This window comes from Oncorhynchus kisutch, linkage group LG18 (genome assembly GCF_002021735.2).
Source record: "Oncorhynchus kisutch isolate 150728-3 linkage group LG18, Okis_V2, whole genome shotgun sequence".
Taxonomy (NCBI): Eukaryota; Metazoa; Chordata; class Actinopteri; order Salmoniformes; family Salmonidae; genus Oncorhynchus; species Oncorhynchus kisutch.
In genome coordinates this window covers 46,320,874-46,392,962 of record NC_034191.2, presented here as the reverse complement: position 1 = coordinate 46,392,962, position 72,089 = coordinate 46,320,874, and the positions used below count along the sequence as shown (strand labels likewise).

At 41.2% G+C, this 72,089-nt stretch overlaps 3 protein-coding genes and 1 long non-coding RNA gene across 8 annotated transcripts in view; 2 read left to right on the top strand and 2 right to left on the bottom strand.

The window, feature by feature from the left end:
* spcs2 (signal peptidase complex subunit 2) overlaps positions 1-7,134 on the bottom strand; it is a 12,156-nt gene extending 5,022 nt beyond the window's left edge. The window contains exon 1 of one of the 2 annotated variants that reach the window (XM_020507562.2): positions 7,002-7,134. In XM_020507562.2, coding sequence (XP_020363151.1) covers positions 7,002-7,040 — 39 coding nt within the window. In that variant the 5' untranslated portion in view covers positions 7,041-7,134. The remainder of the gene's footprint in view (positions 1-7,001) is intronic. The other variant, XM_031796168.1, reaches the window with a different exon arrangement.
* A 9,735-nt stretch (positions 7,135-16,869) lies between these two features.
* Positions 16,870-20,003, bottom strand: LOC109908840 (uncharacterized). Of its 2 annotated transcripts, XR_004204074.1 has the most exons (5): positions 19,324-19,995; positions 19,054-19,134; positions 18,728-18,798; positions 17,873-18,199; positions 16,870-17,633 (listed from the first exon to the last, which is right to left on the bottom strand). It is a non-coding gene; the product is annotated as an uncharacterized LOC109908840 (long non-coding RNA). The 2 variants fall into 2 exon arrangements; XR_002257708.2 differs by lacking the exon at positions 16,870-17,633 and having other exon boundaries at positions 17,756-18,199; positions 19,324-20,003.
* Positions 20,004-36,526: 16,523 nt separating this feature from the next.
* On the top strand, positions 36,527-56,398 carry pgm2l1 (phosphoglucomutase 2-like 1). Of its 3 annotated transcripts, none has more exons than XM_020507565.2 (14): positions 36,527-36,934; positions 38,400-38,567; positions 41,045-41,151; positions 42,893-42,977; positions 43,331-43,414; positions 43,898-44,091; positions 45,093-45,282; positions 45,574-45,671; positions 45,912-46,092; positions 47,470-47,563; positions 47,973-48,102; positions 53,143-53,332; positions 53,553-53,686; positions 53,969-56,398. In XM_020507565.2, the coding sequence occupies exons 2-14, from the start codon at positions 38,481-38,483 to the stop codon at positions 54,069-54,071; spliced, it is 1,677 nt and encodes a 558-aa protein (XP_020363154.1). In that variant the 5' UTR covers positions 36,527-36,934; positions 38,400-38,480; the 3' UTR covers positions 54,072-56,398. The 3 variants fall into 3 exon arrangements, with proteins under 3 accessions (XP_020363154.1, XP_020363155.1, XP_020363153.1); XM_020507566.2 differs by having other exon boundaries at positions 36,826-36,924; positions 53,969-55,381; XM_020507564.2 differs by having other exon boundaries at positions 36,826-37,448; positions 53,969-55,381.
* A 6,209-nt stretch (positions 56,399-62,607) lies between these two features.
* Positions 62,608-65,610, top strand: LOC116354773 (transmembrane protein 120A-like). Its single transcript, XM_031796156.1, has 7 exons — positions 62,608-62,880; positions 63,111-63,229; positions 63,348-63,467; positions 63,622-63,681; positions 63,890-63,985; positions 64,848-64,937; positions 65,481-65,610. Exons 1-7 carry the CDS (start codon positions 62,812-62,814, stop codon positions 65,548-65,550), a joined length of 624 nt encoding a protein of 207 aa, XP_031652016.1. The 5' UTR covers positions 62,608-62,811; the 3' UTR covers positions 65,551-65,610.
* The last annotated feature ends 6,479 nt before the right edge of the window (positions 65,611-72,089 follow it).

The window sequence follows — 72,089 nt, the reverse complement described above, 5'->3', positions numbered from 1 at the left end:
TCTGAGGTTTGTAGGCTTTCAAGTCTTTGCCTATCCAAGACAGTATAAATTTGGTCCGATTGCACTTCCTAAGGCTTCCACATGTATTGTGTAACATGAAGTCTATATGAGTGTCATCTGATGAAGATCAAAGGTTAGTGATTCATTTTCCCTCTATTTGTGCTTTTTGTGACTCCTCTCTTTGGCTGGAAAATGGCTGGGTTTTTCTGTGGCTTGGTGGTGACCTAACATAATCGTTTGTGGTGCTTTCGCTGTAAAGTATTTTTGAAATCATACACCGTGGCTGGATGAATGAGAATTGTATCTTTAAAATGGTGCCTTGTGAGATTTCTGTTGATTTGTATTTGGCGCCCTCATTGGCTGTTGTCCAGTCCTAGACAGGTTAAGTTATAACACAGATTCTGAATTGGATTGTGATCTGGGCTTTGACTAGGCCATTGCAGGACATTTAAATGTTTCCCCCTAAAACACTCGAGTGTTGCTTTAGCAGTATGCTTAGGGTCATTGTCCTGCTGGAATGTGAACCTCCATCCCAGTCTCAAATCTCTGGAACAGGTTTCCCTTGAGAATTTCCCTGTATTTAGCGCCATGCATCATCATGCCTTCAATTCTGACCAGTTTCCCAGTCCCTGCCGATTAAAAACATCCCCACAGCATGATGTTGCCAAAAACGCTTCACTGTGGGGATGGTGTTCTCGGGGTGACGAGAGGTGTTGGGTTTGCACCAGACAGTTTTCCTTGATGGCCAAAAAGCTCAATTTTAGTCTTATCTGACCAGAATACCTTCTTCCATATGTTTGGAGAGTCTCCCACATGCCTTTTGGCAAACACCAAACGTGTTTGCTTATTTTTTCCCACTAACTTCTTACTGCTGAAATCCCGTTAAAGTGGTCCTATGGACATATACTCCAATCTCCGCTGTGGAGCTTTTGCAGCTCCTTCAGGGTCATCTTTGGTCTCTTTGTTGCCTCTGATTAATGCCCTCCTTGCCTGGTCCATGAGTTTTGGTGGGCGGCAGTGTCTTGGCAGGTTTGTTGTGGTGCCATATTCGTTCCATTTTTTTAAATAATGGATTTAATGTTTAATATTTTTTTTATAACCCAACCCTGATCTGTACTTCTCCACAACTTTGTCCCTGACTTGTTTGGAGAGCTCCTTGGTCATCATGGTGCCGCTTGCTTGGTGGTGTTGCAGACTCTGGGGCCTTTCGGCACAGAGATATATATATACACACATATCTATAAACAGTATATCACAAAAGTGAGTACACCCCTCACATTTTTGTAAATATTTGAGTATATCTTTTCATGTGAGAACACTGAAAAATGTTTACTTTGCTACAATGTAGTGAGTGTACAGCTTGTATAACAGTGTAAATTTGCAGTCCCCTCAAAATAACTCAACGCACAGCCATTAATGTCTAAACCACTTGCAACAAAAGTGAGTACACCCCTAAGTGAAAATGTCCAAATTGGGCCCAATTAGCCATTTTCCCTCCCCGGTGTCATGTGACTCGTTCAAAATATATTTCATATTCGTCAAAGTAGCCACCCTTTGCCTTGATGGCAGCTTTGCACACTTGCCATTCTTTCACCTGGAAAGCTTTTCCAACAGTTTTGAAAGAGTTATGCTGAGCACTTGTTGGCGGTTTTTCCTTCAATCTGCGGTCCAACTCTTAAACAGTGGGAAACCAGATGGGATGGCGTATCGCTGCAGAATGATGTGGTAGCCATGCTGGTTAAGTGTGCCTTGAATTCTAAATAAATCAGTGACAGTGTCACCAGCAAAGCACCCCCACACCTCCATGCTTCAAGGTGGGAACCACACATGCGGAGCGCATTCGTTTACCTACTCTGTGGTTGGAACAAAAAAAAAATTGGACTCCTCAGACCAAAGGACATATTTCCAAAAGGTCTAATGTCCAGTGCTCGTGTTTCTTGGCCCAAGCAAGTCTCGCATTATTGGCGTCTTTAGTAGTGAAGAGGCGACTCCGGGATGCTGGCCTTCAGGCAGAGTTCCTCTGTCCAGTTGTGTTCTTTTGATCATCTTAATCTTTTCTTTTTATTGGCCGGTCTGAGATATGGCTTCTTTTCTTTTATGCAACTCTGCCTAGAAGGCCAGCATCCCAGAGCCGTCTCTTCATGGTTGACATTGAGACTGGTGTTTTGCGGTACTATTTAATGAAGCTGCCAGTTGAGGACTTGTGAGGCGTCTTCTCAAAACTAGACACTCTAATGTACTTGTCCTCTTGCTCAGTTGTGCACCAGGGCCCGAGCCTGTAATCGAACCCACAAATGCCGATGCTCCAAATACTCAACTACTCTAAAGAAGGCCAGTTTTATTGCTTCTTTAATTAGCACAACAGTTTTCAGCTGTGCTAACATAATTGCAAAAGGGTTTTCTAATTATCAATAAATTTGCTAACAATATGACATTGGAACACAGGAGTCATGGTTGCTGATAATGGGCCTCTGTACATCGATGTAGATATCCATAAAAAATCTGCCGTTTCCAGCTACAAGTCATTTATAACATTAACAATGTCTACACTATTTTTGATCAATTTGGTGTTATTTTAAATGGACAATAATTTTTTTGCTTTTCTTTCAAAAACAAGGACATTTCTAAGTGTCCCCAAACTTAACGGTAGTGCACTTTTTTCCCCCCACTCTGTTGTACACGAGACTAATAACACCAGAAAATCAGCTCCAAGTAATTTTAATTCAAGAAATCTATTCCTAAGTATTCACACACAGAGACAAATGTGATCGTATACAGCAAATCTGTAAGCAAGGTTTAAAATGATTGTTTTAGTTAAACATCTGTTTGAGCTTCTTGCAGTCAATTTGCAGTCAAAAAAATTTGTAATTATGTTCCGGCCACCCGACCATCCGCTCAAAAAAAGAAAGGCCTGCGGCTGAATCTAGTTGTTGATACCTACAGAACAGTATGGGGAGCACAGAGAACATTGCTCAGGCTGTAGCAGCCAAATGCCAGACAGCAAAGAGTTGACTAAAGAACGAAAAATAATACAGGAATGTAAGTCTAAATAATATACACCAAATATTTTATTATTTCACAGTCATATTCTATTTTGCGATTGATGTCTACCCTATGTGGACCAGAAAAAGATAATTAAATATTTTCAATGTTTTGTTCACTACATCACCAAAAGTATGTGGACACCTGCTCTTCAAACATCTCATCCCAAAATCATGGGCATTAATATGGAGTTGGTCCTCCCTTTGCTGCTGTAACAGCCGCCATTCTTCTGGGAAGGCTTTCCACTAGCTGTTGGAATATTGCTATGGGGACTTGCTTCCAATCAGCCACAAGATCATTGGTTGGGTTGGGCACTGATGTTAGCCGATTAGACCTGGCTCGCAGTCAGCCACCAATTCGTCCCAAAAGTGTTCAATGGAGTTGAGGTCAGGGCTCTGTGCAGGCCAGTCAAGGTCTTCCACACTGATCTCAACAAACCATTTCTGTATGGACCTCGATTTATGCACGGGGGCAATGTTGTGCTGAAACAGGAAAGGGCCTTACCCAAACTGTTGCCACAAAGTTGGACACAAAGAATCGTCTAGAATATCATTGTACGTTGTAGCGTTAAGATCCCTTTCACTGGAACTAAGGGGCCTAGCCCAAACCGTGAAAGACAGCCCTGAGCATTATTCTTCCTCCACCAAACTTTACAGTTGCCACTGTGCATTGGGCAGGCAGAGTTTTCCTGGCATCCGCCAAACACAGATGGTGTTTTCGTCCATCCAGATGGTGAAGCGGGATTTATCGCTCCAGAGAACACGTTTCCACTGCTCTAGAGTCCAATTGCAGCAAGCTTTACACCACTCCTGCTGACGCTTGTCATTGCGCATGTTGATCTTAGGCTTGTGCGCAGATGTTTGGGAATAGAACCCCATTTCATCAAGCTCCAACTAACAGTGATTGTGTTGCTTCCAGAGGCAGTTTGGAACTCAGTAGTTTGTTCCAACCAAAGACAATTTTTACACGCCACACTTCAGCGGTACTGTTCTGTTAGCTTGTGTGGCTTACCACTTTGCGGCGGAGCCATTGTTGCTTATAGACGTTTCCACTTCACAATAACAGCACAAAATGTTGACCGGGCAGCTCTAGCATGGCAGAAATTTGATGAACTTTTTTTTTTATACCTTTACTGAACTAGGCAAGTCAGTTAAGAACAAATTCTTATTTTCAATGACTGCCTAGGAACAGTGGGTTATCTGCCTTGTTCAGAACGACAGATTTTTTTACCTTGTCAGCTCGGGATTAGATCTTGCAACCTTTCGGTTATGAGTCCAACGCTTCAACCACTAGGGTACCTGCCATCCTATGACGGTGCCACATTTAAAGTCACTGAGCTCTTCAGTAAGGCCATTCTACTGCCAACGTTTGTCTATGGAGATTGCATGGCTGTGCACTCAATTTTATACACCTGTCATTAACGGGTGTGGCTGAAATAGCCAAATCCACTCATTTGAAGGGGTACCCACATCTGTTTAAAAATATACAGTGGAGAGAACAAGTATTTGATAACCTGCAAAATTGGCAGTGTTTCCTACTTACAAAGCATGTAGAGGTCTGTAATTTTTATCATAGGTACACTTCAACTGTAAGAGATGGAATCTAAAACAAAAATCCAGAAAATCTCATTGTATGATTTTTAAGTAATTCATTTGCATTTTATTGCATGACATAAGTATTTGATACATCAGAAAAGCAGAACTTAATATTTGGTACCTTTGTTTGCAATTACAGAGATCATATGTTTCCTGTAGTTCTTGACCAGGTTTGCACACACTGCAGCAGGGATTTTGGCCCACTTCTCCATACAGACCTTCTCCAGATCCTTCAGGTTTCGGGGCTGTCGCTGGGCAATACGGACTTTCAGCTCCCTCCAAAGATTTTCTATTGGGTTCAGGTCTGGAGACTGGCTAGGCCACTCCAGGACCTTGAGATGCTTCTTACGGAACCACTCCTTAGTTGCCCTGGCTGTGTGTTTCGGGTCGTTGTCATGCTGGAAGAACCAGCCACGACCCATCCTCAATGCTATTACTGAGGGAAGGAGGTTGTTGGTCAAGATCTCGCGATACATGGCCCCATCCATCCTCCCCTCAAATACGGTGCAGTCGTCCTGTCCCCTTTGAAGAAAAGCATCCCCAAAGAATGATGTTTCCACCTCCATGCTTCACCGTTGGGATGGAGTTCTTGGGGTTGTACTCATCCTTCTTCTTCCTCCAAACACAGCGAGTGGAGTTTAGACCAAAAAGCTCTATTTTTGTCTCAGACCACATGACCTTCTCCCATTCCTCCTCTGGATCATCCAGATGGTCATTGGCAAACTTCAGACAGGCCTGGACATGCACTGGCTTGAGAAGGGGGACCTTGTGTGATCTGCAGGATTTTAATCCATGATGGTGTAGTGTGTTACTAATGGTTTTCTTTGAGACGGTGGTCCCAGCTCTCTTCAGGTCATTGACCAGGTCCTGCCGTGTAGTTCTGGGCCGATCCCTCACCATCCTCATGATCATTGATGCTCCACGAGGTGAGATCTTGCATGGAGCCCCAGACAGAGGGTGATTCCATTTTCTAATAATTGCACCAACAGTTGTTGCCTTCTCACCAAGCTGCTTGCCTATTGTCCTGTAGCCCATCCCAGCCTTGTGCAGGTCTACAATTGTATCCCTTACACCCTCTCTGGTATTGGCCATTGTGGAGAGGTTGGAGTCTGTTTGATTGAGTGTGTGGACAGGTTTCTTTTATACAGGTAACAAGTTCAAACAGGTGCAGTTAATACAGGTAATGAGTGGAGAACAGGAGGGCTTCTTAAAGAAAAACGAACAGGTCTGTGAGAGCTGGAATTCTTATATAAAGTGCAAATGAATTACTTTTTAAAAAATCATACAATGTGATTTTCTGGATTTTTGTTTTAGATTCCGTCTCGCACAGTTGAAGTGTACCTATGATAAAAGTTACAGACCTCTACATGCTTTATAAGTAGGAAAACCTGCACAATAGGCAGTGTTTCAAATACTTGTTCTCCCCACTGTGTGTGTGTATATATATATATATATATATATATATATAAAAATCATGTTTGGCTTTGGAATTTCCCTTAATATTCTCAGATGCTTTTTAAAAAAACCTTAAACATAGAGAGGGGGGGGGGGGGGGGGGGGGGGGGGGTAACCGAACCGACCTAAAAATATACATTTTTAAATATTGCTCAGCACTATTTTCCAGTGGATATATGGTCTCACATTCCTACCGCCAAAAGGACCAACTGGTAAAGTACATACAATTAGAATTGTATTCAACATTCTGGCTCGTAGAGGTCATGAGGAAACTTTCCCGATTCAAACAGCCCGACGTAGAATTTAATGCAATTGAACGTCGGGTTTCCAGGCTAAAAAATACCAGGCTCCAAATGTTAAACAATTGCACTGTTACAATGAATGCAATCCAGATAGCAACAATTTAACCGTACTGCAGTATAGAATTACTGGTTATCTAGTTACTGTAGCTAGTCACTATAACTATACATCTAGTGAAGTTGTATGCTACCTATAGTTTCCTAGCTAGCTATCCAGCGCGTAGTGTTAACATCTGGAAATCCATCAACGAGGAATAATATTAGCTAGTAGCATGCTAGGCTAGCCATAGCTCATCCAAGTTAGCTAGCTGGTCAATAAGCTTCCCTCACTTCAAAGCAGATCTGCGTTCCTCTTGAAATTAGAACATACAAACAGCCCACGTTATTTGTATAGCCAATGCCTTCAAGAAAGTAAAACTAGCTTGCTAACTACTGTTAATATTAGCTCAAAATGAACGGTCTGTCTGTTACTAGTAGACATGCCTGTCGTGGCGTAATACAATATTGGCTATGCGGTCAACTATTGAAAAATACCCAAGCATGACAGGTTTAATTTCCGATCCCCGTGTCTTATAAAATGTAGCATGAATTAGTGTAATATAATTCTTACTTTCTCAAGTAGACCATTCTTCCCATTTCTGGCTGCCATCTTTCCTTCCTGTACATTTGCTGTGAGTGACCTGGAACAATGTGATTGGCTAAAATCATATTTTTTTGCAGCCAACCAAACTAACTAGGAACGACGTACGTTTACGGAAGCGATGTTGAGTGTTTTTATTTACCCCCACCGTTCAAACAAAGAATGAGGATGCAATGGGTGGATACGATTATTCAGAATCGCGGGGCACCGGCATTGGCCCGTGACTTGAACGGGCAAAAGTGCTGAGGGAGGAGCACCCTTCGTAAACCGAACAGTAATCTGCGCTGCTCGGTCATGTTGTTACAAGGCAGCATGGTGCATCAACCAGAAACAGTCAAGATGTCATTTCCATAAAAATATATCTTCACATCACTTTTGCATGTGAATATACATAATCCTACACATTACTCCACGTGCTTAATTAAGTCACTTTTGTTATGAGGTGATTTCACCGTGGGCTTTGAACCGTGCATGCGTGCCAGATAAATCGAAACCCCTCATTTTAGCTCGCCCAGCTCACGTTCGTTAACAATCTGGGCAAGCCGCAAAGTCATAAACCCTGCCCACATCGACAATTTATCTTCTTGAAACCTGATTTGAACCCCAACTAGAAACTCAAGTTAAAATTAATGATTTGAAGACAACTAATATATTTAAATTCTTGGGAGTTTTATGTATGACATCCAATGCAAATCAATGACTGTAATATTATATATGATCTGTCCTGTCATTGTGTTGAGTTGAGTGGTCAAATCAATGTCTTGGAAAGCCATTCAGCATTCAAACATTTCACATTTCAATACCAGATACTGGAGAGAAAAAACCAAAGAATAACATACAGTTAAAGCCGGAAGTCAATAAAACTCATTTTTCAACCACTAAATTTCCAAACGCCTGAAGGTACCACGTACAATAGTACGCAAGTATAAACACCATGGGAACCACGCAGCCGTCATAACACTCAGGAAGGAGATGCATTGTGTCTCCTAGAGGTGAACGTATTTTGGTGCGAAAAGTGCAAACCGATCCCAGAACAACAGCAAAGGACCTTGTGAAGATGTTGGAGGAGACAGGTACAAAAGTATCTATATCCACAGTAAAACGAGTCCTATATCAACATAACCTGAAAGGCCGCTCAGCAAGGAAGAAGCAGCTGCTCAAAACCACCATAAAAAAGCGAGGCTACGGTTTGCAACTGCACATGGGGACAAAGATCAAACTTTTTGGAGAAATGTCCTATGGTCTGATGAAATAAAATAGAACTGTTTGGCCATAATGACCATTGTTATGCTTGGAGGAAAAAGGGGGAGACTTGCAAGCCGAAGAACACCATTCCAACCGTGAAGCGGTTGGTGTTTTGCTGCAGGAGGGACCGGTGCACTTCCCAAAATAAATGGCATCATGAGAAAGGAAAATTATGTGGATATATTGAAGCAACATCTCAAGACATCAGTTAAAGCTTTGGTCGCAAATGGGTCTTCCAAATGGACGATGACCCCAAGCAAACTTCCAAAGTTGTGGCAAAATGGCTTAAGGACAACAAAGTCAAGGTATTGGAGTAGCCATCACAAAGCCCTGACCTCAATCCTATAGAACATGTCTGGGCAAAACTGAAAAAGTGTGTGCGAGCAAGGAGGCCTACAAACCTGACTCAGTTACACCAGCTCTGTCAGGAGGAATGGGCCAAAATGTACCCAATTTATTGTGGGAAGCTTGTGGAAGGCTACCCAAAACATTTTACCCATGTTGAACAATTTAAAGGCAATGCTACAATACACTCAATTAGTATGTAAACTTCTGACCCACTGGGAATATGATGAAAGAAATAAAAGCTGAAATAAATCACTCAGCTATTTATTCTGACATACACTTAAAATAAAGTTTAAATGTATTTGGCTATGGTGCATGTAAAAACTTCTGACTTCAACTGTGTGTGCCAACCTCTTTACATACTTAAAGTGAAAATGAGACGAGCTTGAATGAAAGTCTTTCAGGTCTCCGTTCCGTTTGAATGGGTTGTGTTCCACAGTTACTTCAGAATGTGAATGGACATGATCCGAACAAGTTGTTTCCGCTGTCAGTGAATCATGTAGGCTATACAAGTGGTACATTCTGATTACTATAAAGAATCAATAACCTAATCTTTAAATCAGGAAAGTAAACAAAAAACTGCAGATGTATGACAGTCGACAGAAATCAACCATTTGGCACTAACCTATTTCCATTTGTCACCAACTTCCCCACCAATACTAAAATATGCATCTGATTATTTATTAAACTGTATGTACAAAAAAGTATACAAGTATGTGTACATAATGTGCATATTAATATTGCAATATCTTATACTTAAACGTTTAAGTAGTAATGGACATTAAAGCCAATATTTTGGCATATGCCATTGGAAAAAATATATCTTCAGAAAAACAAGAATCAAATAGAATATGGAAAGACATTTCTCAGATCAAATATAATAGCCCTTTGAATAAGCGTCTCAAACAATATAGTAAGTACAACTCAAAGATTAGAAAAATAACAATGCTGATGAAATATATTAATGTGCATTCTCCAATAGAAATATTGCATAAAACAGTTATCCTAATTACCACCATACTATAACCTATAATTAATATAGATCAAAACTATGAGCTTTGGCAGTGCTACAGCTTTGTAAAGTTGTACCATGCACATTGCATAGAGCCATTTTAGTTTGTAGTAGTCAATAAGAGGGCATAAATCATTTGACAGAAATGCAAAATCGCAACAGTGAGGGTTGAGGTAGAAGTGTGATTATACAGAAAACAGACCGGTAGAATTTGATCAGAAAATCATCCTCCAAAAAACATTGTACCCCTTTCCAATATTACTGTAATAGTTTACACAGCAGAGTTTACACATTGCATATATTTAACCTGTCCACACTGATCCTTTAACTCAACAATCTGACATGACCAGGAGCTGCAGTGCAACCGAAGAGTGTGAGCGGCTGTATACCTCAACACCCACACGTTTCAGGCTGCCTGCATTGCAGTTTTTCTGTCCAGATTGTCAGATCGTTAAATCTTATTGATGGGGTTTCTGCAATGTTAACCACTACTTTGGCAAATACTATCTAACATTGACAGACACAAATCAATATGACTTAAATTTGATAATCAGTGCAACTCTGTGTCGCAAGACACCCAGCTGTTCATGGTAAAAACCACATCGCTGAATATACCTTAAACTAAAAAATAATACCAAATTATGTCAAATAAATTCTGCTACAAAAGGCAATGAGATGTAGAGCGATTGGAGCCAATGGACACCGCCTGTGTGCAAAATATTTTAGCTGAGCCAAAGGATATAAACTGGGCAAGGTTTCACTTTAATGGAACTTACATTTTACCAGTGTTTTAACAATGCATCATTCCTAATGCACTAAGATGGTACAAGTGTTTCCCAAAACATCACAGAGGTGCTAAGTGCAAAGTATCGTTGGTGCAGAAAGGAACATGTGGATCATGAAATAATCAATAGGATTGTACTGTTCTGGGTTCATGGGAATCTGAATGAAGGATCTGACAAAGTAATAGTGCTAGATCTTGTGTCCACATCCTTGGCTGAGCTAGAATCAGAATCATACATGACCCTGAACACAAAGATTTTCAAGTGTCTGCACAGTATGAATCAACACATCTTTGTGTTCAGGGTCATGTATGATTCATGCCGTGAATCCTTTAGTTTTTTCTCAGTGCATTAACTGCAGAAATATATGATGTAGTGTTTTTACATTCTGTCACGAGTAACTGCAAACGAGAAGAAAATAATCATGTTCATAGAAACTAAATCTATGTTAATCTTTAAAAGCACTGAATTTGGAACATGGTCAGCAAAAACAGTATAGTTCTTGTATGCAAGAAGTTGGCAGGTTTTAATAATTTAAAAAAGCACAATAATAACCATTTAATAATTGCAATGAAAGTGCTCATTCCTTTTGGAAATTCTTCCTGATCTACGTGGATTGCATTCGATTCTGTTTTCACTGCAGGACCGGAGAAAGTACTTGTCAAAACTGGTCATTTTTGCTTGTCTACTTGTTGCTGTTCCCTGTCAAACTGTCTTTGAAGATTCAACGCTAGCTCTCTATCCTCACTCACTTGCTGTACCTGTTGAATGTACAGGTCAGCCTGTGCACAATCTATATTGAAACCATATTGGCTCTGGGATCTTGGCCTCTTGAGTCCAGACTCGGTCTCTTCCAGGTGTTTTGTCTTCTGGCTCCTCTTCTTACCCCTCCTTGAGGTAGGTTTGTTCCGGGCACCGTTTCTATTGTCCAAATATTTTCTCTGATCCTGTGAGTCCTTTGATTTAAGATTGCAACCCCTAACACTGTCATTTATATTGTGTGGGACTAAGGTTGGATTTTGATTAATTGAAGTTGGTCCACAATGTGATACAGGTATCACCACAGACTCTGAAGAAACCCCACACTCAGTTACAGTCTCCTCACCGTTTAAAGGTACAAATGGAGTATGAAACTTTGTGAATTGTTTTTGATGGAGGGCCGTCTCTCCAATGGCCTGGTAAAATATCACTCTTTGTTTATTATGTATACAAGTTATTTCATTCTCTTGCCCAGAGGTCTTGCACACCTACCCAAGTGTTCTTTTCCCTTATTTGCTGCTAGAGCTCAGCTGCAGGGCTGCCATCCTTCTCTATGGGGCTTGGTTTGAAAACAAGGTCCACGTTTATGGGGCTGGTCAAGGTGCCCTTTGAGGTCACTTTGACAGACTGACGGTCCACCTCTATCTGCTTCCATTCCTGGAGGATAGTAGGCTGGCTTCATAGCTGGTGGGCCTCTCCAGGCTGCGGAATAAGTTCCGTGGGGTGGACTTCACAATTGTGGGTTCCATCACTCGCCCGTCAGGTAGCCGCTTTGGTGGGGTGCACGGCGAACACACTATTGGCTTGAAGTGATTCAGCTCCTCAGAGATACTGTCATTGCTCTCAGGGCTAATAGACCTCTCCTGTTTCGACTGGGGGACCATAAAAGGTGTTGATGAAGCCATGATGACGCCTCGCCAGCTATGCCTCTTGTCTTAATTCAGTCATTTTATGATTACCAAAGCACAAAAAATGACTGTTGCTTCTACATTGATCAAGTTTGATCATAAAGTTACTGGTCCCATCCCATGTTAAACACTTAGATTCAATGAGGCAGGATTATTAAGGGTAGAGTGACATTAGGGTGACATCACCAATGCTCCCTCAAAGTTTTTGGGGTACTGAGCAAATTACAGGCCTTACATTTCATAAGACTTTTAAAAACATTTTAACATTATGAAGGGCTTGACATAAATGTATGATTTTTTTACTTAGTCTAAATTGCATTCTATTGTATGATGCAAGAAACCACTTTACAAAATAAATTGTATTATTATTACCATGCAGAGAATTAGACACTGTAGGCTACCCCTCTGCCCATTGGCTATTTGCATATTCAAGCCTGTTTCAAATTACAACACGGCCCCTTTTTAAAGACAGCTTAAAATGTAGCCTACATGTTTTGTGCTCTTGTAGGAAGCAGTAACTCCCCATTGCTGACCTACACCTGGGCTAATAACTCACTAACTCACTTCAATCTCTTGCCCCTCTGCGCGGCCTGGCATTTCTTCTGCCCTGCAGTCCTGTGCACACACACAGCTTAGAGGAAACATTGGACATCACCCTAACTGTGATATTCTCTTACCTAATTTAAATAAGTACCACCTTGTAACCAACAGCGGAGAAGGCAAGTTTGCGGAGGGTTTGTATACAGTACCTTCAGAAAGTATGGACTTACTCCACATTTTGTTGTGCTACACCCTGAATTCAAAATGTCTTACCCATCTACACACTATACCCCATGACAAAGTGAACACGTTTTTAGAAATGTTTGCAAATAACAGCTGTGAGTCTAAGAGCTTTGCACACCTGGATTGTACAATATTTGCACATTCTTTTTTTTAATTCAAAATGGTTGTTGATCATTGCTAGACAGCCATTTTCAAGTCTTGCCATAGGTTTTCAAGCCTATTTAAGTAAAAATGTAACAAAGCCACTCAGGAACATCTTGGTAAGCAACTCCAGTGTATATTTGGCCTTGTGTTTTAGGTTATTGTAGTAAATTGTTGGAAAGCAGACAACCAGGTCATCCTCTCTTGTCTGTGCTTAGCTCTATTCCATTTCGATGATAAGCATACCCGTAACATGATGCAGCCACCCCCATACTTGAAAATATGAAGTGATGTGTTGTTTTGGATTTGCCCCAAAACAGAATGCTTTGTATTCAGGACATAATGTTAATTTCTTTGCCATATTTTTAGCACTTTTACTTTAGTGCCTTATTGCAAACAGGATGCATGTTTTGGAATATTTTTTATTCTGTACAGGCTTACTTCTTTTCACTATCATTTAGGTTAGTATTATGGAGTAACTACAATGTTGTTCATCCATCCTTAATATTTTCTCCTATCACAGCCATTCAATTAATTGTTTTAAAGGTCACCATTGGCCTTATGGTTAAATCTCTGAGCGGTTTCCTTTCTCTCTGGCAACTGCTTTCTTTTCTACCAATAGGTGCCCTTCTTTGCAAGGCATTGGAAATCCTCCCTGGTCTTTGTGTTTGAATCTGTGTTTGAAATTCACTGCATGACTGAGAGACCTTACAGAAAATTGTATGTGTGTGGGGTACAGACATGAGGTAGTCATTCAAAACTCATGTTAAACACTATTATTGCAAGTTGATTGCAACGTAGGTGACTTGTGAGAATGCTATTCATTGACTACAGCTCAGCGTTCAACACCATAGTGCCCAAAAAAGCTAAACTAAGGACCCTAAACACCTCCCTCTGCAACTGGATCCTGGACTTCCTGAAAGGCTGCCCCCAGGTGGTGAGGGTATGCAATTACAGATCTGCCACACTGATCCTCAACATGGGGTTCCCTCAGGGGTGCGTGGTTAATCCCCTCCTGCACTCCCTATTCACCCACGACTGCGTGGCAAGCTCGACTCCAACACTATCGTTAAAGTTTGCTGACAACACAACGGTGGTAGGCCTGATCACCGAGAACAATGAGACAGCCTATAGGGAGGAGGTCAGAGATCTGGCAGTGGGGTGCCAGGACAACAACCTCCCTCAACGTGAGCAAGACAAAGGAGATGATCATGGACTACAGGAAAAGGGAGGCTGAACACACCACAATTCACATCGACGGGGCTGTAGTGGAGCAGGTCGAGAGTTTTAAGTTCCTTGATGTCCACATCACCAACAAACTATCATGGTCCAAACACACCAAGAAAGTTGTGAAGAGGGCACGACGACACCTTTTCCCCCTCAAGAGACTGAAAAAAATGTGGCTTTGGTCTCCAGATCCTCAAAAAGTTCTGCACCATTGAGAGTATCCTGACCGGTTGAATCACCACCTGGTATGGCAACTGCTCGGCATCTGACCGTAAGGCATACAGAGGGTAGTGCGTACAGCCCTGTACATCACTGGGGCCAAGTTTTCTGCCATCCAGGATCTACACTAACATTCAAAAGTTTTGGGTCACTTAGAAATGTCCTTGTTTTGAAAGAAAAGCTATTTTTTTTGTCCATTAGAATAACATCAAATTGATCAGAAGTACAGTGTAGACATCGTTAATGTTGTAAATTACTATTGTAGCTGGAAATGGCTGATTTGTTACGGAATCTCTACATAAGCATATAGAGGCCCATTATCAGCAACCATGACTCCTGTGTTCCAATGGCACGTTGTTAGCTAATCCAAGTTTATAATTTTAAAAGGTTAATAAATCATTAGAAAACCTTTTGAAATTATGTTAGCACAGCTGAAAACTGTTGGGTTGATTAAAGAAGCAATAAAACTAGCCTCCTTTAGACTAGTTGAGTATCTGGAGCATCAGCATTTATGGGTTCGATTGCAGGCTCAAAATGGCCAGAAACAAATACCTTCTTCTGAAACTCAGCAGTCTATTCTTGTTCTAAGAAATTAAGGCTATTCCATGCGAGAAATTGCCAAGAAACTGAAGATCTCGTACAACGCTGTCTACTCCCTTCACAGAACAGCACAAACCGTCTCTAACCAGAATAGAAAGAGTGGGAGGCCTCGGTGCACAACTGAGCAAGAGGACAAGTACATGTCTAGTTTGAGAAACAGACGCCTCACAAGTCCTTAACTGGCAGCTTCATTAAATAGTATCCGAAAAAACACCAGTCTCAACGTCAACAGGCAACTTCGGGATGCTGGCCTTCTTTTTATTTATTTATTTTACCTTTATTTAACTAGGCAAGTCAGTTAAGAACTAATTCTTATTTTCAATGACGGCCTTGGAACAGTGGGTTAACTGCCTGTTCAGGGGCAGAACGACAGATACCTTGTCAGCACGGAGGTTTGAACTTGCCACCTTCCGGTTACTAGACCAACACTAGGCTACCCTGCCGCCCAGGCAGAGTTCCTCTGTCCAGGGTCTGTATTCTTTGCCAATCTTAATCTATTTATATTGGCCAGTCTGAGATATGGCTTTTTCTTTGCAACTATGCCTAGAAGGCAGGACATTTCTAAGTGACCCCAAACTTTTGAACAGTAGGGTATATACTAGGCGACATCAGAGGAAGGCCCAAAAATGCTCCAGTCACCGACTTTTCTCTGCTACCACAGGGCAAGCGGTACCGGAGCACCAAGTCTAGGTCCAAAAGGCTCCTTAACAGCTTCTACACCCAAATCATAAGACAGCTGAACAAATGAATCAAATTGAGTTACTTTTCAGATGTTTTTATATAATTATTTTTTACTTTATAGTTTATTTAGTAAATCTCTTAACTCCATTTTCTTAAACTGTATTGTTGGTTAAGGGCCTGTAAGAAACCATTTCACGGTAAGTTCTACACCAGTTGTATTTGATTTGTTAAGCAAATGTTTACTCCTGAACATGTTATGCCTGAGATAACAATGGGGTTGAATACTTAATGACTCAAGACAATTCAGCTTTTCATTTAATTAAATTTGTAAAAATGTCAAACATAATTCTACTTTGATATAATTATTTTTTTTATATAAAAATTGTTTTTTTCCCCCCTCATTCATAAATCTACACACAATACCCCATAATGACAAAGCAAAAACAGGTTTAGAAATGTTTGCAAATTCATAAAAAAACGGAAATATCATATTTACATAAGTATTCAGACCCTTTACTCAGTACTTTGTTGAAGCACCTTTGACAGTGATTACAGCCTTGAGTCTTCTTGGGTATGACGCTACAAGCTTGGCACACCTGTATTTGGGGCGTTACTCACATCTCTGCAGATCCTCTCAAGCTCGGTCAGGTTGGATGGGGAGCATTGCTGCACAGCTATTTTTTCATGTCTCTCCAGATATGTTAGATTGGGTTCAAGTCTAAGCTCTGGCTGGGCCACTCAAGGACATTCGTCCCGAAGCCACTCCTGCATTGTCTTGGCTGTGTGCTTAGGCTTGTTGTGCTGTTGGAAGGTGAACCGTCACACAAGTCTGAGGTCATGAGTGCTCTGGAGCAGGTTTTCATCAAGGATCTCTCTGTACTTTGCTCCACTCGTCTTTCCCTTCCTGACTAATCTCCCAGTCCCTGCCGCTGAAAAACATCCCCACAGCATGATGCTGCCACTACCTTGCTTCACCGTAGGGAACCTATTTTTCACTTTCTCATTATGGGGTGTTGTGTGCAGATTGATAAGGAAAAACATTAATTTAATCACTTTTAGAATAAGGCTGTAACGTAACAAAATGTGGAAAATGTTGAGGTGTCTGAATACTTCCGTAATGCACTTTAGGCAAGTGACACAAAATCTCAATTTAATTTATTTTAAATTCTGGCTGTAACACAAAATGTTGAAAAAGTTGAGTGGTGTGAATACTTTCTGAAGGCACTGTACCTACTCTACTGGTGCCAAAATTTGACTGTAGGGTGTCAGCAAATATTAAAAGTTTACACCATTCATATATAGCAAAGATACTTAGGTCTCCCCTTTCATCTGTGTCTGGTGTTCGCTAGTTACTGGCACAAAGGGAACAAAGGGGTGGGGTCATTCAAAACTGACGCAGTTGTCATGTCAACACATTGGTTTGTGCTGCTGCGAACCACATCAGAAAAGACATGCCAATTTCAACGTTGTTTGCATCAAAGTTTCTTGACGTAGGCGTATCAAAGAGCTGTCAGTCAAGACAAGTTCATGAATATAAACTCCCAGCCCTCTCAGCCTCTTTTCAAACTTCCTGGTAGTAAGCCATGAGAGAGAACTTAGCCATGATAGAAAATAATTTCTACAATTTTGAGCTTTTCTATTACCCAAAAATATGAGTGATACAGTATTTTAGTCACTCAAAAGGCTATTTTACATGGAATCAGGATGACTGTTCGGGACCTTTTTAAAGCTTTTCAGAAATAAACATCTGACCATTTTAGGGAATAAAATCTTCCTTTAAAAAGCCAGGCTTTATACCTTGTCCAGTCCAGGAAGATGAGTAGACACCCTAATTTTTCACCTTCCCTCCTCTGTATCAGTACAGCTCTGGCTTCTCTGCACCACATTCATCTGTAGACCACTGAGGGAAAAGTGGACTAAGTAAATAACTGAATATAAGTAGAAAAAACATTCAATGTAACATCAATCGTTCAATGGCTTTGAAAATGTATGTGTGCAAAGAATCAATACTGCAGCATTGAGTAAATGTGAGCAACACGATTATTCAACTGTAATAATGACATTATTACAGTTACAAGCAGCCTTCAATGTAAAAAAATAAAATAAACATTGATAATAGAAGCAAAGGGATTTCAGTACTCTCTTGTGAAGTCTGCCGAGGTCTTTGTTCTTCTAACAAATGCAGACACATTTCTGGTTCTCTTCCCAACAGGTTCTTCATTCTCCGAGTCTGACAGCAACCCAAAGAACTGGAAGAAAAGGCTGTAATATCTCAGCATCATGTTTACACTTATTTATCAATGTGTTGGCATACCATTCGGAGCAATCTATTCAACAATCTATTCATATGATTGTTACAAGATAAAACTAACAGGATCTTGAAAGTGCTTGAGTGTTCCACATTCCTCTTTTCTGTTGTGGAGGACTTTCCTCCTCCCCTCTTTCTCTTCATTCATTCATTGGTAACTGAAAAATAAAAATGCCTTCTTACTGATAGGAACTGAACCCAAGGGATCATTCACATGACCTGTGGTTGTTTAAAATCAATGTGTTGTGTGCCCATCTACAACAATGGAATTCGAGAATTGGAATAAGATGATGATATCAATGTATTAAAATGTTCTCTAATTTAAGTCTCAAACACATAGTTCTCTCCTTTTGAGGGGTTTAGGGGCATTGTACAACACTGTAAATAGCTATGTTAAAAAGAAATAAGGCCTGGGGGTGTGGTATATGGCCAATATACAATGGCTACGGGCTGTTCTTAGGCACGACTCAACGTGGAGAGCTAGGACACAGTCCTTAGCCAATATATATTGGTTATATATCACCCCCCCCCCCCCCCCCCAGGTGACTTATTGCTATTATAAACTGGTTACCAATGTAATTGGAGCAGTAACAATAGGATAGGAAGAAGATAAGAATAAGATAAGATATACCACGTCTTTCTGCATTCAAGGCTCAAACCACCCAGTTTATAATAATCCATATTACCTTTACTTGTTTTCCATACTCCAGTCGGATCTCTCCAGATTTGGATACCTGATCAGGCGAGCTGAAAATCTCTGAGGAAAATAAAACATTTAAGTTATCAAAATCACTCAAATTTTCTCAAAACAAGAGCTGGGTCAAAAAGGTTTGGGAACCACTGGATAGAATAGGTACTCCCAAAATTCCATAACATATTACATTGAAAAACACCCCAGCCCCAAGCCTAAAAAACATTTTTATCGCGGCAAGCATTGCAACTGACAGTGGTTAACAATTGTGTTACTTTGTTTTACAATGATATAATTACGAATTACAACGGTTTCTCGTACATTGTAACACACTCTATTCAACTCCGGGCTATGCGTTCTTCCGTACGCGCCTTGGATGGTCATTCCATAGGAACCAGTAGGCTATTGGACAGACAGACAAGGATGGAGAGAGAACAAGACCAGTCAGTTCTGATATACTATTCTAAGCATAGAACGTTTGGCTGTGATAAAAGGAAACAAATTAAGAACACTGGACAAAATCCTTACGACATACAGATGTATGTACCCGACAGAACAGCCTAAAACGGAATTGTTGTCAAAAAAGCATACCTTCTCCACAAGTCTCACAGTCTCTCTGCTCCATTCTCCTCTTGCATCGTTGTGGATAACTCTTTCGAACAATTTCCCAAAGTTCGATGTTCACTAGGCTTTTCTCCCGGGACTGTTTACGGGCCCAGCTGGATACTCGCAGCCGGCAGAGGGGACAGCACAAACTGGTAAATTCCACAGTCCGCTTGAAACAGTGCAGACACACCGAGTGGCTACATGGCATAGTTACGGGCTCCCAATAAAATCTCAGAACAAACCGGACACCTTGCCTCGTCCAGGGTCAGCAGCTGTGAATGTGTCCGAGTATTCAATATATCGGCGGGCCTGGCTTTGCATTGTTGCCCTAATCCACTAGTGGATCTGGCAGACCCTGTCGCCGCCATTTTCATTGGTCTCTTCCTACCAAAGATGGTGGATAAAATGAAGATAAGTTACTCAGGCCGTTTACCATTGAAAACCATTGTCAGTTCCGATCTTCGTAAGGGGGTGGTGCCAATAGATACCACCGTAATATCAACTGGGTCTGGTCTACTTAGTTCATTGATCCATGCACATACCTTTTGTGCTCAAAACAAAAAAAGGCACCCCCTCAAAAAAATGTCCCACTACCACGATCAGGAACTTGTTCAGCAATTATTACAATAAAAGGGGAAAGCAGCACAATATGATGAGTAAAATATTTTGCTACATTATTTTGAACTGGAATAAATTATGCACTTACTAACAATGACCAACACAATTCCAGTCAAAATTGAAGATTGAAATAAATACTGTGGCCTACCATTACTATAGCCAACCCAAATGTTACCACTATCATGTATTACAACTTTTACCTCAAAAGGGAGTAGCAAAAAAACGTGTGACCCCCGCGCATGCACGCGGGTCTGCAGATGCGAACATGCGCCGCAGAATTGCTTCCCAAATGTATGTCATTACCGCCATAAACGGTGATGCTGTTTCAAAACGCAAACTAGGCTACAAAAATAAATTGCATTTTACACCTGCAATTTGGAGCTTAAATTAATTCATGTTATAGCAGCCAATATCAAGTAGGGATATATCATGTCACTTCTCTGAGGTCCAGAGCAAGCAAAATCATACAGACTACTTATAGCAGAGGTTGCAGGATTGGATGGAGAGGATCTTCTTTAATGCTTGCACCGTGCCTGCCTGCAGAGTGCTAGTTCAATCTGCCAGCCTGGAAACCCTGTTCTTTCTCACAAATAATGTAATAAATTCGCCAGAATATGTTACATCTTCATCGCATAAAATTGAAGGTAGTGCGATTTTACAGCTGCTCATCTTTTGGCACATAGCCAGTAGCCACCCAAACTAGGCCAATCTGAAATATGAAAATTGTCAATCAAATCGTCAGGTAGCCTATTCTGGCTATGAATGAGTAGTACATTTCGGATGTTAACGTAGGCCTACTTGTTTTTACCAGGCAAAACTAGAGGAAATTAAACAAGGTGCACCAATGGTGATGACTGGTCAACAATCAAAATGCGCTTTTTGGTTCTGACGCACAGATGAAAATGGTTTTGAATACCACCACCGAAAAGGGCACTTTGGAGACAAAGGGGAGTTTTCTCTACACAGGTAGAGCCCTATCTGTGCATGGTTGACTGTAATTTAACCCCTCAAAAATGAGGGAGTGGGGTGTCTCTCTTCCATCTCTGTCCCTATCTCTATGTTTGAAAACCATCCCCCCCAGTCACTCAATGCATCAACGACAGCAGAGGAACACAAATTGTGTGTGCTTGATTTATTTTACCGGATTAGAGGAGTTCGCACCTTCGAATAGCCTGCACACGCTAAGACCCTAGGGCAGGGTTTCTCAAACTCGGTCATCAAGACCCCAATGGGTGCACATTTGGGTTTTTGCCCTAGCACTACACAGGTGATTCAAATAATGAACAAATTATCAATCTTTGATCATTTGAATCAGCTGTGTAGTGTTAGGGCAAACAAATAAATGTGCAACCCTTTAGTTTAGGAAATGCAAACGCCACTTACCCAGCACACCACATGTACTAAATAATCCTATATAGTACCACAGTGTGAATCACGATACCTATAAAACCTAGCAGTCATCCAAGGAAATGGGTCATATTGTTTTTCCACCATTCATTTTTCCCGTAGGTGATTTTAGTAACACTTAAAATAAGCACTGTGTTTTGTGTAGGTTTACCCTGGTGTGATGTTTTGATAGCCATGTAAATCTCTCTTAGACAAGGTGACTTTTATCAATATATCAAATCAAACTTTATTTGTCACAATCGCCGAATACAACAAGTGTAGACCTTACCCTGAAATGCTTACTTTACAAGCCCTTAACCAACAATGCAGTTCAAGAAGAGTTAAGAAAATATTTGCCAAATAAACAAAAGTAAAACATTATAAAAAGTAACAATAAAATAACAATAATGAGGCTATATACAGGGGGTACCGGTATCGAGTCAATTTGCGGGGTTGCAGGTTTGTCGAGGACATTTCTACATTTTGGTAGGGGTGAAGTGACTATGTGTGGCCGATGTGAAATGGCTAGCTAGTTAGTGGTGGTGCGCACTAATAGTGTTTCAGTCGGTGACGTCACTCGCTCTGAGACCTAGAAGTAGTTGTTCCCCTTGCTCTGCAAGGGCCGCGGCTTTTGTGGAGCGATGGGTAACGATGCTTCGTGAGTGACTGGTTGATGTGTGCAGAGGGTCCCTGGTTCGAGCCCAGGTTGGGGCAAGGAGAGGGATGGAAGCTATACTGTTACCCCTCAGGTGGTAAGGGTAGGCAACAATATTTCTGCCACGCTGATCCTCAACACTGGGTTCCCTCAGGGGTATATACTTAGTCCCCTCCTGTCCTCCCTGTTCACCCACAACTGCATGGCCAAACACAACTCCAACACGATCATTAAGTTTGTTGACGACACAACATTGGTAGGCCTGATCACCGACCACGATAAGACAGCCTACAGGGAGGAGGTCAGAGACCTGGCAGTGTGGTGCCAGGACAACAACCTCTCCCTCAATGTGAGCAAGACAAAGGAGCTGATCGTGAACTATAGGAAAAGGTGGGCTGAATTAGGCCCCCGTTAACATTGACCCGGCTGTGGTGGAGTTGAAAATTTCAAGTCCTTGGTGTCCACATCACCAACGATCTATCATGGTCCAAACACACCAAGTCAGTCGTGAAAAGAGGGCACCTCTATTTGCCTGTATTCACTCTCAGATACACCAGGGTAAGCCGACACAAAACACAACTCTTATTTTAAGTGTCTCTACTAAAATTCCCTAAAGGAAAAATGTAAAAGTGGAACCATTTCCCTGTTTGACCACTAGGGTTTAAAGGTATTATGACACCTCCAATGTGGGGCTCTATGGGCAGGCAATCTGACTGTAGGCTAGTGGCAAAGCATTTACTGTGGGCGCCAATAGTACATATGCCTACTGTCCTGGACTTAGAGTTGACGCACGCCTAAAGTTATATTCACTGCTATAATATAAGCTATTTGTAAAACCCAACTTGGCCATAGTCTTTTTTCACTTATTTATTTTTCAAGAGTTTCCCATATTTTCCCCAAGACACCCCACCCTGAAAATTAATTTATATTATGATCATTGTTGATTGGAAACTGCCAGTTTGCAAGTGGCTTGAAAAACAATCAGTTACATAACTCAATCAATAATCTTTTGCACCTCCTTATACAGTGGGGCAAAAAAGTACTTAGTCAGCCACCAATTGTGCAAGTTCTCCCACTAAAAAACATGAGAGAGGCCTGTAATTTTCAGCATAGGTACACTTCAACTATGACAGACAAAATGAGGGGGAAAAAAGTGGGAAAATCACATTGTAGGATTTTTAATGAATTTATTTGCAAATTATGGTGGAAAATAAGTATTTGGTCAATAACAAAAGTTTATCTCAATACTTTGTTATATACCCTTTGTTGGCAATGACAGAGGTCATGTTTTCTGTAAGTTTTCACAAGGTTTTCACACACTGTTGCTGGTATTTTGGCCCATTCCTTCATGCAGATATCCTCTAGAGCAGTGATGTTTTGGGGCTGTTGCTGGGCAACATGGACTCTCAACTCCCTCCAAAGATTTTCTATGGGATTGAGATCTGGAGACTGGCTAGGCCACTCCAGGACCTTGAAATGCTTCTTACGAAGCCACTCCTTCGTTGCCTGGGCGGTATGTTTGGGATCATTGTCATGCTGAAAGACCCAGCCACATTTCATCTTCAATGCTCTTGCTGATGGAAGGGGGTTTTCACTCAAAATCTCACGATACATGGCCCCATTCATTCTTCCCTTTACACGGATCAGTCGTACTGGTCCCTTTGCAGAAAAACAGCCCCAAAGCATGATGTTTCCACCCCCATGCTTCACAGTAGGTATGGTGTTCTTTGGATGCAACTCAGCATTCTTTGTCCTCCAAACACGACGAGTTGAGTTTTTACCAAAAAGTTATATTTTGGTTTCATCTGACCATATGACATTCTCCCAATCTTCTTCTGGATCATCCAAATGCTCTCTAGCAAACTTCAGACGGGCCTGGACATGTACTGGCTAAAGCAGGGGGACACGTCTGGCACTGCAGGATTTGAGTCCCTGGCGGCATAGTGTGTTACTGATAGTAGGCTTTGTTACTTTGGTCCCAGCTCCCCCCCGTGTGGTTCTGGGATTTTTGCTCACCGTTCTTGTGATCATTTTGACCCCACGTGGTGAGATCTTGCATGCAGCCCCAGATCGAGGGAGATTATCAGTGGTCTTGTATGTCTTCCATTTCCTAATAATTGCTCCCACAGTTGATTTCTTCAAACCAAGCTGCTTACCTATTGCAGATTCAGTCTTCCCAGCCTGGTGCAGGTCTACAATTTTGTTTCTGGTGTCCTTTGACAGCTCTTTGGTCTTGGCCATAGTGGACTTTGGAGTGTGACTGTTTGAGGTTGTGGACAGGTGTCTTTTATACTGATAACAAGTACAAACAGTTGCCATTAATACAGGTAACGAGTGGAGGACAGAGGAGCCTCTTAAAGAAGAAGTTACAGGTCTGTGAGAGCCAGAAATCTTGCTTGTTTGTAGGTGACCAAATACTTATTTTCCACCATAATATGCAAATAAATTCATTAAAAATCCTACAATGTGATTTTCTGGATTTTTTTTTTTCTCATTTTGTCTGTCATAGTTGAAGTGTACCTACGATGAAAATTACAGGCCTCTCTCATCTTTTTAAGTGGGAGAACTTGCACAATTGGTGGCTGACTAAATACTTTTTTGCCCCACTGTAAATAGAACATATAAAAACAGAAATGGATAGCATACGATCATAGACACAATTTGGATATATAGGTCTACAAACATTTACAATGAATAGCAAAATCACAATAATCACAAAAATGGCTTCAGATCAAAGTCTAAGTTGAGACCAAAGGAAGCAAGGGTCTTTAAATGAAAGATTTCGATGTTAAGGTAGACATGTTAAAGTTTTTTAGACACATCCGTTTAATAAGGGAATACTGTAGCTCCCCAAATTGTGATATTTCAACTAAACATGTAGGCTACTCACCTGCACATACTCCAACTCCTTTTAGAAGTAAGAGTTATTTTGTACCTCCAGCCAATCACAATCAAATATTGAGACATATTGCAGACACGTTGAAAAATATGTTGGTAATCTCCTTAAGAACAAACATGAGTACATATCTTTCCATAATAACCTAAAGATGAATTACAATCCGATACGTCAGTCCGTACCCGCCCTGCTGATAATGGTGGGTTGGTATACACATGGAGGACAGTTTATGTAAATTAACGTCATAGACAACTGCTTGACACCTTTTACAAGAAACTCAGAAGTGACCCCACTTCCCAATTTCAGAACACTATCTTTACTGTCCTAGATGGGTATTTAAGTTCTGGTCAAATCACCTAAAAAAACACAAATTTTTGGCTATTCAACACCCTAAAATTGACACTTTCTATACTTTGCCGAAATTATAACAAGAATGTTACAAAACCTCCAGGGCGCCCTATTGTAGTGGGCATTGGTGCAGTAAAGGCCCCTTTATCGACTTTTGTTAACTTTTTTTATTAGACCACTCGCAGATCAGCTCCCCTCCTTTGTAAACGACACCAGCAGTATGATTTCTATTATTGAATCTGTTGATCCTCTTGATGGCGGTCACCTTGAGTCATGATAAGGCCTGCATCAAATGATTGATGTATTATAATAATTGATTATGCTTATGTTGTATTAATAGAAGGGGAAGGGCTATAAGACCCTCCCCCACTACATTTATAGGGTCCTGGACCACAGATTAGCAATATATGCATTATAAGGTTTAATACTGTTCCACGGTTATTTTCTAGTCTCTGCCTCTTATAAGAAACAGTCGGAGCAGATGTGTGAGCCATTGGTAAGTGTCCACCCCGGTTGGAGGAGATTCTACACCATGGTGCCAGAGCTCCAAATTGAACAAGCTAAGCAGACACCTTTTTAATCTAAGTCTGTAATTAATTGGCATTCACTGGTGTGGTTTCCCTCTAACAAGTAAGTGGCACCTCACTCAACCCAAATATATACATAAACTTTGAATATGACATAGTCGAATTCTAGATTGGAAATATTACATATACCTGGTTATTGGTGAAATACATGATGTGATAAATATGTATGATAAATATAAATGGAATTGAGTGATTTTTGGAGAAGTAATGCAGCGACCATGACTTAATAATAGTTTGTTTTAGGAGAGGCGATTCAGCGATAATCATCTATTTTATTTTGGGAGGTAATTCAGCAACAATTACCTGAATACTAGATGTTTTGCAGAGGTGATTCAGCGATAATCATCTATTTTATTTTGGGTAATTGAGCGACAATTACCTAAATACTAGTAATTTTGCAGAGGTAATTCTGACCTATGGGGAGATTACCTAAGGCTACCCTGACTTATGGGGAGGGTGGCCTGTTTGATTAAGAAGTTGATTTGCAGAGGTAATTCTGGGAAAATTACCTCTACCACCCTGACCTATGTGGAGGATGGTTTGTTGAATAATATTTGATGTTGGAGAGGTAATTCTGAAAACATTACCTAGCAATGAGTTGAGTTGTTTATGAATATTGTGTTGTATGTTTCATTTGTTTGTTTGTTTGTTTGTGGATTATGGCGGTATTATTGGGTAATGGTCCAATGGAATAAAAAGTTAAGAGTAGGACAGAAGTTATTTGAAGAAAAGGTTGAACATATTTGTTAGTGACACTTTCCTACCATACGGCAGTATAGGAAATGTACAACCCTTAGTAAACCAGTAAATTATTACAAGGCTTGTATTCTGTAGAAATGTGTATTTGTAAAGTTGTATTCATAGAAAATTACTTTGTGACGCTATCATCAGGGGCCCTGGTGAATATAATATTACTGTTACTCTATACCCTTAAGATATAATATTAGGAATTTAAGTCTATCATGCGGTTGTCTCTGTGAGGCCCATGTGTGAAATATATTTGAGTTTGGTAGAACCATTTACTATAGCCTGGATTAAGTGAGATTAGAATTAGGATTACAGTATCACCCACTGTTGTTTAACACACACTGAAAGGAGATAGAGAATAATTTATATAGGCATATTCATATATATTACACCCACTGTAGGATAACCCTATAGAAATTGGAAAACACATGACACGCAGACTATCTAAATAAAAAGCCAGAGCACCATGGCACAGTCAAACCAGAATGAGGAGATAGGAGCAATGAAGCCTGTCACGCCTGTTGAATATATGCAAAATAAGTTTCCCTTTGTGGAATTTACATCAACTTTTAAGAAATGGCATGTCTGGACAGAGACGGCAGGAGAAAACATATATCCACTGGATGGTTCATTCAACAAGACTAGGTTGGATTTAGTCAAGGAAATAATTCAGACAAGAAAAATTGACAAAAAGATGGGGAAGAAGAAAAGTACCCTTGTATCAGAAACTGTGATAGGAATGATGATGCTGGAAGGACATATTTTCATGAACAAGGCTACTTTTACCAAACTAAAGCTGGAGAGAACAATAGAGTACGGGAGGAAAGAAATTAGTCAGGACAGAGGCAGAACAGGAATACTCCCCACCACCCCGCCGCCGTATGAGACTCAACCCAGAGGACCCCAGAGGTGACTATACACAGATCTACCCTCTCATACCACTGACAGAAGAAAAAGGAGAAGCAACCACAATTATCCCCGAGGGGACTCTGATGAAGGAGGTGGATGACACAACAGCAGCAACAAGCTGAATGAGAACAATAGAATTGGATGAAAAAAGGAGGCACAGTTCCTGGTGGGAGTTTCCCTTGCCACCCCAACTCACTCCACAAAAAAGGAACAGGAACAAGAAAGACTTGTTTGATGAACCTCTACTTGCATCTCCTAGACACAGGAGAAGAGAAAAAAAGAAAAAAATACTAACACCCAAAGAAGCAAAAAAAAGTACAATGTGCCACCATCCATGGTTGACCTATTCAGAGAGCAGGAAGGAAGGAAAGTCAGAAAGAGAGAAGAAGAAAGACTGGGGGAGAGAAAGAAGAGTATCTCAGACACTGGTTCAGAAACTGGAAGAAACTAAAGACTGATAAGAACTCAAGAAAAGGATGACTAGTCACTGCACTGAAGAAGGCCCAGCTTGCAAAGATTGAGAAAGGAAGTGCTGGTTTTACTCACAATATGATGGCTGCTCAAGTTGTTTCTACAGGCTCACCACAACCACAGCCTGCAGCTCCCCCACAGTCACATCCGGCACCCGTGAACCTGGTGCCTAGGGGGTATGTGCCTTTCCCTATTCAGCCTTATGGTGACCTACAAACATGGACTGGAAGAGGTGGGCCCACCAGAGCCCCTCGTGACTGAAACAACATTCAATGCTGGACCTGTGGGAAGTTGGAGCATGTGAGTTTGCAGTGTGGGGGAAATGGGAGAGGTTACAACAGGTGCAGAAGAAACTTTGGGCCTGGCAGAGGAAGAGGAAACTTTGCTAAGGCACATCATGGAGTGTACTACCCACCACGGCAATAGTATGCTCCTCAACCACAACACCACTCGCTCCGGAGCTGGAAATGCTCCCCCGGGGCAACGTATGCCCTATGGACAATGAGGACAAGTTAATGACAGAGGACAGCCATGGCCAATGGGAAATCAGAACATCAACAGTTCTTATTTCCCTCAGAATCAACAATGAAGGCGCCCGACTCCCCTGCTCCATTGTCCCCAGTACGAATTGAATGATGGAAGAGAAGAGCCAATGGTCACTCTTAATGTTAATGGACATGACCTACCATTTCTAATAGACACTGGCGCCCACTGTTCCTGTTTAGGCAAACCTGGACAAGCTCAGGTTTCCCTGAGCAATTTTTTAATTTTTTTATTTAACCTTTATTTAACCAGGTAGGCTAGTTGAAAACAAGTTCTCATTTGCAACTGCGGCCTGGCCAAGATAAAGCAAAGCAGTGTGACACAGACAACAACACAGAGTTACAGATGGAGTAAACAATAAACAAGCCAATAACACAATAAACAAATCAATGACACAGTAGAAAAAAGAAAGTCTATATACAGTGTGTGCAAAAGGCATGAGGAGGTCGGCAATAAATAGGCCATAGGTGTGAATAGTTACAATTTAGCAGATTAACACTGGAGTGATAAATGAGGAGATGATGATGGCATGAGGAGGTCGGTTCCTGCAAGTAGAGATACTGGTGTGCAAAAGAGCAGAAAAGTAAATAAAATAAAAACAGTATGGGGATGAGGTAGATAGATTGGGTGGGCTATTTACAGATGGACTATGTACAGCTGCAGCGATCGGTTAGCTGCTCAGACAGTTGATGTTTAAAGTTGGTGAGGGAAATAAAAGTCTCCAACTTCAGCGATTTTTGCAATTCGTTCCAGTCACTGGCAGCAAAGAACTGGAAGGAAAGGCGGCCAAATGAGGTGTTGGCTTTGGGGATGATCAGTGAGATATACCTGCTACGGGTGGGTGTTGTTATCGTGACCAGTGAACTGAGATAAGGCGGAGCTTTACCTAGCATAGACTTTATAGATGACCTGGAGCCAGTGGGTCTGGCGACGAATATGTAGCGAGGGCCAGCCGACTAGAGCAGACAGGTTGCAGTGGTGGGTGGTATAAGGTAATTTGGTAACAAAACGGATGGCACTGTGATGGACTGCATCCAGTTTGCTGAGTAGTGTTGGAAGCTATTTTGTAGATGAAATCGCCTAAGTCGAGGATAGGGTGATAAGTAACAGTAACAGGGGCAGTAACATTCAGCCCAGGAATGTGTACTAAAGAAAGACTTGTTTGATGAACCTCTGCTTGACTCTGACATGGTGCTGTTCGTTGATAGTTCTGCTTATATAGATCAAAGCACAGGGAAGAAACATGTTGCTTTTTCTGTGGTAGATATTGCAGGAGAAATAAAAATTGTACAGCCCTTACCAGAATATTTATCAGCGCAACAGGCAGAATTGTTATCTCTTGTGAATTAGGGGCATGAAAGGCACTTACTGTTTATTAAGACTCAGCATGTGCTATTGGGGATGGTTTGTCATGGTGTGGGGTTTGGAGAGCAAGAGGGTTTACTAATACCACAGACACACCTATTAAAAACAGACCTTATGTTGATTGAAACTATCCGAAAACCTAACAATTTGGCTATTGTTAAGGTTGAGGAACACACGGGTTGGAGTGATTATGCTGGTATTGGTAACAGCATAGCTGATGAGGAGGTCAAATTGGCTGCTTCCCGTTGTAACACACATGCATTCTATTTTTAGTTGTTTGTGTCATCTGAAACTACTGATCTTGAGAAACAGCAGCAGGCCGATATTTTGTCTGCATGCCCTGTTTTACCATCAACCATGATCTCTACTATTTGCCGATTGGCTCATGGTGTGAGCCATTCGCCAAAGGGGGATATGGTGGAGAAAATTTCGGCCCAATGGTTTTGCCCAAATTTGAATCAGCATAAAGAACAGTTCATTTACCATTGTGCGACATGTTTGTTATATAACATAGACAAGGGAACTCCACTGCAACCAGGGAAGTTCCCAACTCCAAAAGGATATTTTTGTCCACCTTGCTATGGATTTCATAGACATGGTAGATTGAAAAGAAAGAAAGAGATGCAGCCTGGTGATAATTGACAGGTTCACCAGGTGGGTGGACGCATTTCACACCACCAACTGCGATGCGTGAACAGTTGCCAAATTGCTAGTCAGAGAAATTATACCCAGGTATGGTGTGCCTGAGGTTTTGCCTGCAGACAATGGCACCCATCTCATAGGAGATGTGGATGCTAAAGTGGCCCAAATGATGGGTGTTGACCAGAAGTTTGTGTCCATCTATCACCCGCAAAGTAACAGGATTACAGAGGAGGCTAATCAAAAGATCAAAGTGGGGCTTGCAAAAGCCTGTCATTCCACAAAAATGATCTGGGTGGAATGCTTGCCCCTTGTCCTCATGAAAATGCGCAGCAGCCTTAACAAAGGTATTGGGTGTACACCTTACGAGATGTTAACAGGACGACCCATGAACACACCAGGTGTTTGACCTATGACTGACCGACAGATAGACATAACTGAGGCACAGTGTGATCATATTGAGTACCTGAAAGAACTAACCTCTATTGTCAGGTCTCTCCACTCTGCCCATAGGAAAGCAAACAAGGTTCCCCCAGGTGAAGACCCTGACGAGCTTCCCATAAACGTTGGAGACTGGGTGAAAATCAGAGTTCACAAGCGAAAATGGAAAAATGGAACCAACCACGATGGATGGGTCCATTCCAGGTGACACCAACAGCCCTGCGAGTGTCGGAGAGGTTCGGCTGGCATCATCTCTCCCACTACAAGCATCTCCCAGAGTGGAAGCCATGGATGAGCGACTGGAGGGAGGGAGGGAGGGCAAGTCCCCAAGAACATCTGAAGAAGAAGGTTCGAGCCAGATGTTCCGAGAAGGTCCAAAGAAGAAGAAGGTCTGATCTAAAGGACAGTAGCAGAGGGCCCAGACCAAAAGCCCGGAAAGAAAGATGAAGAAGAAGGCTCTAGCCAATGAGCAGAAGAAGGAGACATCATTTCACACTAACAGGCAGGTTCTATAACTAGGAAACAGAGACTACACCGGGTCTGGTGGTTTGTTTTTCCCCATCATCCTTTCCATGGGTCTCCTTGTGGGTGCAACCACGGGACCCCCTGGGGGATCTGAGGAAAACAACAAATGGATACAAATGGTGAGAAAAATTGGAAATCAGACGAAGAGGCCAGGAACCCAGATTTGAGTATTTAAAAAGCCTACATCAACCACTGAGCTGTTCGGGAGTCAGGCTGAGCCTATGAGAAGGACGGATTTTGAATGTGGGTTTTTATACTTTATGCAGAGAGGTAATGAGAAACAACCTACTAGGCGAAGGGAGACCACAGGACTCTTCTTTGGGAGAAGAACTGAGAGGTTACTTGGGGATTATGGGATACATGTATTTTGAGTTGGTCACAAGAAGGGAGCAAATTTACCTAATGTGGTAGAAGGAAACAGGCAGATCCCTCTATGGCCTAGAACTCGACTCGGGAGAGGTGAGTCAGTCTTCACGGTAAGAACTACCCATTCTGTACTGTGTAATTATCCCAGCAGGCACCCGTGGATAGAATTGTTAGGAAATGGAAGCTTGAGCATGAATCCCATACTGACCTCCCTAAGCCCAAAGTCAACCCCTGCCCTGTGTCTTTGTAATGATGGGAAGGAAGATATGGGAGATACTAGAGCTTGCCGTGTATATATGGGTCAACTGAGAGAAGAGTATAGTGATAGGAGAAACTATGCTAAAGGGGAATTTAGTGTGTTAGACTTACAGCAACAGGTGACAGGTGTAAATCTCTCCAGGATAGAGGAACACCTTTTGGATGGATGTGGGTATGCAGTGACAAGGGGTCCCTCACTTTACCTCCTGGATGGGGGGATGTTGTTATTTGGGGAGAACAGAAATGTTTAAGAATTCCGGTCACCAACCTTTTCAATGAGACAGGTCAAACCAACTCTGGGGAACTGAAGCACGCCAAACGACTCATCCCAGACAACCAGGAAGCCTATGGTCATGTCCTACTCTCGGGTGAGATTTTTGGTATGTCAGTCACCTGGGGTGTGGCTGTCCTGGGAAAGTGGGTAAAAATTTGTACCTGGCCCATATGAATTTAACGATCTGAGGATTTAGCCAACTCTCATTAGATGTCCAAAATCTGAAAGCAGTCTTTGGCTGCCATGAGTTGGCTTTAGATTATCTTTTGGCGAAGGAAGGAGGACACTGTAACGTACTAGGTATTGTTGATCCTGACAATTGTGTTATGCTCCTCCCTGACTCCTCTGAGAATATGACTGCGATAATTGATAAGATTGCTGATCTTTGTAAAACTCTTTCAAAAACGGAAAAATCTGTCTTTGGCAAAATTGGTGACTGGTTTAATGCTACATTTTTAAATGTAATGGGGAAAGTTATGTTAACTTTGTTTTCATTGTTTACTCCTATACTTGTAGGGGGTTTGGTGATGTTGGCTGCTGTTTATATTTGTAAGAAAATCACTGTAACTGCTCTTGAACATGCTGGAGTGATGGTGTTGGTGGAAGCTGATACAAATTGTGCTGAAGGTGAGACTGGTGCATTTCTGGTTTCTCTTAATCCCATTGTTCTTCCCAGGACTCAGGAGGAATGGGAATATATACAGACTCACCCCACCCCCCACCAGCATTCCAGGAACATCACGAGTTGTTTCTCCCTTTAGCAGGCCATCCCTGGGATCAAATGGATCCGGGTGATTTGCCAAATCTGTTTGATTTCAGAGGAGAATATTATGATTGAAACTGTGAGACTAATTAGTCTCAAAGGGTGGATTGGTGGGGGTCACCTTGGGGTCATGATAGGGGCTGCACCAAATGATTGATGTATTCATGCTTATGTTGTATTAATAGAAGGAGAAGGGCTATAAGACCCTACCCCACTACATTTATAGGGTCCTGGACCACAGATTACCAATATATGCATTATAAGGTTTAATACTGTTCCACAATTCTTTTCTAGTCTCTGCCTCTTATCAGAAATGGTCTGAGCAGATGTGTGATCCATTGCAGTCAAAACAGGGTGTCTGTGAGAAAGCGCCTCAAGGCTAAAAGAGACACATAGACACAGACCCCTGCAGGGGAGTAAATAGATAAGAGACAAGTCAGACATACCACTGTAAGCCACACTTGAATGGACAATTACTGCTGAGCTCTTAGAAAACACTGGACTATTGTTTTCTCCTGCATGTTTTTAGAACTGTATATGTATGGGCTTGGTCTCATGAGTAGAAGGTGTTGACGTAGGCAGTTACATCACTAGGGGTCGACGGCAACTATATTAAAGCAACTTTAACCTTTTTTATTTTGCGGAACTTACTCTGAAACATACGTGATGTGCTTCCGTTGTTAACTTCTGTCTGCAATTGCATTAATAAAGATTTGATTAATTTACTTAAAGAAGATATTGTCTGACTGCTGATACTTTGTTAGTTACTTTTGATGTTTAGTCGTTAAACACGAATGTTCCACACGAGGACGGTATTGAAAATATGGAACATTTTCTTCTGCAACGTGACCCTAATGAACTACCTGCATTATAACATTGGCTGAAATAGTACTCACACACAACTATTTCATGTTTCAGGCAGACCCCGCTGTGGTTTGAGCATGCAGCTGCCTCATTTACTTCACCTGTCATTTAACAAACAGCTCGTTTTATGTTTGCCTTTGTATAATTTTAAGTATCTTAATTTGATTACATTACCTTTCACACTTTCATGAAATGTAGGTACGGTATTATAAATAGGTTCTTAGATGTTTATAGAAATTACATATTTATCCTCAGAGAAAATGTATCTGCTGAGCAACTATAAATAGTGTCACAGTTTACAGGTTTGTAACGGTTCAAATACATGCAAATTATGGTCTGTGGTAAAACTAAACAGCAAAATATCACTGAAAAACTTTACAGCTAGATGAATCAATCATCAGTTCAGTAATTCTGATCGTGTCTGCTTCACAAGTGGATAGTTTTCAAGACTTTCATGCAATGGCCAAGAAAGTGAGGAGCACCAAGAGCATTGTGCAGAGATATTTCATGAGGATTTGCTCATATTGACTGTTCTTTAGAATAGTTGCAATATGACAGTTTCTCAGGTTTAGCCTATTCTTTGCAATCAGTCCTAGTTAACTTAATAAGACCAGTAGTCATGAGTCAGAGCTTGTGTTTTTTTAGTTTTTTTTTAGTTTGTTTTTATTGTAGGATCACAAAGTACAAATAAAGTCAAATAAAAGAACAACAAAAAAAAAAGATCTGGTAGTTACAGTGCACTTCATACCTAATAAAACTGACCTGAAACATAGGGACCAGTGGACAGTACATGTTGGAATTGAATAGTATCATGTGTTCTTACATTAGCCTATTCCTAGACCTGCCCTTCTTGCTCTTGTCTGAATAATGTTACAGAGCTACTAGTGAAAGAAAAAAATGGTTCCACCCTATGTCTCCCCACTAAATTTAAACACTCAAGGAATTTATCAGGGCTGCATGACAATAATCGAATTTGACTCCCTCATGCCATTCCTTTCATCTGTGTAAAAATACTGGATAGGTGAAAGCAATGTGGTGTTGGCCCTTATCCTACCTGGCATATGCTTTTACCAGTCCTGTTTTTTCAGGTCGGTGTAGATGGTGGGAAATTGACAAGAAGGTAGATACCACCTCTACCACCAATGCCCAGGCCTGGTTCAAGTACTTATGAAATCAATGTATAATTATCTCCATATCCTGGATCTAACTGGACAGATGGGTGAAAGCAAGGGGTTCCATTAACTTTCACAAATCTACTATAGGCCTAACAGACTACCTTGGGGAAAGGGGGAAGTATTCAGAGGGGGCTCCATAGACATTTTCTCTCTGATGTTGTTCGAACAGTGAAATGCTAGAGGGCAGTAATGTGACCGTCTTTGCCTCATAACAGAAAGGCTTCGGGTTACCCCGTCCAGTTGGAGGCAATAACGCACCACTCAGCTGGTTGAACTACCACTAAAGATAAAATAACGAATCCAATATGGCTGCGCCCGTGATGACAATTTAACAATAGTAGACTAGCGATTTAACATATCAGCCCCCCATCTACGAGATCTTGACACTGGAGAACCTGAATCATGAAGCCAGGCATGATCAAACACAGGCAAAGGATGCAAAGTTCGTTGTGAAAGATGCGAGCTGCATTGTCTACTGTACTTTATGTCCTTCAGAATAGAAACTTGGAGTTGCCTGTCTATCGAAAACATTGAAAAAGGAGTTTACACTCAATTATCATAAAAAATGCACCCTTCAACAGCAGCAGCTGAAGTGATCCAGTTGGGTCGTATTTCCTATGCGCGTGCATTACAGGTACAACAACTCTATGTTTGGAGACATCTGGATTCTAAAGACAAATTGCACAATGCTCTGCTACTGTGTGAACACCCGCCAGTCTACACCATTAGAACTAGACATTCACCATTCGAAGAGGAGCAAAGACTCAAACTCCTTGGTGCTGAATTCTTTCGTAGCAACCGTGGTGGGTTCATAACTATCCATGGCCCAGGGGAGTTGTTGTGCTACCCAATAATCAACTGCTGCTTCAACAAAAGTGTGAAATGGTATGTATTTGAGCTGGATAGGACTGTCTTCAACCTTTTCAGGAAGTATGTGTTGAAAGCATCCTCCTCCCCAGACACCGGGGTCTTAGGTTAACCCTTGATTTAAATAACATTTTTTTGTTGCTATGTTTACACCAACAGGGCTACAATGTGTCATGCTTGATATCACAGTCAAATGTTTCCTCTTTCAGGAATCCATTGTGGGAGATACATAACATTGGCACTCAACTGCAACACAGTTATGGGCTGGTTTGAAAACATTGTGGGATTGTTGGCAAAGGTGTCACCTCCCTCAGTCAAGAACTTGGGTGAGATCTCTATATTGAAGAAACCATCCCACGACTGCTGGAAACTTTCAGTGATCAGTTTGACTGCACACTGCTTCATGGATAATATTCTAATAACAATTAAACAATGCACTGTAAATGAAACATGTATATTTTGATAATCATTATGTTGTTTTCTCTCCCTCTCCCGGGCATATCTGTCAGCTAAGAAACTACGTTTCCCACATTGCGCTATGAGGGTGTGAGCCCGCTGTTTTGGTGGTCCCAAATGTAGCCCCGCGATTGAAGGCTACTAGTTGGTTGTCACTAGTTACCACCACCACAAAGTCAAAATTATGTCTAAACCCCGCCTATTAAAAAAAAAATATATCTTCCTAAAATGATTTTAAAATATCCATAACCACACTGTTAACCTTATGCCAAACCCTAACCACAAATTAAGACAAAAAATATATATATATTTTTTTGATGACTTTTTACGACATATCCAATTTTTACGTTGTGGCTGTGGTAACTAGTCCCAACCTCTACTAACTAGTTTACCATAATAAAGACAACTTGAGTGCCAAGATAGGACAAGGCTGGTAAGGATGGGTCAGTATGTTGCTACGCTTGATAACTAGTTATAACTAGCTAGCGTGCTGTTTTCAAGTGTGTTCACGCCATCCAGATGTCCACTGCGGATGATAACATGGTACTACTACTAGTAGCTAGCTAGCTCGGTCGCTCAACAACACCACTCTGCACGTCCAGCTAACGTTAGCGTCATAACGGTTTGTTAGACAATACATTTATTTTCTTATCTTCTGTTAGCTAGCTATATCTGTTTGCTGACTTTCGGTAGCCAAAGCAAAATCTCACACACAGACAACGTCAAGACCGATACGATAGCTAGGACGTTATGTCCTGCCTGGCCTATTGCTAGCTTGTGAGTTTGCTAGTTTTGTAAACTAACGTTGGTTAACGTTAGCTACGTAGTTAGCTAGCTTGATGTTTTGCTGCACAATATCTTACTATGGAGAACAACGGAGACCTGGACCTAAATTGCCATGCAACTGGGGACGTGCGACTTGATAAGGCTATTTACCAATGGATAACGTGGGATAAGGTCAGTGAGTCAACTGTCAGTGTCATCATCATAGTTAACGAACACTTTTTATTGACGATGTAACTTACTGACTTGGGTTGTCACTTGCCTGGTATGTCAGGTGCAAATGCCTTGTCCTTCAGATCGGTGGTCTTCTGAAATGTGTGTTTGTGTGTCTTTAATTAGTGGCAGGTAGCCTAGCGGCTAAGAGCGTTGGGCCAGTATCTGTTTGGTTGCTGGTTCAAATCCCCATGCCGACTAGGTGAACAATCTGTCTGTGCCTTTAAGAAAGGCACCTAACCCTAAGTCGCTCTGCATGAATGCTAAATGACTCAAATGTAAAACATGTTACATGCAAGACCTATCCTGGTGCCAGATATGTTTGTGCTAACATTCCACTCCTTGTCATTATGCCAAACAGTTTGGCATATGACAAGGTGTGGAATATTAGCACAAATAAGTCTAGTATCCAGGCAACAATTTTACACATTTTTCTTATTACTGTACTAATCGCAAAGTACAGAGCCCGGCTCATGCAGCCTCTACTCCACCCCCAACACTTGCACTGGAGCCCTAGTTTAGAAAGGCCGTAAAAGCAATGGATATGGCTGACCCCCACTCTCTAAATGTCAGACTTCATAACCTTACTTGGACTGTCAGATCCATTAAGGAGCTGTAAGGGCCCAGATCTATGTCTGTTTAGATTTAAGAGGATATTCTTATATTCTGAGGATATTTAAATGCAGATTGAACAGACAAGATTAGGCTACTTTTAGCAACAGCAAGATTATCTTTTTGTTCAGTTCCAGTGTAGCTCAACCATAATGCTGAAGCAGTTGGTATTGTGTATATTTGACTCAATCTGCAAGCAGTTTTAAATTAAGTGGTGTGCAACTGTGTTGAGTAATGATGTCAGTAAGTGAGTGCTGAATGTGAAGCTAATATATTTTTGGGATGTTCTTTCCCATTCAGAATCCACAGACCAGAGCTCAGATAGAGGCCCTTTTGCTGGATGGGCAAGTTGAGGAGCTGAGGCGTAGGCTCTGCTCCAGGATGGCGTTTGGGACGGCAGGGCTGAGGGCAGCCATGGGTGCAGGCTTTGCCCTCATTAATGATCTGACCATCATCCAGTCCACACAGGTTAATAATAGTTTCCTTCTATGAGCAAACTATTCTGGCACAGGTTATGTTAAAGGTATAGACTCACTCAGCTATATGACATCATTGTGTACAGCGGAACAACTTCCTGTTTACAGGTCTTAACAACAACAACATTGGCTCAGTTCTTCGGTGGCAGTAAATCATCAACCTTGGGTTTATACCTTGTCAGACTATACATACACTCCAGCACAATACTATGCACCTTTTCAATTTGTTTATTAACTGCCAATAACCTCATTTAAGTAGAAGACTACCAAGTAGAAATGTACTTTTAAAATGGAGATAGCCCACAATGGCGCTTTGTATCATTGAGGAGATTCAATTAACCTTGGGTAGGTGTGTTTTGCACTGGGTGAAAGTTGATTCTATTCCTTTTTTAACCGGGCTGCCTACTGGGCATGAGCAGGGTGCCTCGTTCAAAGCCCACGGCAAAGTTGGCTCAAAACGAAAGTGACGTAATTAAGCACGTGGAGTAATAACTACCGTTGTGTTTTTCACATGCAAAAGTGATTGCTTTTGATGAAAATGCTTTATCTGCCTTCCCAAAGAAAACTAGTTTGAAAATTCAAATATATTTTATGGAAAAGATATGTTGTATGTTTCTGGACGATGCACCATGCTGCCTTGTTGACAACATGACCAAGCGGCGCAGATTATGGTTTGATTTGAGAAGGGCGCTCCTCCCTCACCGCTTTTGCCCGTTCACGTCACGGGCCATGGACCGGTGCTACGCGGCTCAGCACAATCCAATCTGGCCCTTGCAAAAATAGGTGTTCTCTCTTTTCCATCTGTAGGGAAACAGCCAATAGTGGCAGCCCTGACAGATTTGAAGGTTGTTGTTGCAGTTGTCTGTAAGCAGGTAGGCATTCCGCTGTGTATGATGTCATATTGATGATTTTACCTTTTAATTAAGCACAATGCTGTCCAGTGAGTCGGCATAATATATCAATCACAGGTTATTGTAAAACCACTATTTCAATGTTTTAAAATAAACGTGTTAGGCGTAACAGTGGTTTCTATATATTGGTATCAGCAATTTTAAGGTTAACCATTAATGAGATCAATGACTTTAGCATTGAAATATGGTGGTGGAGTCTCTACCTCCCAGTAGTTTTTAGATATATAGTTAAGGTTTATATTGAATTGTACACATTTGGGGCAAAAAGCTGAATTGTAACATGCATAGGCCTATGTAATTCAATTACATTTAAAAAATATGAATGTAGAATCCAATATTACATTTAAGCAGTGTCAAAGGCATTGGGCTGTTGTAGTATATACACGGAGTATACAAACATTAAAAACACTTGCTCTTTCCACGACAGACTGACCAGGTGAATGCCATGATCCTTTATTGATGTCACTTGTTAAATCCACTTCAGTCAGTGTAGATAAGGGGAGGAGACAGGTTAAAGAAGGAGACATGGAAACAATGCCCATACAGGCTAGAACACTTTACAGTGCAAGAAGATACCAGTAGCTTCCAGCTTTGTAGGCTAACTTTCCTTGTTAGCTTACAGCTGAAGCTAAACATCAATTCAAAACCCTACTACTTTGTTTGTGATTGTGCTATAATGCAAAATATGTGTTCCAAGCTGTTTGCCACTAAAAACATTTAATTCACTTATTCAGTCAAAGATGATCTATTTGCCTGAGCAAACTCTGTTTGTGTGTGCGTGCGTGTGTGTTGTGAGTAGGGCTGGTTGCATCCATCTTGCCTCATGAATGATGTCATTACTTGTTAGAGACAGCAAGTACTTTTATGCAAATGTTGTCGATCAGTACAGCAAAATAAGCCCCAAATGGCAGGGAAATAGATTGTTTGTTCTCTTTAGCCCCATGAAATCAGCCAGAACAAGCTCAATAACTCAGTGCATGCACACAATCCTATTGAATACGCATTCACCAGTATTGTTAATAAGCCTAGGCTAAAAATGGATTTACCCAGTTTATCAATAGAGATTTACCATTCAAATAAATTATTGGTAAAAACAAAGTCATATTGATTTTATCATTGTATAATTGATTCATTAATGCATAAATGGCTGTCTCTCAAAAATGTCCGTAAAATGTTGGGAATAAAATTATATTGAACTCAAGAGATGCCCAACGATTGACCAGAGCAGTAGCGAAGTATCTGTCTAGATCAAGTGCCATTCTGTGACTTTGGCTAATATACATTTTTATGTTGTTGCTGGGGTATCATTTGAGTATCGTGATGTTATCGAGTATAGTGATACCAAACCTGGTATCGAAGTCAAAATTCTGGTATCGTAACAAACTGACTGTGTCTCATGGAGCACAGCACACATAGTCTAACAACCCACCTACTTACCAGAGTTTCCCTTACCTTCTTTTCAAAGTGAAAACATGAAGGTTAATAGAAAATAAGAATTTAAAAGAGCTATAGACATGGCCTCATCGTTCCATTCTTTTCCCACTCCTCCTCACTGCAGGGTATGTACAAATACCTGGCCAGGTCTTTCCCTGACTTCGGTAGCCGTGGCATAGTGGTTGGATACGACACGCGAGCGCAGGAGGCCAGTGGTTGCAACAGTGAACGGTACTATACTATACCTCCTCCTTTCTCCTCTGCAGATCATACCACCACTTGCAAACATGTATAACTGGCTACATATCTGATTTAATGTAAATGGATAAAAACTGGCTGTAAATATCAGTGGGCCTTTTAGTTATCTAATAACTCCTAATGTAATGATGATTGTGGCTTTGGGTTGCTCTGTCGACAGTGCCGTGTGTTATTAAGTGTGATAAAGTGTATTAGGAGGTCACATTCCTTCCTGAAGTTGTGTGATGGCAAAATAGTTGTGAATACAGATGGGCTGAGGGAGAACATTTATTGCATTCTGGGCCTACTGTTAACTGTACAAATTTCTAGAGACTAAATAATACTAGTAAATAGATGTTGTGTTGTAGGCTATTTCCCAGTTGACACGCGGGGAACCACAAACTAGAGTTTTAGAATATTAGAGAGTTTAGCGCGGCAGGTAGCCTAGAGGTTAGAGAGGTGGTAACTATATAATAGGTTAACATATTTCAATGTCAAGAGCATTATGAATGAAACGGAACAATAGTGCAGCTGCTTTACTAAAACATGACTACTCTAGAATGAGTGACCTAAAGCAACTTTAACTCTTTGGCTTTGTTCACACACATTATATCAGTGACCACAACACTAGTGCAGTACTCAACCATAGCTTACTGCTATGACTATAAAAATAAATATCTTGGGATCGAAAATTGGTCAATTCTCCATGAAAAAATATTATTGCCGTCCAACTACTACGATTGAAGCTAGATCTACTCAGGGTTTTCTTAAGATAACCAGCTTCAGTTAGCTTCACATTACCAATCAGGCTTCATCTGCACTATGACGGTGGACATGGCTCGTCCATCTGCCACTAACTCTAGCAGGCTTGTAACTGTGCATGCATGTCGCACGTGGCTAGTGGAACACCAAACTTTTCAATTGGACAATGCTGAAACATCAATCCATGGGCGAGTCATTACCACATTTTCATTTGTGCCGAAAGCAAAGTTATCTTGCAAATTCAGCAGGCTATGGTGTGAAATAGGCATATTGAAGTGCCATATTTATTTTATTACTTATCATAATGCCATCTTTGGTGTGCTTTTCAATGCACAAGCACCTTTTTCCCACTATTATCAATACAATAATTTTATTAAGTCATACAAGTTTTACTGTGCGTGAAGTTTCAAATGCATTCTGTCATTACTAAACGTGTAATGAGAGGTATTTTAACATGACTATTTTTGAACACACAAAAAAACATTTGATTATCAAAATATTTAATCAGTCATCTTCCTCAATTGAAGGGGATGATGACGCAATCTTTGGGAGAGGGAGGGAATCTGATTTCATTGGTCCTCAAACTCGCGGCTCAGACACTTCATTCGGGATGAATGGAGTTAGCCCTGAGTTAGTCTGCCCGGGGAGCAGGTTAGTTCTGAAGGATTAATTGTCATCGAAATTGACCTATCGCATGGCCGTAGGCAACCGCGGCGAGTTCTTTGTCGACGTCATGTGACGCAGGTTATGTCATAGGCGCATCACATTATGGTGGCTAGGGATTTTTTTGTTTGTGAGCCACTTTTGTGGTACGGGTTATCCCGAGTTGATCTCAGAGTTGACCAAAGTTACCTCGCTAACTCCTCAAACTACATACAGCACACAGTAAAGCAAATTTTTTTAAATGAAAATGACAATGGACTATTTAGTATTATTCTTCTAAAGAAATTATGTTCTCTTTTTTATTCCACAGACTTGCCCGGTTGACTGCAGCTGTGATGCTTTGTAAAGATATTCCTGTGTTTCTTTTCTCCACATATGTCCCAACTCCCTTTGTGGTAAGATCAAATATATTGAATTGAACTATTTCATTCAAATTAAAGCCTGGCCACTTTATCCCTCCTTGGACAATCACTTGTTTCTTGGTTGCTTACCAATTTGTTTCCTATATACTGGTGATGTCATATACGAAGGGCCAGGTGATTTACCTGGCCATGTGACCTGACCAGGAAGAAGTCTATGCCTTAGTTATAATGGTTTTTAATGGCCAGATTGTGTCTTCAGGAAAAACCTCTGGACGTACTTATATGGCTATACAGCTGGTAAAGTCAAAGTCTCAGCCCTTTCAGAATAGGCTAAGAATTACATTAATTTAGTTCCCAAGGCCTTACTGTTTTGTGATCTCTCCTAGCCATATGCTGTAAAGAGGCTGGGCGCTGCAGCTGGTGTGATGGTCACTGCCTCTCACAACCCTAAAGAGGACAATGGATACAAGGTGTCAGACTTCTGCTTTTCATCTTACCAGGGTCACTTGAGTCAAGGCATGAAGCGTACAGCATCTAGAATCCTTGTTGAACTAAAAGCTTTTAACACTGCATTTTGTAGGGGACTGTATGCTATTTATCATACAAGAAAAAAAAATTATTCCTTTTATTCCTGGTGTTTTATTACTAGCTAATGATATCCTAAGGCAGGGTTAACAAACTCTGTCTTTGGAGCCCCACCCGGGTGCACTTTTAGTTTGTTTCCATAGCACTACACAGTTGATTCAAATAATCAAAGCTTGATGATGAGTTGATTATTTGGATCAGCTGTGTAGTGGTAGGGCAAAAAAACTAAACGTGCACCCAGGGGGGTCCCGAGGACCGAGTTTGGGAAACCATGTCCCAAGGGGAGGTTGAATTAGGTATGCCATACAATGTTAAGATATTAAGCTGTGCATTAGCATTTGGTACAGTGTCTTGCTTTTCTTTTGAAGGTATACTGGCACAATGGAGCTCAAATCTCTTCTCCTAACGACAAGGAGATCCTGAAGTGCATTGAGGAGAGCTCAGAGCCATGGAGCGAGTCCTGGAACGAGAGTTTGGCAGACAACAGTCCACTGAGGAGCGATCCACTGAGGGAGATATCCAAAAAGTATATGGAGGACCTCAGCTCTGTTTGTTTCCATAGGTAAGAATTCACAGTGCTAGGAGTCTGTACTTTAGAAAGTGATCACAAGTAGTTAATGCTGATTTATTCACAGTGGCGTGTGCTGCCTTTGGTGCTGCTATGCTGGTCACCATAGCAGCACCCACCTGTAGCACGCACTCCATCAGGTATATCTCTCTGGTCACCCCCAAAACCAATTCTTCCTTTGGCCGCCTCTCCTTCCAGTTCTCTGCTGCCAATGACTGGAACGAACTACAAAAATCTCTGTAACTGGAAACACTTATCTCCCTCACTAGCTTTAAGCACCAGCTGTTAGAGCAGCTCACAGATTACTGCACCTGTACATAGCCCATTTATAATTTAGCTCAAACAACTACCTCTTTCCCTACTGTATTTATTTATTTAGCTCCTTTGCACCCCACCCCCTATCTCTACTTTGCACATTCTTCCACTGCAAATCAACCATTCCAGTGTTTTACTTGCTATATTGTATTTACTTCACCACCATGGCCTTTTTTGCCTTTGCCTCCCTTATCTCACCTCACTTGCTCACATTGTATATAGCCTTATTTTTCTACTGTATTATTGACTGTATGTGTGTTTTACTCCATGTGTAACTCTGTGTCGTTGTATGTGTCAAACTGCTTTGCTTTATCTTGGCCAGGTCACAATTGTAAATGAGAACTTGTTCTCAACTTGCCTACCTGGTTAAATAAAGGTGAAATAAATCAAAAATACAATTAATTCAGAAAATTATGATTTAGGATGTAATTGGGAGTCGTCAAACACATTTATTATGAAGCAGGGAGCTGGCAAACACCCTTACACTGGCTGTGAACGTGTTGTAGTTATCACAGATGTTTCTTTTAATTACCCCCGATCACCTTTCCATATTCAATTTGTTGAATTGAGTCAGAAAAATTTAATTTTCTCAGTGTTCACAATGAATTTAGCAGCAAACACAATTCATATTTGTTGAATAAAAACATGCATATATATGTTTTTACCTGCTTGTTTCTCAGAGAACTCAACACCAAGTCCCCGTTGAAGTTTGTGCACTCGTCCTTTCACGGAGTAGGGCATGACTACGTCCAGCAGGCTTTCCGGGCATTTGGGTTCCCCCCTCCTATCCCTGTGCCAGAACAGAAAGATCCTGATCCAAACTTCTCCACTGTCAGCTGTCCAAATCCAGAGGAAGGAGAGTCTGTTTTGGTGAGGAAATATTAAATCAATTCACCTAACTTTTCAGTGCTATCTGTGTAACAGAGTTGCTACACTAGATGCACAATTCTCGCTGTGTGTGAATTGTAGTCAATGCAGCCTACTACTCAGGTCATGCGAGCAGCACGTGAAGGAAGTGTTAATGCGGCAGCCTCGTTCGTGTCTCTGTAGCATAAAATTACTGTATTTTTTTTCTACAAATTGGTGTGCATCTCACTCCCGTGAATATAAAGTGGCTTGTGCGTCCTCCATGATTGTTTTTTAAATATTTTGGTGTTGTAGGAGCTCTCCCTTCGCCTTGCTGAGAGAGAGAATGCCACGATTGTCATGGCAACTGATCCAGATGCAGATCGGTTGGCTGTTGCAGAGCAATCTGACAGGTAAAATACCTGATACAAATGTAGCCTACTCTCTTAAAATATAATTATAATTCTAATTACTGGACCACAAGCTATTACTGATATGCACAGATCTAATGTCATTTTGTTCAAAGGCCAAGAGCTTTTCCTGACCATATGATCTGCTAGTGAGAACTCTGGGCCCTGGTTGTTAGCTACAACATGTTTTTCCTGCTGAGATGACAACTCTTGACCTTAGCTTTGTCGTCATGTTCTGTCTAGGTGCCGATGGAAAGTTTTCACAGGTAATGAACTTGCAGCTCTGCTGGGCTGGTGGATGCTGTTCAATTGGAAGGAGACTCACCCAGACCCGGCTGATAGGGAGAGGATGTACATGCTGGCCACCACCGTCTCCTCCAAGATCCTCAAGGCCTTTGCACGGATAGAGGGCTTCCATTTTGAAGTACGTAAGTTTTCCTCCTCCGGGTGAATGAAGCATGGTTGGAGGTTGGGCAATATACACCCTTAGCTTTCAAACTTAATTAATCTGGTTGCGTTGCCAACGGCGATACTGATACCGATTATTGGAGGACCAAAAAAGCCGATACCGATTAATCGGACAATTTTTTAAATTTTTTGTGTAATAATGACAATTACAACAATACTGAATGAACACTTATTTTAACTTAATATAATACATCAATAAAATCAATTTAGCCTCAAGTAAATAATGAAACATGTTCAATTTGGTTTAAATAATGCAAAAACAAAGTGTTGGAGAAGAAAGTAAAAGTGCAATATGTGCTATGTAAGAAAGCTAACATTTCAGTTCCTTGCTCAGAACATGAGAACGTATGAAAGCTGGTGGTTCCTTTTAACACGAGTCTTCAATATTCCCAGGTAAGAAGTTTTAGGTTGTTATTATAGGACTATTTCCCTCTATACCATTTTTATTTCATTAACCTTTGACTATTGGATGTTCTTATAGGCACTTTAGTATTGCCAGTGTAACAGTATAGCTTCCGTCCCTCTCCTCGCTCCTCCCTGGGCTCGAACCAGCAACACAACGACAATTAGCGCACGCTAACTAGCTAGCCATTTCACTTCGGTTACACCAGCCTCATCTCGGGAGTTGATAGGCTTGAAGTCATAAACAGCGCAACGCTTGACGCACAACGAAGAGCTTCTGGCAAAACACACGAAAGTGCTGTTTGAATGAATGTTTTACGCGCCTGCGTCTGCCTACCACCGCTCAGTCAGATACTTGTATGCTTGTATGCTCAGTCAGATTATTATCTAGGACACGCTAGATAATATCTAGTAATATCATCAACCATGTGTAGTTAACTTGTGATTATGATTGTTTTTTATTAGAGAAGTTTAATGCTAGCTAGCAACTTACCTTGGCTTACTGCATTCGCGTAACAGTCTCCTTGTGGAGTGCAACGAGAGAGAGGCAGGTCGTTATTGCGTTGCTGACAAGGTGAAAATCTGTCGTTCTGCCCCTGAACAAGGCACCATTCCTAGGCCGTCATTGAAATAAGAATGTGTTCTTAACTGACTTGCCTAGTTTAATAAAGGTAAGATTTTTTTTATTTTTTTTTAATCGGCGCCCAAAAATACAGATTTCCGATTGTTATGAAAACTTGAAATCGGCACTAATTAATCGGCCATTTCGATTAATCGGTCGACCTCTAGTCTGGTCAATATAATGTAGAATCTGTGACAGAAGCAAACAGGTGGAAATGGAGTGGGACCTACCTGAATTTGTCCAATAAACACTTGTTTACATTTTTCTACATTGTGCCCTAAGAATGCACCCCTGTTCACTCTGTTTCAGGAAACATTGCCTGGTTTCAAATGGATCGGAAAGAAAATACACGAGTTGGCAAAAACGGGGAATGAAGTGATCTTCGCCTTTGAGGAGTCTATAGGTTAACAAATCTCTTTCAGTTCTTACATTTGCTTTGTCGTTTATGGTGAAAGCAGTTCGAAACTTTGAATATAAAGTCATGGTGGTGGTATCCACTATTGCAAACAATTAATGATCAATCCTGAACATAATATAAGGCTTTATCAAATGATTTTGAGTTGATCAACCAATTTGCCTATTTGTTACATTTCAAGGTATCTTTAATGCATATTATAGAAAACAGTTCAATTTAATTGAGAATATGACGTGAAAATGTTTCAATTTGCAGTTGTACCAAATGGGTTGATCAGTACACTGTTTACCCGAGGTACAGACAGGCTGCTAAAGGAGGGAGAGCTGCAGTGACCATTGGACTAGTATTTTATAAATATGCCCTGAAATGTCTTTTTGTTTTGTCTGGTGTGTTTCAGGATTCCTGTGCGGCAGCATGGTCCCAGATAAGGATGGAGTGAGTGCAGCTGTGGTTGTGGCTGAGATGGCCTCTTATCTTTACAACAAGAACCTGACCCTTCATCAGCAGCTAGAGAACATCTTTGAAACGTAGGTGTCATTCCAGTTTCCTCCTATACCCCACGTTCTGGTTTACTGAGTTTATTTGGTATCACTTTACATTAAGTGCCCTAAAATCGCTGTATCTACATGGTAGTTAGTTCACTGGAATAACTAGGTAGTAGGTACACATTGTCACAACTGTGATACTATAACCGACTACCTGACTATGTAATGTAGTGGAATACCAAAACTTTGGGTACTTTTTTGATACAAGAACATGAAAAATGTTCGGTAGTAGAATTTTTGTTACTTTCAGTACTTCTGTCAAATGTGTCTCGCAATGTATACTGACTAGGCGGATCATGTCTGTCTAGTAATTTGTGCAAATTTTCTCAATGGGACAGTAGTAGGAAAAGCTACTTGATCTTGCACATGCAACGCTGAGTAAGCTAACCAAGCACAAGCCACTTTTGAGAAGTTAGGAGCGCAGGATAAAATGGATATATATATATATATATATATATATAACACACAGTGGCAAGAATTACCTGGACTTCTATATAAATTAGTCATACAATTTGATCTGATCTTCATCTTAGTCACAACAGAGAAACACTGTGTGCTTCAACTAATAACACACAAATTATTGTATTTTCTTGTCTATATTGAATACATCATTTAAACATTCACAGTTTAGGTGGGAAGAAGTTTGTGAACCCCTAGGCTAATGACTTTTCCAAAAGCTAATTGGAGTCAGAAGTCCGCTAACCTGTAGTCAAATCAATGAGATGCGATTGGAGATGTTGGTTAGAGCTGCCCTACCCTGTAAAAACCACTCACAAAATTTGAGTTTGCTATTCACAAGAAGCATTGCCTGATGTGACCCATGCCTCAAACAAAAGAGATCTCAGAAGACCTATGATTACAAATTGTTGACTTGCATAAAGCTGGTAAAGGTTACAAAAGTATCTCTAAAAGCCTTGATGTTCATCAGTCCAAGGTAAGACAAGTTGTCTATAAATGGAGAAAGTTCAGCACTGTTGCTACTCTCCCTAGGAGGGGCCGTCCTGCAAAGATGACTACAAAATGCTCAATGAGGTTAAGAAGAATCCTAGAATGTCAGCTAAAGACTTACAGAAATCTCTGGAACATGCTAACATCTCTGTTGACGAGTCTACAATACATAAAACATTCAACATTGGGGGACACTACAGAAGATGCCACTGCTGCCCAAAGAAAACATTGCTGCACGTCTGAAGTTCGCAAAAGAGCACCTGGATGTTCCACAGCACTTCTGGCAAAATATTCTGTGGACAGAAGTTGAGTTGTTTGGAAGGAACACGCAATACTATGTGTGGATAAAAAAGGCACAGCATACCAACATCAAAACCTCATCCCAACTGTAAAGTATGGTGGAGGGAGCATCATGGTTTTGGGGCTGTCTCAGGGCCTAGACGGCTTGCTATCATCAACAGAAAAAATGAATTCCCAAGTTTATCAAGACATTTTGCAGGAAAATGTTAAGCAATTTGTCCGCCATTTGAAGCTCAACATAAGGTGGGTGATGCAACAGGACAACGATCCAAAACCCAGAAGTAAATCAAGAACAGAATGGCTTCAACAGAACACTCCTTCTGGAGTGGCCCGGTCAGTCCTGACCTCAATCCGATTGAGATGCTGTGGCATGACCTCGAGCGGTTCACACCAGACATCCTAAGATTATTGCTGAACTGAAACAGTTTTTTGTAAAGATGAATGGTCCAAAATTCCTCCGGACCATTGTGCAGGTCTGATCCGCAACTACAGAAAAAGTTTGGTTGAGGTTATTGCTGCCAAAGGATGGTCAACCAGTTATTAAATCCAAGAGTTCACATACTTTCCCCACCCTACACTGTGAATGTTTACACGGTGTGTTAAATAAAGACATGAAAATTTGTAATTGTTTGTGTTATTAGTTTAAGCTGACTGTGTTTGTCTATTGTTGAGATTTAGATGAAGATTAGATCCAATTTTATGACCAATTTATGCAGAAATCCAAGTAATTCCAAAGGGTTCACATACTTTTTCTTGCGTGTGCGCGTGTGTGTGTACAGTTGAAGTCGGGAGTTTACATACACCTTAGCCAAATACATTTAAATCTAGTTTTTCACAATTCCTGACATTTAATCCTATTAAAAATTATCTGTCTTAGGTCAGCTAGGATCACCACTTTATTTTAAGAATGTTAAATGTCAGAATAATAGTGTAGAGAGTGATTCATTTCAGCTTTTATTTATTTCATCACATTCACAGTGGGTCAGAAGTTTACATACACACAATTAGTATTTGGTAGCGTTGCCTTTATTGTTTAACTTGGGTCAAACGTTTCGGGTAGCCTTCCACAAGCGTCCCACAATAAGTTGGGTAAGTTGGGAGTCAGGTTTGTAGGGCTCCTTGCTCGCACACGCTTTTTCAGTTCTGCCCACAAAATGTTCTATAGGATTGAGGTCAGGGCTTTGTGATGGCCACTCCAATATACCTTGACTCTGTTGTCCTTAAGCCATTTTGCCACAACTTTGGAAGTATGCTTGGGGTCCATTTGGAAGACCCATCTGCGACTAAGCTTTAACTTCCTGACTGATGAGATGTTGCTTTAATATATCCACATAATAGATGACATTGATTTGCACTTTTCTCACCAAAGTACGTTCATCTCTAGATACTGAACGGGTCTCCTTCCTGAGCGGTATGGCGGCTGTGTGGTCCCATGGTGTTTATAGTTGCGTAATATTGTTTGTACAGATGAACGTGGTACCTTCAGGCTTTTGGAAATTGCTCCCAAGGATGAACCAGACTTGTGGAGGTCTAAATGTATTTTCCTGAGGTCTTGGATTTCTTTTGATTTTCCCATGATGTCAAGCAAAGAGGCACTGAGTTTGAAGGTAGGCCTTGAAATATATCCGCAGGTACACATCCAATTGACTCAAATGATCAGAAGCTTCTAAAGCCATTACATAATTTTCTGGAATTTTCCAAGCTATATATATATATATATATATATATATATTACACACACACACATACATCAGGGCTTCTGCCAACAAAATGGGTAACAAACAGTAAAATCAGGCACCCCATAGTAGAATAGTTTACCTATCTACCTAGTCGGCTTGTTGTGCGTTCTAATGCGAGAAATTCCTCTCGCGGCGCATTCAAGTTGCAAGTGCAAAAGGCAGAGAACCATGCATTCTTATAAGCAGTCAATGCACAACATTTCTCAATGCAATTGCTGGAAAACACTTCCATCGCTACCTAATTTCAGTGCAAACTGCACTGTTTTGAAAGAGTATATCAGCAGTTAGTGCTCTGCAATTCAAACTGACTGCATAGGGTAAGACCAGGGCTAAATGTAACAAAGGGTCAATTGTAACTGGTAGGCACTACGTTATATTCACTGTTTATGCCATTTTTGGGGAGACATTAAAGTCATCATTACGTTGCTAACTAGTAACATCATCATGTTTAGAGTTTGGGATCTAGCTAATGATTAGCCCAATGAGGTATGGATATGGGAAACCCCATGCTTCAGCCTATTTATTATCAGTTGGGCTACAGATGATAATGCTTATTGCTAATAGCACACCAACCTGATTTTAATATGGATCATGTATTGGATATAATCCAATATGTTATTGGGTTTATTTCTGGGGAAATGAGGACTGACCTTCTCACAGTTGTTCTCCCTGCTTTCATTTTTTGCCGTGGTATCATTTTGCTGTCTAGTATCATAATACCTAATCTGGTAAAATTCTGGTATCGCAACAACACTAACTACCATAGAAATATATACACTATATATACAAAAGTATGTGGACAGCCCTTCAAATAAGTGGTTTTGGCTATTTCGGCTATTGGCTATTTTTGGCTATTTCAGCCACACAAAATCGAGCATACAGCTATGCAATCTACATAGACAAACATTAGCTGTTGAATAGCCTTACTGAAGAGCTCAGTGACTTTCAACATGGCACCGTCATAAGCTTGTCAACTTTCTGCCCTGCTAAAGCTGCCCCGGTCAACTTTAAGTGCTGTTATTGTAAAGTGGAAACATATAGGAGCAAGAACGGTTAAGCCGTGAAGTGGTAGGCCACACAAGCTCACAGAACGGGACCACTGAGTGCTGAATAGCGCAGGACATAAAAATGGTCAGTCCTTTGTTGCAACACTCACTACCGAGTTCCAAACTGCTTCTGAAAGCAACATCAGACACAATAACTGTTTGTCGGGAGCATCATTAAATGGGTTTCTATGGCCGAGCAGCCGCACACAAGCCTAAGATCACCATGCGCAATGCCAAGCGTCGGCTGGAGTGGTGTAAAGCTCGCCGCCATTGGACTCCAGAGCAGTGGAAACTTGTTCTCTGGAGTGATGAATCACACTTCACCATCTGGCAGTACGACGGACTAATCTGTGTTTGGCGGATGCCAGGAGAATGCTGCCTGCCTGAAATCTTAACGCTTAAGCATACAATGACATTCCAGATGATTCTGTGCTTCCAACTTTGTGGCAACAGTTTCGGCAAGACCCTTTCCTGTTTCAGCATGACAATGCCCCCGTGCACAAAGCAAGGTCCATACAGAAATTGTTTGTCGAGATCACTGTGTAGGAACTTGACTGGCCTGCACAGAGCCCTGACCTCAACCCCATCAAACACCTTTGGGATGAATTGGAAGCTGACTGCGAGCCAGGCCAAATCGCCCAACATCAGTGCCCAACCTCACTAAGGATCTTGTGGCTGAATGGAAGCACGCCCCCGTAGCAATATTCCAACATTTCGTGGAAACCCTTCCCAGAAGAATGGAGGCTGTTACAGCAGCAAAGGGAGGACCAACTCCATATGAATACCCATGATTTTGGAATGAGATGTTCGACGAGCAGGTGTCCACATACTTTTAGTGTAGTTTCTGATAAATTAAGGTTTGTGGTGTTTTTGCACCGTAAAGTTGGCCGTTTTTATTTCAGCTTCACTTTATTGATTTACCATAAATATCCATTGTCTCTCTCTTCTCCAGTCAAATGCTAATATCCTTTACTGTTGTTGTCCTTCAGTTACGGTTATCACATTTCCACAACGTCATATGTCATCTGCCACGACCCCCCTACTGTCAAGAGAATATTCACACGTCTTCGGAACTTTGAGGGCGAGAACACTTACCCCAGATCCTCGGGTGGACACAGCATTGTGGACGTGAGAGATGTGACTACAGGATATGATAGTAGTCAACCTGACAAACTTTGTGTAAGTGTAATGTTGTGGTTTATTTTTTATTTATTTCATACATTAGTGTGCTTGCAGACTGAGTAGTTTAATTGAATTGGGTTTTGAACATTGAGAACATAATAATTCTCGTAACAGTGTAATGTTGTGGTTTATTTTTATTTTATTTCATACATTAGTGTGCTTCAAATTGAATGGTTCATAATGAGAGGTATAGGTAAAAACTCCCATCCTCTCTCAGGTGCTACCTATGACAAAGAGCAGCCAAATGATCACCTTCACTCTGCAGAATGGGATCGTGGCCACACTAAGGACCAGTGGCACAGAGCCAAAGATTAAGTTCTACACAGAATTCTGTGCACCACCTGGAAAAAGGTTTGTGTTGAGTCTAACGGCGCCCCCTTCTACTAGCAATGACACACTGGAGGACCAGCTAGGGCTAGCTACAGTGTTACGGAATAGTTCCAAAAGCACCAGTATAGTCTCAGTATTTTAGTGGCAGAGATGGTAGGAAAAAGTGTGTTGGACCTGGTTTAAGCTATAGTGTAAGACGAATGGCTGCACATTTGGAGCAATTAAGGTAAAGCCAAGCCATAGACGAGCTAGCATTGTAAAAATGTTTTGCATTTTTAAAATTGTTTTTATTTTGGCTTTCAGTGACATCTCAAGTCTTGAGGAGGAACTTAAGAAAGTAACAGATACTCTCGTCGAGGAGTTTCTGGAGCCTGATAAGAACAACTTGATTCGCCGATCAATCTAGTTGGGCTTTTCATCTCTATACAGATGCATCGGTCATATTGTACTATCCTGCTTATGTTCTATTAATGTTTTTCCTAACTGTGAAACCAAAATGTACTTTAGACTATTGCTTGTCTGGGTTTTTTCATTTGGTGTGCAAGGTGGGTTACGTGGATTAATATGCAGGAGTAGAATTTGTAAACCAGAATCTGTTTTTGTCACATGAGGATTTTCCATTTATCTCAAATAAGTAGCCTAAGGTATACACCAGGACAGTCTGCCGTTCCATGAGACAAAATCGCAATGAGGTGAGATGACATGCAGCCCCCAGACAAGGTTTACTCATGAAAATGCCTCTTCTCCATTGTAGTGCACATACCCATACCACTAGTCCTTTTGTTCCTAGTAGGCTGTGCTAATAGGCACACCTAATAGATGTGTATGTGGTATATGAACAGTACCTCTCACTTGTCGCATGCTGCTTCTAATCTATGTACAGTTGATAAACTGTACCCAAAGGCTAAGTATTGTAAGGTATGACATTGCACATGTAGGTAATGCAAATGCCACTCCTGCCTCCCCATCTGTTACATTGCATCAGTGAGCGTTACAGCTTCAATCATTTCATAGTCTTAACACCTGTACTCTGTAAGTACCCATATCAAAATGGTCATCCAGAAAGGAAGAAATACACTACGTGGCCAAAAGTATGTGGACACCCCAGCAGTGTAGCCTAGTGGTTAGAGCATTGGACTAGTAACCGAAAGGTTGCAAGTTCAAATCCCCGAGCTGACAAGGTACAAAATCTGTCGTTCTGCCCTTGAACAGGCAGTTAACCCACTGTTCCTAGGCCGTCATTGAAAATAAGAATTTGTTCTTAACTGACTTGCCTAGTAAAATAAAGGTAAAAAAAAAAAAAAATGTTGGCTATTTCTGCCACACCCGTTGCTGACAGGTGTATAAAATGGAGCACACAGCCATGCAATCTCCATAGACAAATATTGGCAGTAGAATGGCCCATATTGAAGAGCGTCGACTAGAGTGGTGTAAAGCTCACCGCCATTGGACTCTGGAGCAGTGGAAACGCATTCTCTGGAGTCATGAATCACACTTCACCATCTGTCAGTGTGACGAACAAATCTGGGTTTGGCGGCTACCAGCAGAAAGCTCCCTGCCTAAGTTTGGCGGTGGAGGAATAATGGTTTGGGGGGCTGCTTTTCATGGTTCGGGCTAGGCCCCTTAGTTCCAGTGCATTATTAGCCCTATGTTCACCTGAATGCCAAAGTCTGTTTATTTGTTGCTTTCTAGCTAAACAAGTCACCTGTTATGCACATTTTGTCATTTCAGTTTTGACATTTATTTTTTCCTCATTTAGGAGACTTTGTAGTCACAGCAATATGTTTTAACTACTGTGTTATTTTTTTGAAAGGGGAATTCACATATAACAAATTTACGTATTAGACCAACAATTGTAATTGTAACCCTTAAATTTAAAAAATGTAGTGCCGTGGAATTCCAAAGTCTTTACTGCAACTGTCATTTTGAAAATGACCATGTTCGTCATTTTTTGGTTTCAGGTAAAAAAAATTATATGAAATGTTTTACTGTGTCTGTAAAATGTTGTGCAGATGAGTAGTTGACTACCTTGAATTTCAAAATATTAGCTTGTATGTATTGTCAACCTAAAAAGGATGAAAGTTGTATTACTTAAAGGAAAACTCCACCCCAAAACTATAATTGTATTTGTTTAATTTGTCCATTGTTGATATGTTGCATGTAATCAATTAAATTGGACTAATGAAACAAACTCAAATAAAATCTAATTTTATTTGTCACATGCACCGAATGCTTAAATGTTCCTTTAAGCAAATGTTTGTAAAACAATTGTTGTGCAATATTTATTTCATTTTTTTATTTTTATTATGTAACTGTTTTACTCTGTTCTCCAGACCCACCTAAACTTAAATTATTTAATTTGAGTACATTTATATATATTTTTATGCAACACATTTAGCCAATGCCTGTAATATCAATGATTCAATACCATAACCTGTACGAATTAATATTGTACATATTTAAGATATCGGATAGCAATCCCAAAGTAAAGACATTCTATTGAATTGTCAGAATATGAATATAGAGCATATATTTTCAATTGGAGGATAAGAAAAATGCTTGACATTTTTGGTGAGATGAAATGTTAGTTCAATGTTCAAGACTTCTGTTAAGTATTTGTTTCTTGTTTCTGAAATTATATCAGGATTCCAATCCAAATGTGTACATTGACACATCTCCTTGTTACATGCGTATGCTTGTTATTCCACCAATAAACTCTGGTTTGCCTAAAAAGTAGTTGTGATCCATTTATTCTGAGGAACACTAAAGAATCTTCCTGCTAACACTAAAAAGGGGCATGATTTACTGCGATGTTTGAGAGGTGACAATCTTAAAACAACACTTTCCCCAGTACATAGCCATAAGATGTATTGACATATGCATAATGAATTGTACTTCTAAAGCTTTAATTTACAGGAAAAATATATATATAAATCAGTAATTGTAATTCGCTCTGGATAAGAAGAGTTTAATGACTAAAATGTAAATGTCTGTACAAAAGGTATAACACAACCCTATATTCAGGCTTATCAAAATGAAAAACTTTACTTCTGTGACCTTCTTAGTTGTGATTGACGCTATTAAAAAGAGGATCCCATCAGCTTTCTATAGGCTAGGCCTACTATATTGATTTCTCAACTTTCCTAATATTATACTGTTTCAAGACAGGTGCATAATGGTCCTACATGAAAACAGATTTCATACATATACTAAGGGGGGGAAAAAACGTCCCTTTTTCAGGACCCTGTCTTTCAAAGATCATTTGTAAAAATCCAAATAACTTCACAGATCTTCATTGTAAAGGGTTTAAACAATGTTTCCCATGCGTGTTTAATGAACCATGAGGAATTAATGAACATACACCTGTGGAATTGTCGTTAAGACACTAACAGCTTACAGACAGGTCACAGTTATGAAAACGTAGGACACTATAAAGAGGCCTTTCTGCTGACTCTGAAAACACCATAAGAAAGATGCTCAGGGTCCCTGCTCATCTGCGTGAACGTGCCTTAGTCCATGCTGCAAGGAGGAATGAGGACTGCAGATGTGGCCAGGGCAATAAATTGCAATGTCCGTACTGTGAGACGCCTAAGACAGTGCTATAGGGAGACAGGACAAACAGCTGATTGTCCTTGCAGTGGCAGACCACGTGTAACAACACCTGCACAGGATTGGTACATCAGAACATCACACCTGCAGGACATGTACAGGATGGCAACAACAACTGCCAGAGTTACACCAGGACGCACAATCCCTCAGTGCTCAGACTGTCCGCAAGGCTGAGAGAGGCTGGACTGAGGGCTTGTAGGCCTGTTGTAAGGCAGGTCCTCACCAGACATCACCGGCAACAACGTTGCCTATGGGCACAAACCCACCGTCGCTGGACCAAACAAGGATTGGTAAAAAGTAATCTTCACTGACGAGTCGCGGTTTTGTCTCACCAGGGGTAATGGTCGGATTCGCGTTTATCATCGAAGGAATGAGCATTACACCGAGGCCTGTACTCTGGAGCAGGATCGATTTGGAGGTGGAAGGTCCATGTTCTAGGGCAGTGTGTCAAGGCATCATCTGACTGAGCTTGTTGTCATTGCAGGCAATCTCAACGCTGCGTGTTACAGGGAAGAAATCCTCCTCCCTCATGTGGTACCCTTCCTGCAGGCTCATCCTGACATGACTCGCCAGCATGAAAATGCCACCAGCCATACTGCTCGTTCTGTGTGTGATTTCCTGCAAGACAGGAATGTCAGTGTTCTGCCATGGCCAGCGAAGAGCCCGGATCTCAATCCCACTGAGCACGTCTGGGACCTGTTGGATCAGAGGGTGAGGGCTAGGGCCATTCCCCCCAGAAATGTCTGGGAACTTGCAGGTGCCTTGGTGGAAGAGTGGGGTAACATCTCACAGCAAGAACTGGCAAATCTGGTGCAGTCAATGAGGAGGAGATGCACTGTAGTGCTTAATGCAGTATCTGGTGTGGCCACCAGCTGACTGTTACTTTTGATTTTGACTCCCCCTTTGTTCAGGGACAAATTATTCCATTTCTGTTAGTCACATGTCTGTGGAACTTGTTTAGTTTATGTCTCAGTTCTTGAATCTTATGTTCATACAAATATTTACACATGTTAAGTTTGCTCAAAATAAACGCAGTTGACAGTGAGAGAACATTTCTTTTTTTTACTGAGTTTATAGTATTTTGTATATGTAAAGACGAGATTAAATCAAGAATAGTCTGATGGGTGGCAATATTAGCCCATCACTTATGAATTATACCCAGTGTAAGGCAAGAAACAATGGCTTTTTTACAATATATTTTTTTACTTTTTCGAATCATAGTCGCACACCTCATGAAGCCTAGCCCATGGGCCTATATGTTTTGATATGGGTTGTAATCATAATCAAAGTGGCCAAATAACTTCTTAAAATTAAGCACATTAATCCAGGGGTGTAGAGCCTAACTGGCAGAGCCTAAGCAGTAGGATTTTCAAGTTTGCGGAAGATAATACTCACCATAAAAATGCACCTTTATAATAAAAGCTTCACATGCATAATCGCATTTGTGGTCACTATTGATCATGGTGTTTTCCCACTAATGGAACATTCACGCTTATAGCCTACTGCCGTGTGCGCATTGCTGTGCTTATAATGTGAAGAAATAGACTAATAGTTTATCACATTTTAAGCTAAACTTTCTGATCTGTTGCATTGAGTAAAAACGTTTTTTTTTCATGCTAGTGGTTGTATTAATTTGGGATCTATTGCATCCCACAACTGTCCCGGACTATGTTTTGGAAATTGTATTTCTCGAATAGAATAGGTTGACTTTTGTACGATGGGGAATAGTAGATTGACATAGGCTATTGCTTTTGCTGTTCGTTAGGCCTACTCATCTTGTTGGCTGACGAAAAGTAAATGTGGACTGTTTTTCCAATATCTTCAATATGCACCTCAGAATTGGATAAGGACGCACGCAGTTGCGTCCCCAAAGTGTCTGTCTTCACTTGTAGCCTGTGAGAAAGACCCAATAATGTGATGGAGAGCCATGTGAGTGAGAGGTGCAGCACTCAGGGAGAAGGGAACAATGGCCACTGGCCGCAAAAGGCATGGAATTCTTTGAGGGTGCATTACGGCCACACAAAAGGGATACCGCTGGGAAATTGTAGGGAGATTAGTTGGACCGCAGAGTGAAGGAAAAGCAGCCAACAATTGCTCAGCATATACGGGAACTTCTTCAAATCTGTTGGAAAAGCATTCCAGGTGAAGCTGGTTGAGAGAATGCCAAACTACTTTGAAGAATCTCAAATGTTAAATATATTTTGACTGGTACTGTAAATCTAACAAGACTCCAGATATACTATAACTCCTTTGGCAGGTAACCAGCTCCGAAGAAGCAGGTAACTTCCAACGTGGGCAGTTTTTGCCAGATCCAGTGCACCCTTCTTCTGTTCTTCATTTGCACAATTAACCAAAACAAGATCTCTTCTAGTCAGAGTTAGAGTCCCACAGATTGGTGTGCAGGGATGGTAGTGGTCCCAAAAGCCAATGGGGACATAAGGATCTGTGTGGACATGACTAACTTGAATGAGGCACTCTGCAGAGAGAGACACATCATACCATCAGTGGAGCAGTCACTGGCTCAGTTGGATGGCTCACAAGTCTTCACAAATCTGGATGCCCGCTCAGGTTTCTGGCAGATACCGCTGTCATCAGAGAGTAGGGAGCTCACAACGTTTATAACACCGTTTGGCTGTTGCTGTCCTGACCATTTCCAAAGACGCCTGTCCCAGCTGTTGGATGGGCTGAGTGGCGTCATAGTCCACGCGGACGATGTGCTCGTGTGCGGAAGCGACAGAGCAGAACAGGATGTAAGGCTCACAGCAGTTCTGACCCAACTCCAGGAGACTGGCCTGACACTAAATGAAAAACGCACTTTTGCACAGTCAGAGGTCTTGTTCTTGGGACACAAAATCAGTGCAGCTGGAATAGAGCCGGACCCGGAAAAGATCAGTGCCATCACAGATATGCTCAGACCCCAGAATGTGGCTGAAGTCAGGACCTTCTTAGGCATGGCCACATATGTGGGTAAGTTCCTCCCACAGTTTTCAGATACAACCAAACCCCTGAGAGACTTACTTGCCAAAGAGAATGACTGGTCATGGGGTCACATGCAACAGATGGCTTTTGACAAAATCAAAGGAGACCTGGCCTCACAGAGAGTGCTGTCCCAGTATCATCCCCACGCTAAGACAAAGGTATCAGCAGATGCATCATCCTTTGGGCTAGGGGCGGTCCTCACACAGATGCAGGACAACATGGAGTGGCGTCCAATAGAATACATCTCCCAAAGCTTATCCGACACAGAGCAAAGGTATGCTCAAGTGGAGAAGGAGGCATTGGCTATCACATGGGCATGTGAAAGGCTCAGCCAATACCTTATTGGCCTGCAGTTTACAGCAGAGACTGACCACAAACCCCTGTTGGCTCTGTTAGGGACAAAAGCACTGGACGACTTGCCTCCCAGAGTTCTACGCTTCTGCCTCAGATTACTGAGGTTCACCTACAAGATGGTGTATGTGCCAGGGAAGGCACTGATCACAGCAGATGCACTCTCCAGGGCCCCAATTAAATGTCCATTATCAGAGGAGGAGCAATGTCTAGAGGGTGAGGTACAGGTGTCCATTAATGCAATAAGGGACAGCCTACCTGCATCTCAGACCAAACTGCAGCAGATTGCAGAGGAGCAACAACGAGACCCCATCTGCCGACAGATAGTGCAGCAGTGCAAAAAGGGATGGAGGAACTGCCTCAGCTGCTGAAGCCCTATTGGGTGCACCAAAGTGACTTCCACTGTAATGGAGACCTTCTTATGAAAGGACAATGGATAGTTATCCCAGGGACTCAACCAGAAATGCTAGACAGAGTGCATGAGCGACACATGGGGATAACCAAATGCAGACTGAGGGCTCAACAGTCGGTGTGGTGGCTTGGTCTGAGTACTCAGATTGCCAAGTTGGTGGCCCAGTGTGAGGTCTGTACAAAATGTCAACCTTGTCATCCGGAGCCACTGATGGCAACGGAGCTGCCAAAACGGCCATGGCAAAAGGTAGGGGCAGATATGTTCTATTGGAAAAAATTACACTTATCTGCTAGTGGTAGATTACTATTCAAGATACATTGAAATAGCAAAGACACCCATAACCACATTAGCTGGTGTTAATGGATTAAAGTCAATTTTTTTCCAGGCAAGGGATCGCTGAGGTCCTGGTTACAGATAACGCTCCCCAGTTCTCTGCAAGCTCCTTTTCTGTTTTTGCCACAGAATATGCCTTCACACGTGACCAGTAGTCCCTACCATGCACAGAGTAATGGTGAGGCAGAGAGAGCTGTGAAAACAGTCAAGGAACTGCTGAAAAAGAACAAGGATCCATACAGGGCTCTGTTAGCTTACAGAGTTACACCACTGTATCATAGGCCGTCACCTGCCGAGCTCCTGATGGGCAGGAGGCTGCCTTCCCCATTGCCTGTCTCGCTGGCTCAGCTTAAACCCCGATGGCCTAACAGGAAGGCCTTCGCTGAGAGGGACAAACGGCTGAAACAAAACACAAACTGGAGACTTTATTCGGAGACACCGTGCTACGGAGAGGCCAGAGCTGACCAAAGGTCAACATGTGAGAATTACAAACTCAAAGACACCAGTAATAGTGCTGAGGAAAGAGGATGCCCCACGCTCCTATGTGGTGGACACAGGCTCAGAAGAGGTAGGAAGGAACAGAACACACCTCAAAGCTCTTCCAGATCTACCAACCACACAGACTGATGCCACAGAAAATGCATAAGAGGGGGTGAAGGAGAGATAATACTCACAGAGCCACAAGCGCGCCAAAAAAGGGATGTGAAGACACCAGAGTGGCTGAAAGACTATGTTACGTAAAGAGAAAACATACTGTTGGGGACCATACCCAGCAAAAAGAGACTGTACCTAAGACCTAAGACCTGAGACCTAAGTTAATGTTCATACTGTTTCAGGATGTGAAGTAGTGTGTTAGAGAATAACACTGGTTTCCAAATTGCATTTCAGTTATGGTTCAGTGGTTATGCATGTTGAGTTCTTGTTCATGGGAGAGGGGAAGATGTAGTAGGATGTTCCTTGGGGGTATCCGTACCTATGGAGGGTTAGGTTAGTAAACATGCTGGAGCTAGAACCTTGTTGTCGTGCGTCCTTATTTTAGATAATACTACAGTCAACACTGCACTAGGACTGTTGTCCAAAACTGGTGTTAGTTGCAGAAGTAATAAATGAAGAATACGAGTTGGATTGGGAGAACGTGATGAAAGATGTGTTAAACAGATAATTGCAAGAGAGAACAATGTCCATGTCAATCAAGCATATTTGTAACAAAGTCAAAGTTCACTGCCTGCCATAAACAGCCCGTGTACACGTAATACACACTCCCTGAAAACGTTTCACATTACATTGTCAGGAACATAGTTTGTTCATATAGACTTGAGCTGCTCTCTGGTAGATTTAACAACAAGACCCTATTGACATTGCCTGTGATTTTGAGCAGAAGGCCTCTCTACCAGCCAGAGGACACAATTCCAGGAGGACACTAAGATTTCAGCAATTGGGAAACTCACAAAAGTTAGAAAATATGCCTCCAAGTTTGACAGCTGCACTGCAAGAGTGGGAAAGTCTAGAGAAAGAGTATCATCAGATTCAGGTGAGATGTCAGATCCTATTCTAATACAAATCAAATCAAATGTTATTTGTCACATGCGCCGAATACAACGGGTGTAGACTACCTTGCAACGCTTACTTAGTTACATAGTGTTACATACAGTAATCACAGTGGTTCATCAAGGAAGAATCATTAGAATAGATGTAATAGGCTATACATTATTGTCAGTATCTTCTATACTGATATGATGATATTTAAAATTTCGTTACTAGGAGAGCCACCGGCTATACTTGCAGAAACTAGAGGAAGTTTCCAAGCTGCAGAGTAATTGCTCTTCGTCTATCGCCCGCCAGCGGAGTAGACTTAAGGACATGTCTCAGTTAATGAAGAAGTAAGTTAATGCACATGCATACACGCTCTCACATACACACCTTTGCTCTCCTTCTCTAAATGGTTTCATGCACCCTAACACTGTTTTTCAAGGCCCTCTATCCATCCTTTATAAACAGATGCAATAAGGAGAGACTGACAGAGGAGGATGTAAAAACCTTGGATGAAATCAAGGAGCACATCAAAGCAAGACCCAACACTTTCTTTGAAATGGAGGCTTTCCTTCCAAAGAAAAATGGGTACGAGTGTCACTACATTAAAAACATTATTTCACAGGTCTCAGGGGAGGGACATGTGAAAGAGTTGTTGGCTGTTTTCCTATTCTGAGGATTTATACATTTCAATGGCCAGTTAAATAAAACAATTCTCATTCACATCTCACAAACTATACAGGTTGTATCTCAATCTTGTTCTGGGCAATGTAAGCGTGACTCTTCTGAGCAAACAGTCAAAGTAAGTAGCTTCCACTTCAATGAATTTGCTAACTCTTAGAAATTTGAACATACTGTACTTCTTATCTAGTGAACCATAAACCCATTTGTCATTCTATTCCAAATGTCCCCATCAGATAGAGCTGATAATGAACAAATCATAAATAATCTTTCAACAGATGGCAACAGTGTGACTTTGCATGATTAGAAAAATGTTTCTTCCTCCTCAGATTTGCCTACAAAGATGAATATGAGAAATTCAAGCTGTACCTCACAGTTATACTGCTCCTATTCGCCTTCATGTGTTATTGCTTTGTGAGCTACAGGTAAGCTTGAATAGCTATGAACACAAACAGGTAAACAGCAAAGACCGTGACGCAACCGCGGTGCACACAAACACACACAGAAAAAATTATTACCCACAAAACACAGGTGGGAAAAGGCTACCTAAGTATAGTTCTCAATCAGAGACAACGACAGAAAGCTATCCCTGATTGAGAACCATACCCGGCCAAAAACAAAGAAATACAAAAACATAGAAAAAAGAACATAGAATACCCACCCTAGTCACACCCTGGCCTAACCAAAATAGAGAATAAAAAGCCTCTCTATGGCCAGGGCGTGACACACTTGATGGTTTTGTTGCAAAACGCTATATACTGTATCTGCCTCACACTGAAAAATAACTAGTGATGCTAGGTTTTACACAGTCAAATGTGACAAAGAACATTTTTTTTTATAAAGAACAAATACAAATGATACATTTGTGACATCAATATATATTTTTTAAATGTAAAAAAAAAAGATCAATACTTACATTTGACATTTTAGTCATTTAGCAGATGCTCTTATCCAAAATGAGCAACTTAAAATTAGTGCATTTATCTTAAGATAGCTAGGTGAGACAACCACATATCACAGTCAAATATACAAGATACAAACATTCCATTTCACCTTAACAATGGCTATATAGCGATTTGCAACGAAACCCATTTTAATACACATCTAAAATCTATTCATAAAAAAATCTGAGAACAGTAATACTTTGCACACACATGAAGGTACCCATAAGCAAACATATGTCATTCAACCCTGTCTAGTGTCTGAATCTCTCTCTCTGTGTGAGCGTGCGTGTGTGCGTGTGTTTGTGTGCGCGCATGTTTGTTTGTGTGTCTGTACCCTGTCTAGATTTGTTGACGCAATCCTCAATTTCTTGCTGGTGTGGTACTACTGCACCCTCACCGTACGGGAGAGCATCCTCATCAGCAACGGGTCCAGGTAGGCCCGTCAGTCTTCAGACCTAATCCCTGGCTAGAGATGATACATTCTTACACTGCTCAACAATAAATTACTTTGGCAAAATAGTAACTACTGCCTCCCGAGTGGCCCAGTGGTCACTACAGACCCGGGTTCGAGACCCATGAGGCGGCACACAATTGGCCCAGCGTCGTCTGGGTTATGGGAGGGTTTGGCCGGCCGGGATGTCCTTGTCCCATAACGCTCTAGGGACTCCTGTTGCGGGCCAGGAGCATGCACGCTGTCATGGATGCCAGTTGTACGGTGTTTCCTCTGACACATTGGTGCGGCCGGCTTCCGGGTTAAGTGTGCAGTGTGTCAAGAAGCAGTGTGGCTTCACCTCTCCTGAGTCAGTATGGGAGTTGCAGCGATGGGATAAGACTGTAACTACCAATTGGGGAGAAGTTAAAAATATATATATATATAAAATAGTAACTACTACAGTATGATGCATTTATATAAGTACTCCCTCTTCATATTTGCCTATTCTGATTTTTTTCTTGTTGTATTTGGTTAATGTTTCAGGATCAAAGGCTGGTGGGTTTTCCACCATTACGTCTCAGCCTTTCTGTCCGGAGTCATGCTGACATGGTGAGCAAACTCAGGAAGCGCTTGTTGCCAATAGTTGATCACACACCAACCACACTGTAGGTTTTTTCATAGGCAGTTTCCATTTCAAGCAATGGTATGATAGATGGCAAACAATAGAATCCAGTTTGCATTTTCTATTCCTTGTCAATATTTTAAGTTCATTTACTGCAGTGGGCTAAATCAGGGTCACACTTAGTGTTTCTTGGTAGTCTTAAACAAATCGACTTTGAAACAAATGTATACACCTCACACACATGGCTATGGGTTTAAAAAAAGAATTGAGATTGAAATATAACAAAACTGTTTGACATAGAAACACCAAATTGATTTAAATAATGTTTATTCCACCCATGAGGCCACTAGAGGACGATCTAGTCATTTGACTGCAGGAAAGGGGTACGCACTTTTCACAACACCCAAAAGTCACTTATCATACACAAGAAAATCAGCAGGAAATTAAGCAATAAAATCACATATTACATAAGTAAGTACAGTACCAGTCAAAAGTTTGGACACACCTACTCATTCAAGAGTTTTTCTTTATTTTGACTATTTTCTACATTGTAGAATAATAGTGAACGCATCAAAACTATGAAATAACACATATGTAATCATGTAGTAACCAAAAAAGTGCAGGGCTGGGGAGTAACAGATTACAAAAAAGTGTTAAACAAATCAAAATATATTTTAGATTTTAGATACTTTAGATACTTCAAAAGTAGCATTCTCTCAACCAGCTTCACATGGAATGTTTTTCCAAAAGTCTTGAAGGAGTTCCCACATATGCTGCTTTTCCTTCAATCTGCGGTCCAACTCATTCCAAACCATCTCTATTGGGTTGAGGTCAGGTGATTGTGGAGGCCAGGTCATCTGATGCAGCACTCAATCACTATCCTTCTTGGTCAAATAGCCCTTAAACACCCCATTGTCCTGTGGAAAAACAAATAATCGTCCCACTAAGTGCAAACCAGATGGGACGGCTTATCGCTGCAGAATGCTGTGGTAGCCATGCTGGTTAAGTGTGCCTTGAATTCTATATAAATCACTGACAGTGTCACCAGCAAAGCACCCCCACACCATCACACCTCCTCCTCCATGCTTCAGGGTGGGAACCACACATGCAGAGATCATCCATTCACCTACTCTGTATCTCACAAAGACATGGCGGTTAGAACCAAAAATATCAAATTTGGACTCATCAGACCAAAGGACAGATTTCCACCGGCCTAATGTCCATTGCTCGTGTTTCTTGGCCCAAACAAGTTTCTTCTTATTGGTGCCCTTTAGTAGTGGTTTATTTGCAGTAATTTGACCATGAAGGCCTGATTCACACAGTCTCCTCTGAATAGTTGATGTTGAGATGTTTCTGTTACTTGAACTCTGAACTGCAATCTGAGGTGCAGTTAACTCTAATGAACTTTTCCTCTTCAGCAGAGGTAAGTCTAGGTCTTCCTTTCCTGTGGCGGGCCTCATAAGAGCCAGTTTCATCATAGCGCTTGATGGTTTTTGCGACTGCACTTGAAAAAAATGGACTGACCTTCATGTCTTAAAGTAATGATGGACTGTTTTTTCTCTTTGCTTATTTGAGCTGTTCTTGCCATAATATGGACTTGGTCTTTTACCAAATAGGGTTATATTCTGTATACCACCACTACCTTGCCACAAATGAACTTTTAACAAGGCACACCTGTTAAATGAAATGCATTCCAGGTGACTACCTCAGGAAGCTGGTTGATAGAATGCCAAGAGTGTGCAAAGCTGTCATCAAGGCAAAGGGTGGCTACTTTGAAGAATCTCAATTGTAAAATATATTTTAATTTGTTTAACACTTTTTTGGCTACTACATGATTGCATACAGTGGGGCAAAAAAGTATTTAGTCAGCCACCAGTTGTGCAAGTTCTCCCACTTAAAAAGATGAGAGAGGCCTGTAATTTCCATCATAGGTACACTTCAACTATGACAGACAAAATGAGAAAAAAAATCCAGAAAATCACATTGTAGGATTTTTTATGAATTTATTTGCAAAATATGGTGGAAAATAAGTATTTGGTCAATAACAAAAGTTTCTCAATACTTTGTTATATACCCTTTGTTGGCAATGACAGAGGTCAAACGTTTTCTGTAAGTCTTCACAAGGTTTTCACACACTGTTGCTGGTATTTTGGCCCATTCCTCCATGCAGATCTCCTCTAGAGCAGTGATGTTTTGGGGCTGTTGCTGGGCAACACAGACTTTCAACTCCCTCCAAAGATTTTCTATGGGGTTGAGATCTGGAGACTGGCTAGGCCACTCCAGGACCTTGAAATGCTTCTTATGAAGCCACTCCTTCGTTGCCCGGGCGGTGTGTCATGCTGAAAGACCCAGCCACGTTTCATCTTCAATGCCCTTGCTGATGGAAGGAGGTTTTCACTCAAAATCTCACGATACATGGCCCCATTCATTCTTTCCTTTACACGGATCAGTCGTCCTGGTCCCTTTGCAGAAAAAGCGCCCCAAAGCATGATGTTTCCACCCCCATGCTTCACAGTAGGTATGGTGTTCTTTGGATGCAACTCAGCATTCTTTGTCCTCCAAACACGACGAGTTGAGTTTTTACCAAAAAGTTATATTTTGGTTTCATCTGACCATATGACATTCTCCCAATCTTCTTCTGGATCATCCAAATGCTCTCTAGCAAACTTCAGATGGGCCTGGACATGTACTGGCTTAAGCAGGGGGACACGTCTGGCACTGCAGGATTTGAGTCCCTGGCGGCGTAGTGTGTTACTGATGGTAGGTTTTGTTACTTTGGTCCCAGCTCTCTGCAGGTCATTCACTAGGTCCCCCCGTGTGGTTCTGGGATTTTTGCTCACCGCCCTTGTGATCATTTTGACCCCACGGGGTGAGATCTTGCGTGGAGCCCCAGATCGAGAGAGATTATCAGTGGTCTTGTATGTCTTCCATTTCCTAATAATTGCTCCCACAGTTGATTTCTTCAAACCAAGCTGCTTAGCTATGGCAGATTCAGTCTTCCCAGCTTGGTGCAGGTCTACAATTTTGTTTCTGGTGTCCTTTGACAGCTCTTTGGTCTTGGCCATAGTGGACTTTGGAGTGTGACTGTTTGAGGTTGTGGACAGGTGTCTTTTATACTGATAACAAGTTCAAACAGGTGCCATTAATACAGGTAACGAGGACAGAGGAGCCTCTTAAAGAAGAAGTTACAGGTCTGTGAGAGCCAGACATCTTGCTTGTTTGTAGGTGACCAAATACTTATTTTCCACCATAATTTGCTAATAAATTCATAAAAAATCCTACAATGTGATTTTCAGGATTTCAAAAAATTATTTTGTCTGTCATAGTTGAAGTGTACCTATGATGAAAATTATAGGCCTCTCTCATCTTCTTAAGTGGGAGAACTTGCACAATTGGTGGCTGACTAAATACTTTTTTCCCCCACTGTATGTGTTATTTCATAGTTGTGATGTCTTCACTATTATTCTACAATGTAGAAAATTGTAAAAATGAAGAAAAACCCTTGAATGAATAGTTGTGTCCAAACTTTTGACTGGTACTGTATAAAAAAGTGCACTAAACACAAGTACAGACTGACCAGGGAAGTGAAACTAGACAGAAGATAAAAGCTAAGACAACAGAGAATCTGAGTAAGCCTGTGTGAAGGTGTGGATAGGTGTATGGATTGTGGGGTCCTGACGTGGCGAGGGAGTTCCAGAGTTGGGGAACTACAGTTCTAAAAGCCTGGTCTCCCATGGAGAGGAGCGTGGTGTGAAGGATGGTGAGGAGGCCAGCGTCCGAGGAGTGTAGTGAACAGGTGGGAGTGTAGGGATGCAGGAGGACAGTAAAGGTATGTGGGCGCCAGTCCATTGAGTGCTTTGTAGGTGAGCATTAGCAATATAAAGATGATCCTGTATTAAACTGTTAGGAGGTGAAGTTCAACAGTATACAGTATATAATATATAATAATATAATATAATAATATAATAATATATACTGTATTTAAAAGTCATTGTCTGATGTCTCTTAGGCCTGAGGATACCTGTACCAGAATTTCAGGAACCAATTCCTCGCCTACTCTTTGTATCAAAGTAAGCTTTCGTACTTAAAAAACAAGGAATACATTAGTGTTACAACAATTGTCTAGTTAAAAAAAAATGTCAACCACTTCTTTGTGTGTGTGTGTGTGTGCATCACAGGCATCGTTCACTGTATGCAGTACTACTATCAGAGCGGCTGTCTGTACAGACTAAGAACCCCTGGGAGAAAGACACAACATGGACCTGACTGTGGGTGAGACACAATGTAATAATTACAATGACCCTCCATGTTATAGCTACATAGTTACAGATACATTTGAGATACATTGTTTACGTCTACGCTGTGTCCATCTATCTTTAGAAGGATTTCAGTCCTGGGATGTGGCAAGGGCTGACATTTCTTCTGCCCTTCCTGTTTTTTGGTCATGTGAGTATGCGATCTGGCTGTGTGATTCCTCTCAGCTCAGCATTTGTTGATCTGGAGTTAGTTTGCTTTGTCACGTATGTAATGCTGAGTCACACTGAGGCTACTTTGTTGTTGCATAGGGATTGCATAATATATCACACATACAGTGCCTACAAAATGTAATCACACCCCTTGACTTGTCTCAACATTTTGTTGTTTCACAAAGTGGGATTAAAATGGATTTCATTGTCATTTTTGGTAAATCTACACACAAAAATGTGAACATTTATAAAAATGTAAAATAAAACACATCTTGATTATATAAATCAAATGTTATTGGTCACGTACACATATTTTGCAGATGTTATCGCAGGTGCAGCAAAATTGTATATCTAGCTCCAACAGTGCAGTAATACCTAACAATACAATATGCACCAATCCCCAAAATAAAAAAGGAATAATTATGAGGATGAGGATGAGCAATGTTAGAGTCCAGAATATAAATATATACAGTTGAAGTCGGAAGTTTACATACACCTTAGCCAAATACATTGTTTTTTCACAATTCCTGACATTTAACCTAGTAAAGATCACCACTTCATTTTAAGAATGTGAAATGTCAGAATAATAGTTGAGAGTGATTTATTTAAGCTTTTATTTTCTTTCATCACATTCCCAGTGGATCAGAAGTTTACATACATTCAATTAGTGTTTGGTAGCATTGCCTTTAAATTGTTTAACTTGGGTGAAACGTGTCGGGTAGCCTTCCACAAGCTTCCCGCAATAAGTTGGGGTGAATTTTGGCCAATTCCTCCTGACAGAGCTGGTGTAAACTGAGTCAGGTTTGTAGGCTCCTTGCTCGCACACGCTTTTACAGTTCTGCCCACAAATTGTCTATAGGATTGAGGTCGGGGCTTTTGTGATGGCACTCCAATACCTGACTTGGTTGTCTTCAGCTATTTGCCAAACTTTGGAAGTATGCTTGGGGTAATTGTACATTTGGAAGACCCATTTGTGACCAAGCTTTAACTTCCTGACTGATTCTTGAGATGTTGCTTCAATATATCCAAGTAATTTTCTGCCTCATGATGCCATCTATTTTGTGAAGTGCACCAGTCCCTCCTGCAGCAAAGCTCCCCCATAACATGATGCTGTCACCCCATGCTTCATGGTTGGGATGGTGTTCTTCGGCTTGCAAGCCTCCCCCTTTTTCCTACAAACATAACGATGGTCATTAACAGTTCTATTTTTGTTTCATAAGACCAGAGGACATTTCTCCAAAAAGTTCAATCTTTGTCCCCATGTGCAGTTGCAAACCGTAGTCTGGCTTTTTATGGCGGTTTTGGAGCAGTGGCTTATTCCTTGCTGAGTGGCCTTTCAGCTTATGTCAATATTGGACTTGTTGTACTGTGGATAATGATACTTTTGTACCTGTTTCCTCCAGCATCTTCACAAGGTCCTTTGCTGTTGTTCTGGGATTGATTTGTACTTTCCCACCAAAGTGCGTTCATCTCTAGGAGACAGAACACGTCTCCTTCCTGAGCGGTATGACGGCTGCGTGGTCCCATGGTGTTTATACTTGTGTACTATTGTTTGTACAGGTGAACATGGTACCTTCAGGCGTTGTGAGTTGTGGAGGTCTACAATATTTTTTCTGATGTCAAGCATAGAGGCACTGAGTTTGAAGGTAGGCCTTGAAATACATCCACAGGTACACCTCCAATTGACTCAAATGATGTTAATTAGCCAATCAGAAGCTTCTTAAAGCCATGACATAATATTCTGGAATTTTCCAAGCTGTTTAAAGGAACAGTCAACTAAGTGTATGTAAACTTCTGACCCCCTGGAATTGTGATACAGTGAGTTATAAGTGAAATAATCTGTATGTAAACAATTGTTGGAAAATGTACTGGTGTTATGCACAAAGTAGATGTCCTAACCGACTTGCCAAAACTATAGTTTGTTGACAAGAAATTTGTGGAGTGGTTGAAAAACGAGTTTTAATGACTAAGTGTATGTAAACTTACGACTTCAATTGTATGCGTATGTTGTGTATGTATAGACATTATATGCAATATATGAATAGAAAAGATGTGTACAGCAGT

What these genes read in the sequence shown, in the direction of transcription:
- pgm2l1 (XM_020507564.2), top strand. Translation starts at nt 37,356, where the DNA reads ATGGAGAACAACGGAGACCTGGACCTAAATTGCCATGCAACTGGGGAC. An exon ending in ATGTCCCAACTCCCTTTGTG is followed by an intron (nt 42,978 to 43,330) that starts GTAAGATCAAAT and finishes GATCTCTCCTAG; the next exon opens with CCATATGCTGTAAAGAGGCT. An exon ending in AGGAAGGAGAGTCTGTTTTG is followed by an intron (nt 45,283 to 45,573) that starts GTGAGGAAATAT and finishes TTGGTGTTGTAG; the next exon opens with GAGCTCTCCCTTCGCCTTGC.
- LOC116354773 (XM_031796156.1), top strand. Translation starts at nt 62,812, where the DNA reads ATGCCTCCAAGTTTGACAGCTGCACTGCAAGAGTGGGAAAGTCTAGAG. An exon ending in ATGTCTCAGTTAATGAAGAA is followed by an intron (nt 63,230 to 63,347) that starts GTAAGTTAATGC and finishes CTTTATAAACAG; the next exon opens with ATGCAATAAGGAGAGACTGA. An exon ending in TTCCTTCCAAAGAAAAATGG is followed by an intron (nt 63,468 to 63,621) that starts GTACGAGTGTCA and finishes CAAACTATACAG; the next exon opens with GTTGTATCTCAATCTTGTTC.